The following is a 72,089-nucleotide window of genomic DNA, read 5'->3' as shown; positions in this document are numbered from 1 at the left end:
AAATCGCGGATTAGTCATCTAGCATTGCTGTTTGGGGGAGTTCGGAGCCTCCTAAGTGCTGGGTTCGGATCCTACGAACCCAGGTTTGGATGGTCCGAACTTGGTCATTGAGTTCGGATGGTCCGAACTCATTTCGGTGCCTCCGAACTGTCCGAGACCCCCGGGACCTTCTCCTACCATTTTCAGACATTCCGAAGCTGATTTTCCACTTATTTTTACCAAATAAGTACTCCTTAATCATGTTTTGCCACTTTTAAAATTATATGACATATCATAGCACGAAAAGTGGAACTTGGCTACTACCTTTATATATAGCGATCCATCTGGTAATTTTGAAGTCTGATTAAGCCCTGGAATTGGTTAATTACCAACCCTTAATCATGTTTAACATATCATTATCTTAAAATGGAATCTGGGTTACTACAGATACAACCAAAGTATGATGATTCATTACAACTGAAATACTGTTTACAACTACAACGATAAAGTATTTAAATCATCGTACTAGTCTTCGTTTCTTGAGCATGTAGCTTATAATCGACACACGCATCGATACAAGCATACTCCCGACCAAGTCTCTCTACATGTCCTCCTACGAAGAACTCCGGAGAAATGGCACATGATAGCTAACCAGCTATGCTCTGCGTCAGTGCATGTCAGTCGACCCCTTCTGTTCACGATCTACCGTCAGCTTTCTTCTTGTAACCAAATCATGCTTCTGAAGTTTCCCGTGTGCCTACCGAACGCATCAGTACAAGCATACCGGCAAAACTATGTTCTGCATGAGTTTAATAACAATCTCTCCAACTACTAGTGAAGAATCTTCAGAGTAGTGTCATCATGGTAATGACTGTACAGATGCAAGCATCAAGTAAGTCCCCACAAATCCTCTGCCACTGCCTCTGGCATCCGGTACTCGATCCAAAACTAGGATCCACCTGAGTAAAAATCTTGAAAACTCAGACACGATCCATCACTCCTGTCCGCACTTGCTGGTATCCCATAAGCCAAATTTTCAGAAATCCTGCCGATGATGATAGTCTTCGGGCAACTTAATCGCCGCATCATCACCTTTTCCAAGGTCTCATCCATCCTATAAGGATAACCCAAATTCTCATTACTATATCCCAAGTCTCTTGCATGCATATGCTCTGATACCAATAAATGTAGCGACCTTACCCGGATCCGCTACCTAATCAGAGTTAAGAGCATAATTAAACATGCATTAAATAAATTGCTTCAGAAGACTTAAATAAAAACAGACCGGCAGAATACAACCGGTTAAACCAATTCGATTTATACAACCAAATCGAATAAATATCCTAAAGGCAAAACCTACAGCTAATCCTGCTGTCTTCACTGGTCACTGGCTACTCCAAGCTCCTGGTGCTCCACCCTGCACCTACACCTGCCCCGTCGAATGGGGTGTCCAGATACACAGAAAAGACTGGATGTGAACTCTAATCTCAATACGAAAGCACTGGGTAAAACATACAAATATGATGCATGCAAATGATAGGGTATCCATATCTGGGATAACTGTATATAACTTGTAAGGCCCGAGATTATTTAAGTTTAATCCGAGAATATTTAATTTGAGAATTTTTGGAGTTTAGATTTAAATTCTAATATTCTTAAATTATTTAGGATTGAAATTGAATTAAAAAGAAGTTTCAAGGGCCAATTTGCAAATAGTGAAGAAATGAAGGGCCAAAGTGCAATTATGGCTTTTTGAGTGGGACACTTGTCTACACATGCATAATCACGTGTAATGTGTATGAAATTCATCAGAATTTATCAACTCCTTCAGCCAAGAACCGAGAGCTCCCATTTTCTTCTTTGAAATTTCATCTTAAATCTTCAATATCTCAAGATCCGTTCGGCCGATTTCAATTCCGGGCATAGTTCTACGATCCTCTCGTCAAGAGCTATGAATTGATGTAAGTATTGATGAGATTCAGTATATTTCGAAATTGTGTGTGTGAAGAACTCAGAATTTGAGTATGGATATATGTTCTTGAGATTCTATGTGTTGTATTATCGCAATCGGGTCGAAGATTGGATGCCGTTTCTATTTTTTATGAATTTTTCAGCATATATTTCGAAATGGTAGCTGCTGATATGCTGGTATATTGATGTATTTTGGCTGGTATATCATGTATTGAAGTAGATATGAATGATAGATTGGTTGGATTTCAGTTTCGGTTACCGATTCCGTACCGTTACGCCGTCGGTTTGAAAAATGATCAAGTTTGAGTCTAGATTGTTTGAGCTGAGTATTATGTGAGTTCTTGCTGATGTTCTTAGACATGTTTGATGTATTTTCAGATTGAAAACAGGGGACTTCAAGTTAAGAATCACGACTTTGAAACCGATCGACGGAAGAACAAGGTTTGTGACTTATTAGCCTTGAAGATTGAGAAGAGTATGAGCAGATTTTGATTGTGTTCTTGTTGAGCAGCTATATCAGATTTGAAGAGCTTTGAAACCAAGTTTGAAAGGTATAAGACAACCTTTGAATAAGGGCTTGTACATTCAAGAGATTGTGCTTGAATGCCCTTTCAAAACCACATACTATGTACTTATATGTGTTGTATTTGCACATTTACTTGCTTGTTTGACTTAGCTTGTTATTAGTTGGCTTTTACTCTTATGCTTCTAGATTTTGATGCATTCATCTTGAGCCAACAACCCTTTGAGATTTGAAATGGCAGATTCGCCAAAAGAATACGTATGTTTGGATATATATAAAGGAACCTAGGAGATAGATCAACTCCTATGGTTAAAAACTTGATATAGTATGCCAAAGTCCAGGAAAAGAGCTCAACGCCACCCCGAAAGGGAGAGTAGGTGGGAGATTTGTTGTGTTCTTCTTCCCCGGGATCCCAAGAACCGATATAGAACTTGATAGCAGATTTTTCAGTCATGCATTGCTATAGATTGGTTTAATGCTTGTTGAGATGTTTATATGAGTATTTCCTTAAACTCTATGATATGCATGATATAGTTGTTTTATACTGGGATACGAGATCAAGAGTAGCATGTGGTGAACTCGGGTTTATTCAGTAGAGTCGATGTCAACCTTTGTATCTAGATCTTGTATATGTTTTGTTATAAACACTTACACATTAAGACTTGTATGTTTGGCAAGAATAAGAACAATGTAAGATCTTATGGGTTGTATATTAAGTTTCATGTTTAGTTGCTTGATTAGCTCATGGATTTGCATGTTTTCTTCTAGATTTTGATGTTGAATTCATGCTTCATAAGTTAGAGGATGTTTGAGATTCAAAATAGGGGCAAAACCTTCATTTTTCTGCTATTTGGAAGCCTAATCCGAGGGCCAGGTGCGCCCGCCCAGCCTAGAGGCGCGGCCGCGCCTAACCAAGGCACCTTGGGTGCCTTGGCTCGAGCCTTAGGCGCGCCCGCGCCACATGAGGCGCGCCCGCGTGTCAAGGTCTACTAAAAAAAAAAAAATTGTTGATCTTTTGCGATGTTTTTGCGTCGCCAAATGTATGGTTTTGTGTCGCCAAATGTCCTGTATTATTTATTTAATTTTTAAGCAGATTAATTTTTTGATTAAATATTTCTTGTTATTAATCGCCCTTTAAGATGAGATTAGCACCCGAGGTCCCCACAACAGGTGGTATCAGAGCGTAAGTTCTGGACTGATTAGAGAGAAGCGAGCGGGGTAGATCGAGTCCTCTTGATTGATTGATTTTGCTTGCATGATTTAATGTTTTAGATTAAATTGATCACATGATTATGTGTATTGATTTTATAAGCATGTGTTACTGCTTTATCAAGTATGTATTATTTGAGAATGAATTAGAACCGGTTTTGGATCAGAACTTGATCTCTAGAGAAGGCATGAAAATGCTAATCAGAGGGGGAATAAAACAGAATGGGTGAGTCTGATATATTGATACTTTTGTGTGCTAATCCTTTGAATATCAGATATGCCTCCTCGTCAAGCGCCGGTTACTAGACAGACATTGGTCGTTCCTCCGCCAGAACAGGCAGATGTACCATAGGCCGCAGAAGCTCCTAGACCAGAACAGGGTAGTACATCCAATGATCCAATGGATGTTACAGCAACACCTATGGAGACTTTACTGAAAAGGTTTCAATCCTTCAAGCCGCCTACTTTGAAAGGAACCGAGAACTCAGTTGAATGTAAAGGCTGGTTAGAGGATATGGAAATGTTGTTTGATTCCCTAGATTATGCAGATGACAGAAGAGTCAGACTGATTGGGCACCAACTACATGAGGTTGCCAAGAGTTGGTGGATAACAACCAAGAGAGCTCTTGAAAATCGAGGTACACCTATCACTTGGAAAGTATTTACAAAATAATTTTATCAACGTTTCTTTCCAGTGTCGTACAGAAAGGACAAGGGTGCAAAGTTTGCAAATCTGAAACAGGGGAATCTGAATATAGAAGAGTATGTTGCCAAGTTCTCCACATTGCTAAAGTTTGCTCCACACGTAGCTGGAAGTGAAGAGGCCAAAGCTGATTAGTTCATCAATGGACTGAATCCAGATGTCTTTACCCTTGTGAACTCTGGGAGGCCGAATAACTTTGCTGATGCACTTGATAGAGCAAAGGGAGCGGAGGCTGGTTTGATTAAACAGCGAGGAGCATCGTTTGTTGCACAGTCTCAACGACAATCACAACCCCAAGCTCAGTTTCAACAATCATTTCCTAGATTCGAGGGAGGTAGCAGCAGCGGTGGTAAGAAAGATTATCTGAAAGCAAAATAAAAGCAGTTTAAGAAGTCAGGCAGTGGTTCATCCATCTCTAGTGGGCCAAGACAGAGCAGTGCTGGACAGGGTTCAGGCTATACAGGAATGTATTGCAACAAATGTGGAGGAAGACATTCCAGTGATCAGTGCAGAGGTGTGTCTGGAAATTGTAACATATGCCATCAGCCAGGACATTTTGCCAAGGTGTGTCCACAGCGTGGTCTTGTGAGGTCTCAAGGTGCGGGGTCATCACGATCAGTGGCTCAGCCTGAAAGGCAAGCATCTACTGTACACTCCTTCCAGCCACAGCCTCAGCAACAGAATAGAGCAGGAGGTAGTCAAGCAACGAATCAACCTCCAAGACAACAAGCTCGAGTCTTTGCCTTGACTGAAGAGCAGGCTCAGGCAGTACCTGACGACGTTATAGCAGGTAACTGTACTCTCTGTGGTTATTCTGCTTATGTGCTCATAGATACAGGTGCATCCCATACGTTTATATCTGAACAATTTGCTATATTACATGCATTGCCTGTTGAGTCATTATCTGTTGTAGTATCTATATCTTCACCTTTGGGGAGCGGTATAGTATCAGTGAAATCTGTCAGAAATTGTATACTACAGTTTGAAGGTAATGTGATAGAAATAGATTGTATTGTGCTTGGGTTGTCAGACTTTGATTGCATTATCGGAATTGATATGTTAACCAAGTACAGGGCTACCGTAGACTGTTTTCAGAAAGTTGTGAGATTCAGACCAAAAATGGCAGGAGAATGGAAATTCTATGGTAAAGGTTCGAGATCTCGAATACCTTTGATATCAGTTCTATCTATGACTCATTTATTGCAGAAAGGGGCAGAGGGATTCCTTGTTTATGCAGTAGATGTATTGAAAACTAGCCCAGAATTGGCAGATCTGCCAGTGGTTAGTGAGTTTGCTGATGTCTTTCCAAAAAAAATTCCAGGATTACCTCCAGCTTGGGAGATAGATTTCAGTATTGAATTGATGCCAGGTACGTTACCGATTTCTAAAGCACCTTACAGAATGGAACCAATAGAGTTGAAAGAATTAAAAGAACAACTTGAAGATCTATTAGCAAAAGGGTACATTAGACCGAGTGTTTCACCCTGGGGCGCTCCGGTTCTATTTTTACGAAAGAAAGACGGTTCAATGAGACTTTGCATTGACTACCGGCAATTGAATAAGGCGACGGTAAAGAATAAATATCCATTGCCCAGAATAGATGATTTGTTTGACCAGTTGCAGGGTTCCTCAGTGTATTCCAAGATTGATTTAAGGTCCGGATATCATCAGTTGAGAGTTCGGGATGAAGATATATCGAAGACCGCATTCAGAACGAGGTATGGTCATTTTGAGTTCATTGTTATGCCGTTTGGTCTGATGAATGCTCCAGCGGTATTTATGGGTCTTATGAATAAAGTATTTCAAAAATATCTCGATGACTTTGTTATTATTTTTATTGACGATATTCTGATTTATTCTAAGAATCTGTGTGATCATGCTGAGCATCTCAGAATTATTTTAAAGACTTTGAGAACAGAAAAGTTGTATGCCAAACTGTCAAAGTGTGAATTCTGGTTGAAGAAATTGGTCTTCCTTGGGCATATTATATCCGGAGATGGGATTTTTGTTGATCCTAGCAAGGTTGAAGCTGTGATCAGTTGGCCTAGACCGACATCTGTACCAGAGATACGGAGTTTTATGAGCTTAGCAGGTTATTATCGCAGATTTATTAAATATTTCTCCAGTATTGCCAAGCCTATTACTCAGTTAACTCAGAAGAATGCACCGTATGTCTGGACCGAAGCATGTGAAGCCGGTTTCAGTGAGTTGAAGAAGAGATTGACAAGTGCACCAGTTTTGACTATTCCTTCAGGTACTGGTGATTTTACTGTATATTGTGATGCTTCTCACAGGGGATTAGGTTGTGTGCTTATGCAGCGAGGACATGTCATTGCTTATGCCTCGAGACAGCTGAAACCACACGAAACCAGATATCCTATCCATGACCTGGAACTTGCAGCCATCGTATTTGCATTGAAGATATGGCGACATTATCTATACGGTGAGAAATTTGAGATTTATTCTGACCATAAAAGTTTGAAATATCTATTTTCACAGTCTGAACTGAATATGAGGCAACGAAGATGGTTAGATTTACTGAAAGATTTTGACTGTGAGATTAAATATTATCCGGGAAAGTCCAATGCAGCTGCAGATGCCTTGAGTAGAAAGGTATGTGCCTTATCCTTATCTACGATAGGTATCACTAAATTGGTAGAAGATTTCTGTGTTTCTGGATTGATATTTGAAACAGATATGAAGTTTATCAGAATTTGTGCACTTCAAGCTGAGCCAGAATTGTTTTTAGAATTAAAGAAGCACAGAGAAATGATCAGAGTATTCAGAAGTCCGTTGACATGGTCAGATCAGGGCATCAGTCTGAATACAAGGTTAGTGTAGATGGTGTTTTATATGTGAATAACAGACTTGTTGTTCCAGATATTTCAGATTTGAAACATCAGATATTAAAAGAGGCTCATTGTAGCAGATACAATGTTTATCCTTGTGGCAGAAAAATGTACAATGATTTGAAAACTCAGTATTGGTGGAAACAGATGAAATCTGATGTTACAGAGTTTGTATCTCGTTGTCTGAATTGTCAGCAGGTAAAGGCCGAAAGAAAGAAACCGGGTGGTTTATTGCATAGCTTACCTATTCCAGAATGGAAGTAGGATCATATTTCTATGGATTTTGTTACGAAGCTACCACGTTCATCCAGAGGTTGTGATGCTGTTTGGATAGTTATCGACAGATTGACGAAATCAGCCTGTTTTATTCCGTACAGAATGACCTACAGACGCGACCAGATGACAGATATTTATGTCAGAGAAGTGGTAAGATTACATGGTGTGCCTAAATCTATCGTTTCAGATCGAGACCCTAGATTTACATCGCACTTTTGGCACAGCTTGCAACAAGCTATTGGTACTCGATTGCACTTGAGTACTGCGTATCATCCTCAGACTGACGGACAGTCAGAGCGGAGTATCCAGACACTCGAGGATATGCTTAGATCTGTAGTGCTAGATTTTGGCACTAGTTGGCAAGATTCACTACCACTTGTGGAATTCTCGTACAATAACAGCTACCAGACTAGTATCGAGATGGCTCCATTTGAAGCATTGTACGGAAAGAAGTGCAGATCTCCTCTTTATTGGGATGATATCTCAAAAACACCTGATATTGGGCCAGATATGATTCGAGAGATGACCGAGAAAATAAGACTAATTCAGAAAAGAATGAAGACAGCACAAGATAGACAAGCCAAGTATGCAAATGTTCGATGCAGGCCTTTGTGTTTTGAACAGGGGGACAGAGTATTCTTGAAGATTTCACCTTTCAGAGGCACTGTCAGATTCGGCAAGAGAGGGAAATTATCTCCACGATTTATCGGTCCTTACGAAATTCTCGAGAAGATAGGCAATCTTGCCTATAGACTTGCTCTTCCTCCAGCTCTTTCTGGAATACATGATGTATTTCATGTTTCTATGCTGCGGAAGTATCAGCCTGATATTTCTCATGTTCTCCAGCCAGATGAAGCAGAATTAGATGAGACTCTGAGTTACTTTGGGAAGCCGATACAGATACTTGATCAGAAAGATAAACAACTCAGAAACAAAACTATTCCTCTCGTGAAAGTTCAGTGGAGTAGACATGGAGTTGAAGAAGCAACTTGGGAAGTCGAAGCAGATATGAGACAATGCTTTCCAGAGCTATTTCACTGATGTGAGTTCTTATTCAGTATTTCTGTTATTTCCTTATCTTATATGAGTATAGACTGCATGCGATTTCGAGGACGAAATCATATCTTAGAGGAGGAGAATTGTAAGGCCCGAGATTATTTAATTTTAATCCGAGAATATTTAATTTGAGAATTTTTGGAGTTTAGATTTAAATTCTAATATTCTTAAATTATTTAGGATTGAAATTGAATTAAAAAAAAGTTTCAAGGGCCAATTTGCAAATAGTGAAAAAATGAAGGGCCAAAGTGCAATTATGGCTTTTTGAGTGGGACACTTGTCTACACATGCATAATCACGTGTAATGTGTATGAAATTCATCAGAATTTATCAACTCCTTCAGCCAAGAACCGAGAGCTCCCATTTTCTTCTTTGAGATTTCATCTTAAATCTTCAATATCTCAAGATCCGTTCGGCCGATTTCAATTCCGGGCATAGTTCTACGATCCTCTCGTCAAGAGCTATGAATTGATGTAAGTATTGATGAGATTCAGTATATTTAGAAATTGTGTGTGTGAAGAACTCAGAATTTGACTATGGATATATGTTCTTGAGATTCTATGTGTTGTATTATCGCAATTGGGTCGAAGATTGGATACCGTTTCTATTTTTTATGAATTTTTCAGCATATATTTCGAAATGGTAGCTGCCGATATGCTGGTATATTGATGTATTTTGGCTGGTATATCATGTATTGAAGTAGATATGAATGATAGATTGGTTGGATTTCAGTTTTGGTTACCGATTTCGTACCGTTACGCCGTCGGTTTGAAAAATGATCAAGTTTGAGTCTAGATTGTTTGAGCTGAGTATTATGTGAGTTCTTGCTGATGTTCTTAGACATGTTTGATGTATTTTCAGATTGAAAACAGGGGACTTCAAGTTAAGAATCACGACTTCGAAACCGATCGACGGAAGAACAAGGTTTGTGACTTGTTAGCCTTGAAGATTGAGAAGAGTATGAACAGATTTTGATTGTGTTCTTGTTGTGCAGCTATATCAGATTTGAAGAGCTTTGAAACCAAGTTTGAAATGTATAAGACAACCTTTGAATAAGAGCTTGTACATTCAAGAGATTTTGCTTGAATGCCATTTCAAAACCACATACTATGTGCTTATATGTGTTGTATTTGCACATTTACTTGCTTGTTTGACTTAGCTTGTTATTATTTGGCTTTTACTCTTATGCTTCTAGATTTTGATGCATTCATCTTGAGCCAACAACCCTTTGAGATTTGAAATGGCAGATTCGCCAAAAGAATACGGATGTTTGGATATATATAAAGGAACCTAGGAGATAGATCAACTCCTATGGTTAGAAACTTGATATAGTATGCCAAAGTCCAGGAAAAGAGCTCAACGCTACCCTGAAAGGGAGAGTAGGTGGGAGATTTGTTGTGTTCTTCTTCCCCGGGATCCCAAGAATCGATATAGAACTTGATAACAGATTTTTCAGTCATGCATTGCTACAGATTGGTTTAATGCTTGTTGAGATGTTTATATGAGTATTTCCTTAAACTCTATGATATGCATGATATAGTTGTTTTATACTGGGATTCAATTCTCACCGGAGATATCCGGCTATTTCTATGTTTGTATGTGTGCATGGGAATAGATGGGGCGAGCACACAAGACAAAGAAGGTTGTAAGAAGTACGAGATAAAGAGTAGCATGTGGTGAACTCGGGTTTATTCAGTAGAGTCGATGTCAACCTTTGTATCTAGATCTTGTATATGTTTTGTTATAAACACTTACACATTAAGACTTGTATGTTTGGCAAGAATAAGAACAATGTAAGATCTTATGGGTTGTATATTAAGTTCCATGTTTAGTTGCTTGATTAGCTCATGGATTTGCATGTTTTCTTCTAGATTTTGATGTTGAATTCATGCTTCATAAGTTAGAGGATGTTTGAGATTCAAAACAGGGGCAAAACCTTCATTTTTCTGCTATTTGGAAGCCTAATCCGAGGGCCAGGCGCGCCCGCCCAGCCCAGAGGCGCAGCCGCGCCTAACCAAGGCACCTTGGGTGCCTTGGCTCAAGCCTTAGGTGCGCCCGCGCGTCAAGGTCTACTAAAAAAAAATATATATTTGTTGATCTTTTGCGACGTGTTTTTGCGTCGCCAAATGTATGGTTTTGCGTCGCCAAATGTCCTGTATTATTTATTTGATTTTTAAGCAGATTAATTTTCTGATTGAATATTTCTTGTTATTAATCGTCCTTTAAGATGAGATTAGCACCCGAGGTTCCCACATAACTGCTCAGTAATGGCACCTAGGACATGAGTGGTACAACCCGGGGAGCAAACCCTGCCGACACTGCTCATTCCTATAGGACGTGGACTGTGTCCCCAGATGCTAATCACCCATGACCCGTCAGTCACTGGGCACTAGACATCACCCGTCCAAACAGGGCTGAGCAGCCCTACATGGCTCATCTCACAAGATGGACAGACACAATATGATATGCACATGATGCATAATAATATGACACACAAATTCAACATATAAGCATGCAAAACCCGCTGGCTATCTCAGTCTGTACTTACGTATCTTACTACAGGCAGTTCCTAGCAGTCCCACTCTAGGTTCCAAGCCTATATCAGCTCTACAATGCAAATACCCATGCATCAATAATTAAGCTCTAAAAGCCTTAATTAAGCTATTGCATACTCCTAAATATTTTAAGGAGACCATAGCTATACCTGCGTCCGTCGTCAGCCCGCTAATGACAATTGCCTCAAAACTTAGGCACATCTTCGCCTCGACGTCGGGATCACTATGCCACTTCCGAATTCCCAATAGGATGCCTAGAACTCCCTAAATCTGAGTTAGAAGGCCTAGGAATTGAGAGAGGAAAAGGAGAGGTGCGAGTTGAAAATGAAATTTCGGACCTCTATTTATAAGCGAAGTTCGGAGCCTCCGAACCCGGTTCGGAACGTTCGAACACGATCGGAACCTCCGATCCCACCTTCGGAGCATCCGATCGCCCAATATTACGTCAGCCATAACGTCACTTTGCTGACGTCAGCTATGACACGTGCCCTGGTTGTTAGAACATTTAAATTTAGGAAATGTCCATCACTATGTCATTTTAGGAAATCTTACTCCCTCTACTTTTAAATAAGAAGTCCCACTTCTTTATTCACTAAATTTAACTCTTTAAATTTAATTATCTCAACGGGGATTAAAAATCCATTACTTGTGTGACCCTAATGGTTCAGGGATACAGCTAGCCGTGGGCTCACAACTCCTTGTGACTCGGAACAACAATTTCCGACTTGCCCATCGAATCATGGTAAGAGCGCCTAGCAACATCGCCCCATGATTCCCTAGGTATCACTGATAGTGCCTGCAAGAACCAATAGATTTTGGTTAGCGTACAGTACGGTCCCTTCATCCAAATATCCCGATCGAATCAACAACCATTGGTAAATCGAGAGTCGTTCGAGATTCGATAACTATGCAATGCATCTTGAAGATCAAATAGTGACATCGCCTGTGCTACTAGGAAACCAAGTAACCTAAAACACATCATGTACTCTGGCCAGAGATTCGTCACACTAATATCTCCTCAGATTGCATAGGATATCCACACTTGCAAGTATGTGGTGAATCCTTGACAACAAAGCATCGACTCCTATATGTTTCGTAACTGTACCCAATCCCGACACCTGATGACCCCAATAGAGTCAGTAAATGAGTCAAAGTACAGTACTAGCATATAGAGTCTCAATGATGTTTCAAGTAGTAAGGACTAATGGTGTACAACCAAAATCGCGGACTTTATCCACTCGATAAGTGATAACCACTTGGAAAGTTCGGATAGGGTAGTTCGATCATTCATCATATGAATATCCATTTGCATGCTTTGAACATCTCTATGTTCCATACCAATGAAACGTGGTACTCGGCATCGCAAATGCTAGTCTCAATCTCGAGCGATCCTTATCCTTATTAACGGACGGCTTAATCGACTAGGAACTGTTTAGAATATACAGTGGCTATAAGATGTGTTTCATGATAGCCATCCCCATGTGCTACCATATCTTACATACACTATAGTATATTCAAGGTCTTCATCTAAACATCTTATACTATGTCACAACATAATAATATGATAAAAGATAAAGTAAATGCCATTATAAAAGTGTAAATTATATTAACCAAAAGATTGTTTATACATAGAGTCATAAAAGCCCTTAGCCATAAGTTGGCTCACCGGGCACCCACTCTTTCAATCTCCCACTTGCCCTAAAGCCAACTAGTCATACTACGTAGTCCCATTGCTTCGCGATGTTTGTCAAATAGTGGTCCTGGCAAGGGCTTAGTAAGTGGATCAGCGATATTGTCTACAGAGGCCACTCTCTCGACAGTGATTTCTCCTCTTTCCACGATCTCCCGGATGATGTGGTATTTTCTCAGTATGTGTTTGGATCTTTGATGAGACCTTGGTTTTTTTGCCTGAGCAATGGTATCCGTGTTGTCACAGTACACCGGGACTGGACCAATAGCTTCAGGAATAACGCCCAACTCTTGGACGAAATTCCTCATCCAAACGGCCTCTTTAGCAGCAGCTGATGCCGCAATGTATTCTGCCTCAGTGATGGAATCCGCTGTGGTGTCCTGCTTGAAACTCTTCCAAGAGACAGCACCGCCATTGAGCATGAACACAAATCCAGAGGTTGACTTCGAGTCATCCACGTCACTTTGGAAGCTAGAGTCGGTATAGCCTTCCAATTTCAGTTCTCTTCCTCCATAAACCATGAATACATTCTTAGTTCTTCTCAAATACTTAAGAATATCCTTCACGGCTTTCCAATGCATTTGACCGGGATTGGCTTGATATCTGCTCGTGACACTCAGAGCAAATGCCACATCCGGTCTGGTAGATATCATCCCATACATGATACTCCCTATGGCTGACGCATATGATATGTGTGTCATTTTCTCTATCTCTTCGTCAGTTTTGGGACACATAGACTTGGATAGAGAGACTCCATGACACATAGGTAGATGTCCTCTCTTGGACTCATCCATTGAAAACCTTTTCAATATAGTATTGATGTAGGTAGCTTGAGTAAGTCCTATCATTCTCTTAGATCTATCTCTATAGATCTGTATCCCTAGAATATAGGACGCCTCACCCAAATCCTTCATCGAGAATCTACCTGATAACCATATCTTTGTTGACTGCAACATCCCTACATCATTCCCAATGAGTAAGATGTCATCAACATAAAGTACTAAGAATGTCACAGCATCCTTAACTACTTTCTTGTACATGCACGGTTCCTCCGGGTTCTTGATGAAACCAAAATCCTTTATTGTTTCATCAAATTTCTGGTTCCAACTTCTTGATGCTTGTTTGAGACCATAGATCGATCTCTGAAGCTTGCATACCTTATGCTCGCTTCCCATGGATGTGAATCCCTCGGGCTGCATCATATAGATTTCTTCCTTAATGTTTCCATTAAGAAATGCAGTCTTTACATCCATTTGCCATATCTCATAGTCATACCATGCTGCTATGACAATAAGGATTCTTATGGACTTGAACATTGCGACTGGTGAAAAAGTTTCATCATAGTCAACTCCTTGTCTTTGAGTATAACCTTTTGCCACCAATCGTGCCTTGTAGGTCAGTACCTCCATCAGGCCCAAGTTTTCTCTTATAGATCCATTTACACCCTATTGGAACAATTCCATCGGGAGGATCTACTAAAGTCCAAACTTGGTTTGTATGCATCGAATCTATTTTCGACTGCATAGCTTCAAGCCATAAGTTCGAATCCGCATCAGAAATTGCTTCCTTGAAGTTTCTTGGATCACATCCAATGTCGGGTTCACTTTGATCCCCTTAAAGAATAAAACCATATCTAATAGGAGGCCTAGAAGTCCTCTCGGATCTTCTAGTAATAGGCGTGTCAATCAATGGTTCCTGAGGTGTAGGATCATTATTTTGTATCTCGGGTTCTTCTCGAATTTCTTCGAGTTCCATCATCTTGCCTTTCTTATCCAATAAGAACTCCTTCTCCAAGAAGGTGGCATTCCTTGAAACAAACACTTTTGTTTCAGTAGGATGATAGAAATAATATCCGATTGAATTCTTCGGATACCCTACAAAATAACATAAGGTGGATCGACTATTCAACTTATCTCCCACTGTCTGCTTCACGTAAGCAGGACATCCCCAAATCCTCAAGTACGAATACTTAGGAGCTTTGCCATTCCATAACTCGTATGGTGTTTTGTTTACTGCTTTAGTGTGGACGTTTTTCAACAACAATACCGCCGTTTCAAGAGCATAGCCCCAAAACGAAGGTGGGAGCTCAGTGAAGCTCATCATAGATCGAACCATGTCCAATAATGTTCGATTGCGACGCTCCGAAACTCCATTCAGCTGAGGTGTATAGGAGGAGTCCACTGAGAGAGAATTCCATTCTCTTTTAGATAGCTCAAAAACTTGGTACTCAAGTATTCTCCACCTCGATCCGATCGAAGTGCTTTAATACTCTTACCTAGTTTGTTTTCTATTTCAGCCTTGAATTCTTTGAACTTTTCAAATGATTCAGACTTATATTTCATCAAATATAAGTACCCATACCTAGAATAATCATCAGTAAAGGTAATGAAGTAGGCGTGACCAAATTTTGTACCAATACTAAATGGTCCGCAAACATCTGTATGGATCAAATCCAATAGATTTTGACTATGCTCAGGTTTTCCTTTGAAAGGAGATTTAGTCATTTTTCCTTTCAGGCAGGACTCACAAGTAGGTAGAGAGTTAATATCAGACATATCAAACATGCCCTCTCCCACTAGCTTGTTCATCCTCCTTGAGGAAATATGACCTAGCCTAGCATGCCAAAGGTTTGCCGGGTTTTGACTATCGATTTTTCTTTTGTTCGTTGTTACCGATTTATCAACATAATTTATTGGAACGCCTTTTAATTTTAAGTTATATAGATCGTTTTCAAGTTGTCCATTTCCAATCAAACATTCATTCTTGTAAATATTGCAAATCTCATTCACAAAATTGCAAGAAAAACCATCTCTATCAAGCATAGAAACAGAAATAATGTTTTTAATCAAGTCTGGAACAAATAAAACATCTCTCAAAAGTAACTTAAAATCGTTCTGCAAAATTAAATAAACGTCTCCCACAGCTTTGGCTTCAACTCTAGAACCATTTCTGAGCCTCAGCTGGGTCTCACCCATCCTAAGCTTGCGACTTCTTGTCATCACCTGCAAATCATTGCAAATGTGAGATCCACATCCGGTATCCAATACCCAAGAAGTAGTATTAAGTGAAACATTTATTTCAATATAAAACATACCCTTCGCAGTTCGCAACTGCTCAAGATATTCCTTGCAGTTACGTTTCCAATGACCGGGTTTCTTGCAGTGATGGCAAACATCCTTGGATTTTTCCATGTTTGAAGCCTTTGTCTTGTTCTTCTTCTCGGGTCTGGTTTTCTTGGATGGGGCAGAACATTTCTTACCCTTTGTACTTGGCCCCTTCTTAGCAGAAGAAGAGGAGCCCACCAAGAGAACCGGTTTATCCTTCTTTAAAGTGGCTTCATAAGTTACAAGCATATTGACCATCTCTTCAAGGGAGGCCTCTATCTTGTTCATATTGAAATTCACCACAAAACCGTCAAACGATGAAGGAAGAGAGAGAAGTAATAAGTCCACATTGAGTTCATGCTCCAATACCAATTCAAACGTTACCAACTTCTGAATGAGCCAAATCACGCGTACCCCATGATCACGGACCGAAGTCCCTTCACGCATGGGACACGTCATTAACTCTTTTACAGTAGCGAACCTCTCAGCTCTCGATTGAGCCCCAAAAAGTTCCTTGAGTTGTACGTGAATGTCAGCAGCATTCACGGTATCCTCAAATCGCCTCTGGAGTTCATCAGACATCGAAGCTTGCATATAGCATTTGGCCTTGATATCATGGTCCCACCATTTATCAAGTTTTGCCAACTCTTCCGGACTTATATCAGCTGGTGCTTCCTTCGGAGGAGATTTTTCTAACACGTAGAACATCTTCTCCGAGGTCAAGACAATCTTCAACTTACGGAACCATTCCGTATAGTTTGCGCCAGTCAGTTTGTTTTGTTCAAGAATAGAGAATAGTGGATTGCGCGAATTCATCTTAATGAAATACTGAAAAGAAACAGACAATAATCAGTGATTGTTTAATTAATTTACTAAGACATAAAATAAGGAGAAATTTATTTTATGAATCTCACTCCTACTATTTTAACGATTTCACTACCCTCTAGTGAAAACGAGAAACATTTTCTTTAGTAGGAACATGGAGTCCAATTGAAAAACTATAGTCCCGAATAATATCAGCCAACCATAATTTTCAAAAGATAGAGCCCAATTGCTTCCAAAGCAACCTCCATGTTTTTATCTCATGTCCAATAATGGCTCAATAATATGACGTCGTTTATTGTGACACGTCAAGATAACCCATCAATATTAAGTTATGATGGACGGTCGCCATGTGGATCCCCAATAATATGAGCCAATCCCATGGGAGTTTCATCCAACTTACAACATGTGTCGATCCAATGTACAGCTTTCCGATGAATGGGCCCCCCCAATAATATGAGCCGGACCGTATCCGCGGGTAGCATCTCATACATTGATCGTTGATGGAAGGTAGGAACATTTAAACAATATTTAAATTTCCTTTATTTATCTTGATATCAATTTTAAATCATATTTAAAATGAGAGGTTTTTAATTTTGAAAATTTGTCTCATCATTTAAAATTTGTATGCTTGCGGGATTCATACAATTTAGTCTAAACATGCATACAACGATAATATCATATATTATATTTTAGGATGATCGATTCCATTACTAATCGACCCGTGGTTGCCAATCACGAGTCTAAGTCCAATCCTAGGTGATATGCAAGTATGCAATGCAATCCTATTACATTGTGCTTCCAATTTACATTTCTTCAGTCTTTATCATTGCTTGCTGGTCCCACCTCCATCTTCAAAATCTCCCACTATTTCTAGTGAATTTACAATAAATTACTATGACAAATAAAGGGATACATTATAGGGGTGGAAATGGGCCATAAACCAGACCCACTTTTATTACAAATGATAAAATCAAATTTGGGCCATAAACCAGGCCCATTAATAAAACCCAACAATCAATAATAAAACCAAATGTAAACAACCTAACATACACTTATAATATTGGTCATGACAATCGATCATCCTTATCTAATAACATTTAATTCACAAATTAATTTATTGGATATCATGCAATGACAATAAAAATATATAGATAAAATCATATTTCATACATAAAATCTTATTTTATATATAAAATCATATTTTATCTAGTTTATCCATAAAATCATATTTTACATATAAAATCCAATTTTATACATAAAATCATATTTTATTATCAATTGTACCAAAATTAATAATTAAAGATTTAATTTATTGGATTAAATTTATAAATTTCCAAAATTCAAAATTTATCCAAAAATTAATTTTTCTTAAAAATTTTTGGGCTCAAACAATTTTGACCTATTGCCTCGTGGACCAACTGAAACAATTTTCAATCGGGCCAAAAACTGGGCTCGATAATAATTAACGGGCTGAAATTTAAAATTTCAAAAAATTAAAATTTTAATTTTTCTGGGCTGCCCGGGACGATCCCGGGCAGTCCCCGACAATCGGGCCGGGGGCCCAGCCCTGCTGCGCGTTGGGCTAGGGCAACGTTTGCCCTAGCCCAGCTGCGCGCAGACACTCTGCGCGCAGGGCAGCGGCCGCCCGCTGCCCTTTCGGGCAGCTGGCAGTCCCCCCGGAAAATTAAATTTTTTTTTTTTTCGTTTTATTTTTCTGAAAAATCGAGGCTTGTACAATTGAACAATATTTTAATCGTAAAATCCGTGAACAGCCTGTCTCTGATACCACTGTTAGGACACGGTCGTTCTCCGGATCAAAAAGAAAGTGATATCCGATGCAGCGGAAGTTTTAAAATTTTATATGGAATGATTCCATATGGATATCAAATTCCTACGATTAAAATTGATAATATAAAATTTAAACAATATAAATTTTACCTTAAAATCTCGAAGCGAGATTATGGACACCAACAGATTAAACTGCTCTTGTTGTATATCCCAAGAACTGATGAACGAACGATTCTTCAATCAGGTCCACGAACAGAAGTTTAATCCCTCTGATAGACTGCACTAGAAAGTCTATCAGAAGTTTCTACGAAGAGATAGAACAGATATGATCTGTTAAATCAGTCTGCAAATTCAAAAATTCACAGACTGAATTTTCGAACACAGTAGGGGAGGGGGGCGGCCGAATTCTCTAGAGAGAGAGCTCTAGGGTTTTAGAAAATTATGACCTTGTGTTGTCTAATTTCTGCACTGCAATAACTTATTTATAATGTGGGCTGCTAACAGCTTAGGGCCCATTAGTCATAAGTTCAAGTCTGACAAGCAAAGCCCGCATGTTTAGAAATTAATATAAAATTCATCGTGACTCAGATTGATAAACCAATTTCACCAATGTGCACAGAAACCATTTCTGCATCTTTTAAAGTCAAGATAAATTTTCTGAATCCGAATTCAGTGATTTCCAAAAATGTCCATCACTATGTCATTTTAGGAAATCTTACTCCCTCTACTTTTAAATAAGAAGTCCCGCTTCTTTATTCACTAAATTTAACTCTATTAAAAATCCATTACTTGTGTGACCCTCAATGGTTCAGGGATACAGCTAGCCGTGGGCTCACAAGTCCTTGTGACTCGGAACAACAATTTCCGACTTACCCATCGAATCATGGTAAGAGCGCCTAGCAACATCGCCCCATGATTTCCTAGGTATCACTGATAGTGCCTGCGAGAACCAATAGATTTTGGTTAGCGTACAGTACGGTCCCTTCATCCAAATATCCCGATCGAATCAACAACCATTGGTAAATCGAGAGTCGTTCGAGATTCGATAACTATGCAATGCATCTTGAAGATCAAATAGTGACATCGCATGTGCTACTAGGAAACCAAGTAACCTAAAACACATCATGTACTCTGGCCAGAGATTCGTCACACTAATATCTCCTCAGATTGCATAGGATATCCACACTTGCAAGTATGTGGTGAATCCTTGACAACAAAGCATCGACTCCTATATGTTTCGTAACTGTACCCAATCCCGACACCTGATGACCCCAATAGAGTCAGTAAATGAGTCAAAGTACAGTACTAGCATATAGAGTCTCAATGATGTTTCAAGTAGTAAGGACTAATGATGTACAACCAAAACCGCGAACTTTATCCACTCGATAAGTGATAACCACTTGGAAAGTCCGGATAGGGTAGTTCGATCATTCATCATATGAATATCCATTTGCATACTTTGAACATCTCTATGTTCCATACCAATGAAACGTGGTACTCGGCATCGCAAATGCTAGTCTCAATCTCGAGCGATCCTTATCCTTATTAACGGACGGCTTAATCGACTAGGAACTGTTTAGAATATACAGTGACTATAAGATGTGTTTCATGATAGCCATCCCCATGTGCTACCATATCTTACATACACTATAGTATATTCAAGGTCTTCATCTAAACATCTTATAGTATGTCACAAGATAATAATATGATAAAAGATAAAGTAAATGCCATTATAAAAGTGTAAATTATATTAATCAAAAGATTATTTATACATAGAGTCATAAAAGCCCTTAGCCACAAGTTGGCTCACCGGGCACCCACTCTTTCACTGGTCCCGATCGGAACGTCCGATCTCACCGACGGAGCTTTCGATCCACTTCGGAGCCTCCGATCCTGAGTTCGGATCCTCCGATCCAGTTCGAAGCCTCCTGACTTGGTTCGGAGCTTCCGAACCCTCCGGATCCTCGGGACCTTCCTGGCTATTTTCGAGTGTCTTGAATCCATTTCTAGACTCCGTTAACCCATTTGGAATTTTCTTAATCATGTTTTACTTAATCTAAACATGATTACATGATTAATATACTCATTAATTGCTAATTCTGGATGCGGGTCACTACACCTATTGACTTATAAATTCCACAAAACTCTTTAAAAGTCATGATTTCTCCCATATGAATACAACTCAGAAAAAATGACATGGCTCACATAGTATTTTCAACCTACCTTGCAACCCAATGATGGATTTATGAGTGAAGATTTATCAATATTTGTGAAGTCTACTAAAAAAATAGTAGATCTCACATGTATTGATAAATCACAATCCTTAAATCTGAATTGATCCAGTACCTATAAAGGTAAGATTCGTGTTCATGTGAGTGTGAACAAGGGTAGAGTTAAACGTGAACCTACAATGCTACGTGTGTATATGCAAATAATAATAATAGTTATACAAAGTTTTAAAATTATTTTAAAAAAATTATCATTTTTATACGATTTAGATTTTTTTATAATAATAGTATGTTATGATAGATGTTTTTTTTGTCGAATATTGAATATTAAATTAAACTAGTATCGAATTACATGCATTGCGTGCTTATGCAGTCTGCTTTTTCATACACGCATTGCATTTTTGTATGGTTCGTTTTTGTGTACATGCTTGCGTTTATTTACAGTTCGTTTTTTTTATTAAATAATTGTAAAAAACTAAAAAAATATATTAAATCATTATAAAAAATATTAAAACAAAATAGATGAAAGAGATAAAAGATAGATTTGGGATTGAATAAACAAAGAGACCATGGCCCAAAGTTTGTTAGTATATGGATCCTGCTATCAAACCATGCTGGAAAGGTACCTCTCTCAAAGGCCATCTAAAACAAGTTCAGCACTCAACTATCATTGAAGCATTTCTTTGGATGAAAATGAGATTATCTCGAAGGAAGTTGGAGAAATTTGTGATGTGCACTTGGGCTGTATGGAAAGAAAGAATGAGATTAATGCATTGTACTGACCGTAAACAGAAATTAATTGGTGCTGATTGATGTGATTCGTTTCTTTGGGATTATCAAGACGCTCAAAATGCGACTAAGATTGGAAATGATAGTAGACTCAGTAGTTCTTGATGGACTAAATCAGCAATAAATTGTTTAAGGTTGAAGGTAGATGTTACATATAATGAGAACTCAGAGAACTACTCGGTTGGGGGTGTGGTACGTGATCATGATGGAAATTTGATGAAATTACGGTTGATTTTTCTTATGGCGGTGCACCCAGTTACTTACCCAAAAGAGAATTTAAGTTACATAGGTACAATTGTTTCTGATGTTCGAAAGCTTCTTGATAGGTTTCATGGCTCTAAGATTTTCCATGTTAGAAAAAAGGCCAATGAAATTGCATATCGCTTGTTTTGCTACTTCCTCCCCTCTCAATTTGTTTGGGAAAATAGAGATTTTCCTTTTTGGTTGGTAAATCTTGTAATGATTGATTTATCTTTGTCTTAATAATATTACAAGCTTTTACCGTAAAACAAAAAACAATACATTATATATATAATAACAACAAATAAATCAATTTAAAGTGCGTTCTATGAAAATTTGTATTTTTAAAATTCAACGAAAAGTGCATAAATTTTATTCACGTAAAAAATTTAAAATTTTCACTTTTTTTAAAAATAAATATCTCCCTCAACCACTCCAACAAATTTTTAATGGATCTCATTGGCAATTTACTTATTTTTATTTATGTTTTTCACTTATATTTATTTATAATTTTGTTTACTATATATAATACTAATTAATAATTTAATTTAAACTTTAAAATTGTATCAGTATTTTAAATTTTATACATTTATTTACATAAAGATGATAATTCGATTTTTAAAAAAAGACTAAAAATGTTACTAAGGACATAATAAAAAGAAGATGCACAACACTAAAAGCTTCGATGAAAACATTACAAAGAATTTAATAAAATAAAACATCAAATAATTAAATGTTTCATAATTAATAAATTAATCTTTATTTATTGCAACCGCAAAGTGTCTATATGTGCTCAATTAAGTCGGCTTGAAGCTGATGATATACTTGATTATCATGCAACTCATAATTTCTACATGTGTGCTTTTAGAATTATTCTGTCGAGCTCTATTTTATATGCGAGGAAATAATTTTGAAATGTTCGTCTGACTAAGTACCCACTAGAGTTCTCTCTCATTCTCAATTGTACCAAAATCAATATGGTAAGACCTCTAAAAATATTGCTTAACGAGACTTGAGCGAAGGCCCACAAATACTTGCTTGACATCCTTTCTTATAGCCCGTGTCTTTCTTTAAACTCTTTTCTGTTCTCTTGGAACCCCAGGGGTACATAAAGCTCTTGATGCAAATAGACAATTGAGGGTGATCATGTCCGTTAGAAAGTACCACTTTGGATATTATATAATTAATCTCATATGTATTTTCTTGTAATATATATATTGTTCAATAAAAGTGATTAGTTAAACACATTGATAATAATGATGATCCCCCAAAAAACATGACATATCCATAACTTCGCATAAGCGAGTAAAGCGACTGCCTCAACATTTTCCTACAACTTCAGCTTTCTAAACCTACCAAATTTCTCTTAAATGTGTGAAATAAAATCTTCCAAAAGTCTCTATTTAGAGGCAAGTTGTCACCCCCTTTGATTTATTGTAAGATAGACACATTTTAAAATCCGATTGGATTTAAAAGAGGTGAAACAAAATATATTATATTATATTATATTACATTACATTATCTATACTTATTTATTAAGTAAGAAGGCCTCAGAGAAACTAATATGGTTTCTTGGTATGACACTTTAATTTTGAAATTTCAAATTATTTGAAAAAAAAGAGTGAGAAATAATTAATATAATCCATTATCTTTTAACTACTGTTTATGGTTAAAATTTTAACCCAAAAAACATTCATTTTTTGTTCCCATAAATTTATTCGATTTTTTTAAAATTAATTTTAATAAAAATAAAAATCAACTTTTTCGTCACACACAACGGGTGTGTGCAAATACGCTAGTATTATATAAGATTTAATAAAATAATACATATTATTTTTATATTGATTTCTTATTAAATTAGAACAAATTTTAAGTTTTAACTAGATCTCAAAAAAATTTGGGTGTTGCAATAAACCCATAAACCTCAACCATTACTAGGTGTGAAATTTAATGAGAGGGATCGATTATCTTTATATACTCTATAGCATAACGTTATGCTAGAAACTCCCAAATAATCCCTATCGTTGATGTATATAAAGCAAGTGCAGTAGTGCGCACTATGATGTGCCAAGCAATAGCATCAGCTCAGACATATTTTCATCCTCACTCTAGTATGTTTAGCCATGCTTCTATATCAGCTTATGATATCTCGTATGTGTTCTGAACTACATGGTCCCTCGGTTTAATTAAAACATTAATGTGTTGGACCGTTGGTAATTGTACAACTTAACAAATCATACACATGCTAACACAATCGTACATTGATACATATCAATCAAAATTCCATGGTATAACAATACATATATGCAAAATGTGACCTTTTTTATCGATTTTTTTTTCCTAATGAAATTCCCTAAGTGTGATGCTACACATTCTTTTTCGATGGCTAATTCCTAAGCGATAAGAAGCATCCTGGTGCGTGAGCCTGGTCTGGCATGGGGTCACACATAGTGGACCAATATTCAACTTCTTTGAAAAATGAAACTTTTCATATTTCAATATCTCTCAATTTAAATTTTGAATTTAAATTTGGTTGAGAGTGCTTAAAACAGGCTATAATTGACCACCTTTACACTTTTGGACAAAATGGATGGGGTACTCTCGAGCTTTTTGTGCATGTGATTTCTAGAGTATTTATTATTAATTTCAAATAATTAAGTTATTGAATATTGTGCGATGGGTTTCTATAATTTGGAAGAATTTAGCATCTATCGTATTTGTTAGAATAAAATCTCAAACTACAGAGAAAATGTTTTATGTCCACCAATGATATGACATTATTTTATTGGACCTACAATTTATCGCATCTTTATCACATCCAATAAAATAGTGTCACATCGTTTGTGAGCATGGTAGTGGACATGATAGGTGGGCAGCTAAAAAAACTCTATATATATATATATATGTATGTATATATATATAACCTTGTTTATCCGTACAATAGAAATTATTGTTTTTCTTTAATAGCTTTTTTTATTAAAAAAATAATCTATATTTTCTTTGCATTTCTCCCTTTACTTCATATGTTAAAAAAATAAATTAGCATATGTTTACAGTATAATTTGGTAATTGTATAAATCAAATTGTTTAAATGATCACTTGGTTTATTTGAAATTGGAATATAAAGTTTGGAGAAGAGATTTCTTGGAGAAATAATTCTTACCAACCCAAAAAGGTTGGAGGAATCGGCATTTTTATTGTACTTTGATTCGAATTTCCTTGTTCAACTTGCGACATCACATGTGAGGTATGTAGGTGTGATTAGGTGAACAAAATCCTGAACCACATGCTGTGGGTTACTTGTGATGGTGTCATTCGAGAATTTAAATAATTTTTTTTTAATTCTTGAGAATATTCGATTTTATTTCCTTCGTGTACACACACATATATATATATATATATATATATATATATATATAATTTTGCTATCCTGCCCATCCATCGTGCCCACATAATGTGCCCACCATGAGGTGACACTCAACTATTGGACGCACAATTCATCACATCCATTAGTTGAGTGTCACCTCATGGTGTGCACATTAGGTGGGCACGATGAGTGGGCAGGATAGCAAAATTGTATATATATATATACGTATATCATTTTTATGATTTTATCATGAATATTAGTAGTAATATAAATGGTAGATTCAATTATTTTTTAAATTTACGAAACGTTTTAGTTTTTATCACTTGTTGATACTTATTAGAAACATTTATCTTGGTTTTGATACGTCATATGTTACTTGTATGTAGGGGTGTACACGAGCCGAGCTACTCGTGAACAGCTCGTGAGTAGCTCGGTCAAAGCTCGACTCGAGCTCGATTGTATGTTCGAGCTACTCGAGCATCGAGCTCGAGTCGAGCTTTGAAACTATGTGATCGAGCTACTCGATAAGCCTCATATGAAAAAAAATATATATATAAATATAATATATATAATATAATATTTATTTATTTATAAATAATATTTATATATTTATAATATTTATATATTTTATATATTTATTATATTTATATATTTATTTATTTTATAATATATATAATATTATATTTATTTATTTATTCATATATTTTTAATTTATATATATATATGATTTTCAAGCTCGAGCGCGAGTACTCGAACTACAAACGAGCTTGAGCTCGAACACATATTTTACTACTCGATCGAGCTCGAGTAGTAAAATATGAGTCGAGCTCGAGCTCGAGTAGTATGGTTCGGCTCGATAACACCCCTACTTGTATACATAATATCTGAAAGTCGAAACTTTAGAAACAAAAAAATTTCATTTTTGGTGTGTTTTCAAGATTTAGGTACTACAAATTGATTACTAGTTCAAAGTTTTTAATACATTCCAATTCAAAAGCGTCAATCAAGTAATTACTAAGGTGTAAGGACTAACTTTTCTTTTAAAAGTTGATTTGATGTTAAAGTTAAGTAAACAAATTGTGAAAATAATATCCACAAAAATCTAAACACACACATATATATAAGGAGTCAAAATCCTAACATATTTTGGCGGGATAACTCGTTAAATAAGTCAAAGTAAGAAATAATAAGAATATGACAATAACATTATGCACACAGAAGTAAAATCTGTGTCCTCTGGTTAGGACTCAGAAGTAAGAAAATCTTGAATGATGGGAAAAAAAAAAAGGTCAGCCCTTCTCGGTAATCCTGACAGTTTCGTGTTATTACATCAGAATTTAAAATGTTTTCTTAAAAAAAAAAAAGAAAAGCCTAAGATCTCAAATTGAATGTGATGAATTGTGCATCTAGTAGTAGTTGAGTATTATCTAAATAGTGAGCACGAAAGTTAGCAAAATAAATGAACAACGTATTTTATATATATAAATATATATATATATATACTATTATATAAATTTGGGCACCCTTTAATAACTATTTTTGGTGTGTCAAGATGACACAATTTGGGCACCCTTTAATAACTACTTTTGGTGTGTCAAAATGACACCAATTTTCTTTTCCATTTTACCCCTATTCATTTAGAGTTCTCTACACAGCTTTCCTTTTTTTTTTAAGGCAAATGATAAAATAACATTTTGACAATTTCCATAATTTTAATTTCATCACACTTATCTCTCACATGTCTTTCAAAAAACGTTTTTTTTCTTCCAAATCAGAAATAAAAAATAAATTTTATTAAAAAAATATTGTAAAAGCACGCAACGCGTGCTTCGGATCATTAGTATATATAGGGATATCTTTTTTTTTTTGATGAAATATATAGAGATATCAAATATTAGAATATTCGATTGAATACCGTTTGGAAAAAGAAAATATAAAGCGGGACTCCAGATTTTCACAAAATATCAATTTACACAAAAACCCTTCCGCCAATGTTGAATTTCCGCGCCAACCATTTGTCGTGAAAATCACTCGTGTTGAATTCTGGTTGTTCATCTTCCATTTGACTTTGACCCTTCCTGTTTTAGTCAAACGTACAACGGGAAAAAGCTAAAGAGAGAGAAGGAGTTACCGTGGTCTCGACCACACAGGATAAATGCCCCCAACGCATATTCGTTTTGAATAGAAAAAAAACTAAACGGTAAATGCCATTTGTTGGGATCAGTATAAATTCTGGGAGCCATACATGCTGAGCGCAGCTTCACGATCAAACACTCCTGAGTTCCCGGTGGAGATTCTCCGGTGACAGAGAGAGACCACCGGATTCGTTTTCCGACGATCGATCCTTCACCACACGCGTACGTATATATATTATTTGGAGAAGATCAGATGAGGAGGAGAGGTTCGAAATGCGCCTCCGCGCTGCCGACGCCTCGTGAGGCGGCGGCGAACGGAGAGGATTTTCACGAGGAGAAGAAGCCGCGGAGGCTGGAGAAATTCGAGGCGTTGCCGGAGTATCTGAAGGACAATGAATTCATCAGAGATTATTACAGATGCGAATGGCCTCTGAAAGACGTCCTTCTCAGCGTTTTCTCGTTGCACAACGAAACTCTCAACATTTGGACGTAAGGCGGTTTTCGCTTGTGTTTTCCGTATTCTTTAATCATCTTCGATTCGATTATTGAAGTTGATGGATGCGTGCGATCGAATTTTAATTTCTTCCAGGCATTTGGTTGGATTTCTTATATTTGCTTGGTTAACGGTGGTGAGCTTGACGGAGGAGATGACCATGGAGAATTTCATGGGGAAATTATTTTGGTAAATTCTCTGAAATTTTCGAACATTTTCGTCATTTCGAGCTTCCTCAATTCAAATCATCCTCAATTTTTCCATATTTGTTGACTGAAAATTGGAATAACTAACAGGGAGGGAAATGATGGATGGTTGAAGACGACGGCGACGGCGAACCAATCCAGCAGCTCCGATTCTTTGTTTCCGGTTAGTGTTACTTTCAGTCCAATTCTTTCACACTTTTAGGAATTTGGAACTTTTTTTTCTGAAATCATGCACGATTAATTAATCTCCTCTCCTCTGTTATTGAAAAGCCTAATTGCAAGTTATTATCATATTGTTACCCCTTAATTAATCATGTGTTAGGATTAAAGGGCTTAATTAATATTGGAAAATGATACAAATACACATTGATTTACACATTGGGTTACATACTACACATTAAATTACAAAATTATTCCTCCACTTGATTTGAAAAAAATCTTTCTAAAATACATTAAAGATATTTATGTAATTTTAAGTGCAATATGTAATTCAACATGTAACACTCCGTGTACACGTAGCATCAACGATTAATATTTTAATCTGGCACATGAACTTCGAGTATCGCGCAAATTAATTAGGTGCTTCTTACCCGTGCACGTAGCTCAGCTGTCTTCCCACGAAGATTTTGCTGTCAACAGAGATAGCTACGCTAGTGGCTTTAAATTATTTCGTTTCATTTTCCACTCGCTTTATATATCACAAATTTTGCTGCTCGTGACATTTTTTTTTTAATTTTTTTATCACTCATAATATATTGTATTGTATTTAAAATATTAATTCATCATAGCTCCAAACTAATATAAATTAAATAACCCGATATATTTTAACTAGCTATTTGATTTTAGTAAAACGGAATATGTTACGTAAGGAACATATATATATAAATTCTTTTAATAAAGTATAGATATTTATTGAATGTAAGGCCGAAGTACAGCAGTACGCCAGTACCATTATTGCAATGTGTTTTCAATTGAAAAATGAAAGTCGGCTTTCTTTAATGTTCTCTCTTCTATTCAGTAAAGAAAATGTATGTACGTGTGAACGAATCAACGAAAGATAAGAAATCTTATCTCGGTGAGTGAGTCATTCATGATCTATCTATATATAAAGCACAAAAACTTGCGTAATACAATTTTCAACTTCTGAGAGATCAGTATGATATTGTTGACACATATATATAGAATTATACACACACACACACATTCGATGATTCGAGAGATGAAGTTTGAGGACATCTTTTTGGAAAAAAAGTTGCTCAAAACTATATTATTATTATTATTTTTATTATTTTTATTTGCGAAAACAATGAATCCCCGTGTGTGTGTGTGTATAATTATTGCGATGTCCTCGAACATCATCTTAATTAGATTTTAACTTGATTTTTTTTCAACTAAGAATTTGATGCATAATAAAACTTTATCATTTTTAAAAGTTAACAAAATAAATAAATAAACGTACTCTTATATATACATGTCTAGTGAATTCATGACCTTTAGTGTGGGCTTAGTTATTAGTTATTATTATGTGGTTTGTCACGTGGATTGATAATCTGGAATCCGAACCTTTTGACAACACTTCAAAACCTTTTTCAAAGTTTCGACCACTAGCTAGCTAGCTAGGCATGCAGCCCAACCTATGTCATGATATTTACAATGTGAACAAACTTCAAGATTTTTAAAGGTGATCACCCGGGTGAATTCAGGATCTTGACTTCATATCAGGGGAATGAAATTTTTTATCGATATTTTAATTTCTAGCACAACATGCATGCAAGTCGTGTGTTCTTTTTATACTTGTTTTTGTTTTTGCCCATACAATTAGGTAGATGGTTTTTTTTTTATCAAGGGGTCTCCAACTCAAACCTCGTCGACAGTTGGGAGTTTGGTGTTATCGGGGTAGCATGTGTTCTGATACGCATTAATTACTAAATGCTTATTTGAAATTTACTTCCATATTATATTCTCTTTGCACTTATAGTTGGACTTCTTCCATGCGGAAATTAATGAGTTAAATGCTTTTAAGAACTCTGCCCCCTAATCTAGTATTGGGCTTCTTTCTAAACGACAGGATTCTTACGCAAGACAATTTTCAAAATCACCACTCTTGGGAGCAATTAAAGATTCAAGCTCCATTCCCTTATGGCCGTGGTTTGTTTTCTTGGGTGGAGCAATGGTCTGTTTAATCTTTAGCAGCACTTCCCACCTCTTCTCCTGCCATTCCCGACGTTTCTACTACTTCTTCTGGCGCCTAGACTACGCCGGAATCTCCCTCATGATAGTGGGCTCATTCTTCGCCCCCTTATACTACACCTTCTTAGACCACCCCTACTGGCGCTTATTATACCTTTCCTCCATCGCATTGGTCGGTATTCTAGTAGTCACAACGCTTCTCGCCCCGTCTCTGTCAAGTGGTGAATATCGGGGTTTTCGGGCGGCTCTGTTCTTGTGCATGGGGTTCTCAGGGGTGATTCCAGCCGCACACGGACTGGTGCTGTACTGGGACCATCCGCAGATAATCGCGTCGCTTGGATATGAGATAGCTATGGGGATATTGTATGGTTTGGGGGCTGTATTTTATGTTACTAGGATACCAGAAAGATGGATGCCTGGTGCATTTGATATAGTAGGTCACAGCCATCAGATTTTCCATGTTTTCGTGGTCGCGGCGGCGCTTGTCCACTGTGCCGCCACACTCATTATCATGGATTGGAGACAGGGTTTACATGTCTAGGACTTCTCCGAGGAATTTTATAGAGTATGCTCTGATTTAGGATTGATTGCTTGTGGTTCAGGATTTTATGTATTCTTTGGAGAGTAAACGCATTCATCCATTATGTTAAAAGAGTGGTTGTAGAAATACCATTATATTATTCGTTCCATCTATCGAAAGTATATCTCCCGCACAAACGCATGGATTGTTCTAATAAAAAAGGTTGATCCCGAAGGTGACTCCATCCCACATGAGTCAAAGGTTCATTGGCTCATGCGAGGATTAAATCGAGAGATATGCACGAGCCACATGACTTGTTATTTACAAAATCACCACATTTATAGGCAATGTCTACAATAGTTGAAACCATGTACATCGATATATTTAATTTGGGGATTTTTATCTACATTTATTTATTTATTTTTGTTAAATACACATGCATTTTCAGTCAAATTTATATTATTTAAAATTTTTGATGCCCCTAAAAAATATACGGGTCTAATCTGATCCGAACCCAATAATCCATATTTTTGGAAGTATATAGTGAGGCACATCTAGTCTTATTTTATGAAAAGCCCAGTCTGAAATGGGTCTGTTAGGGAATGGGCTCGTGATCATAAATTCATGGGCTTGAACCCTAACCGGTACGGGTGGAGCCCGACCCGGGCCCAAGACGGGCTCGGTATCTGGAACCTTCTAGTCTTCTCGGATACATGAAGATCTGCAACAGATAAAGACAAATATCTTATGAATCCAAGATTTGATATGATTTCAGACTCATCAATTAGAGTCCTACTTTAACACATATTCTAACTTGACAAGGTAACCTACCCCTCCAAGCCCCTATAAATACAGGTATTTCTTATGGCTTTATGGATTCATCTTTTCTATTCACTTCTTGTTCACACACTCACGCACGCATATTCTCTTGTTCTTACTTTTTGTCAAGCTTTTTCACTTTCGAGCACTGACTTGGGCATCGAAGGGGTCACGTCGAAACACCTTCGGCGCTCCCTAATTTTAGCTTCTGTCTGTGCAGAGCTCTGTCGTGCCCAACCCGACCCGTTTTGTGGAGGAGTTGGAGATTCACTCTACCAGACCGAACCCGAAGGAAAATTTCGACATCATCAATTGGCACCGTCTGTGAGAATTTGAAGAAACAGAGTTAAGATGGTTGGCACGAATGGAGTAGATACACAGATGGAGCAACTGGTTGCAGCCGCTGTTGAAAAGGCTATGGCTGCAAGGGCGGCCAATCTCCCTCCCCCACCACCAGATCAGAATGCGCAATTAGAGGAGATCAAGAAATTAAAAGAAGAGATGGAGCTTTTGAAGAAAAAACAATCCGGATATCTAGCCACGCCAGTCCGAAATATTCTATTCTCTGCCGAAATACTGGAGTCCGAACTCCCCAAAAATTTTAAGTTCCCACATGTGGGAGAATATGATGGAAAAGGAGACCCAGAAGAGCACTTGTCCCGTTTCGAGAATGCCGCACTGCTGCACAAATATTCTGACCCGATCAAGTGCTGAGTTTTCCTCAATACCCTGATTGGGCCAGCACAGCAATGGTTTAACCTACTACGATCGGGGGATATAAAGGAATTCAAAGATTTCAGCAAGGTCTTTCTACACCACTTTGCTAGTAGCAAAAAACACCCTACAACTACTCTTAGTCTTTTTGCTATCAAACAGCAAGGCCAAGAAGATTTGCGCACATATATTCGACGGTTCAACGCTTTGGCCCTAGAAGTGCCTACTGCTACTACTAATCTGCTCATCAGCGCTTTCACCCAAGGACTTGCTACGGGGGATTTTCTTAAATCTTTGATAAAAAAAAATCACCATCTACTTACGACGAGCTGCTTGCTCGGGCGGAAAAATATGTGAATTTAGAAGAGATACAAGTTTCCCGGTCGAATGGGTGGACGGACAAGCCCTTGAGTCCAAAGAATGTTAGAACTCCTAACACGCCTCGGAGAGCGGGACCAGTTCCTCGACCCGAGCTGCTTGGACAATTCACCTTTTTAACCCCCCCCCCCCCCCTAAGGATGAGCAAGACTTGAGCCCTCCAGATATGCGAAGAAAAACAACTTTTACAAAGGCCCCCATGGACCGAGCAGGGGCCTCGCAGGCCAAAGTCAGACAAGTACTGTGACTTTCATAATGAGTACGGGCATAACACCAATGACTGTCGACAATTGGAACAAGAAATTGAGAGAATAATTCAACAAAATCCGAGGATAGAAGACATCATAGGAAAGCAGAACAGAGGATATCAATCGAATAAGAGGGGTCGGGATGGTTCCGAACACCTAGGACCCAGACAAAGACCCGAGCCACCAAGGGGCAACTTTCAGCGCCCGAATCCAAATCAACCGGGTAACAATCAGGGGCCGCCCCCACCTGCGAGAGGAGTCATTAACATGATCTCCGGAGGACCAAAAGATGGAGATTCCAATAGAGCAAGGAAAACGAGCAGTAGGAAATTGAGCAACATGGAGATAGTCGACCATATGGTTAGAACAGGCCCGACCCTTTCTTTTGGTCCGGATGATCTTAAGGGCTTGTCAGATACTACTCATAATGACGCACTGGTTATTCGAGCTCTGGTCGCTAATTACGATGTGGCCCGGATTTTTGTGGATTCCGGAAGCTCGATCAATGTACTATTTCAAGAGACCATAAATCAGATGGATTTAGGAGAGTATAAGGTAGAACCAGTGGTGATGTCGTTGTTCGGGTTTACAGGTCATGCCATCCGACCTACTGGACTGATCAATTTACCGCTCACTTTGGGAAAGGACCGTACAAGCAAAACACGGATTGTCAGCTTTATTATCGTGGATGCACCCTCTGCGTACAATGCTATCTTGGGAAGACCGGCCATGACTATCTTCATGGCCGTAGCATCAGCATTATATCAAAAGCTCAAATTTCCTGTGGGTAACGAAATTGGCGAGGTTCAGGGAGATCAGAAGATTTCTCGCAAGTGCTATGTAGAAGAAGTACGGATAGAACAAAAAGCAGTCAAGGTTGGCCATGATGACCGACCCGGGCCTAGAGGCCGGGAACAAGTAAACTTGTTAGAAGAAAATACCCCTATGACTGCAGAAGAAGAATGCGAAGAAGTTTTGATTTGCCCTCCGACTGGGTCAGTCAGGGTGGCAAGGACGATAGAAGCCTCCCTCAAAGAAAAACTGATAAATTTCTTGAACGAGAACAAAGATGTCTTTGCATGGACGGTATCCAATCTCTTAGGGGTGCGAAGAGAGGTAATGGAGCATAAATTGAACGTTATCTAGGAATATCGTCCAATTATTCAGAAAAAACGACACTTTGGGCCCGAAAAATACGCTGTGATTCAAGGACAAGTCGAGGAGCTCTTGAAAGCCGGACACATTCAAGAGGTATACTTCCCGACCTGGTTATCAAATGTAGTACTGGTACCCAAGTCTTCGGGCAAGTGGAGCATGTGCGTGGACTTTCGTGATCTGAACAAAGCATGTCCAAAGGATTGCTACCCCTTGCCTCGAATAGATCAGCTGGTGGATTCTACATCGGGGAATGAGTTGTTATGCTTCCTGGACGCCTATTAGGGATATCATCAAATTCCCTTAGCCAAGAAAGATTAGAATAAAGTGAGTTTTGTCACCTCCACAGGAACTTATTGCTATGTGGTTATGCCCTTCGGACTCAAAAATGCTGAGGCCACTTATCAAAGATTAATGGACAAGGTGTTCAAACAACAGATAGGCAAGAATATTGAGGTGTACGTGGATGATATCCTGGTCAAGACCCGAACAGCCGCGCAATTCATTGCCGACCTGACCCAGACATTCCAGACACTTCGCGATTATCGACTAATGTTAAACCCGAGCAAATGTACATTCGGGGTTCAGACCGGGAAATTCCTTGGCTACATGGTCACAAGGAGAGGAATTGAAGATAATCCGGAGAAAGTCCAGACCATTATCTCTATGACATCGCCTAAAAATATTCACGAAGTGCAAAGGCTGTCAGGAAGGATTGCTACACTGGCTCGGTTCATCTCGAGATCGGCGGACAAAAGTTTTCTTTTCTTCAAAGCACTCAGAAAAACCAAAAACTTTGAATGGGATGAACAGAGCGAAATTTTTTTTCAGGAATTGAAATCATATTTAAGAGAACTACCGGTATTGAATAAACCAGTTCAGGGCAAAGGGCTCTTTGTATACCTAGCTGTCACGCCCCGGGCTGCCAGCTCAGTCTTAGTAAGGAAAGAGGGAATGAATCATTTACCCGTCTACTTTGTCAGCCATGCCTTAAAGGGAGCAGAGCTTAATTACATGACACAGGAAAAGTTAGCTTTGGCCCTAGTCATTACAGCCTGAAAACTAAGGCCCTACTTCCTATCTCATCCGATCACTGTTCTTACCAACAGCGCCTTGGGAAAAATTGCAGCCAACCCAGATGCATTGGGAAGATTGATCAAGTGGATTACAGAGTTAAGTGAGTATGACATAAAATTTGAACCCCGAACTGCTATCAAAGCTCAAGCCTTAGCCGATTTCTTAGCAGAGACTGTTCAGTTAGAACAAGAAGACCATTGGAAGATATTTGTAGATGGATTATCTTGTCAAACAGGAAGTGGGGTTGGGATTGTGATAGTATCACCCTGGGGCGAGGAAACCAACATCTCAATAAGGTTAGATTTCCGAGCATCTAATAATGAAGCAGAATATGAAGCACTCTTGCTCGGGCTAAAGGCTGCTCGAAATCTTTGTATATCCCGAGCTACCCTTTATTCCGATTCGCAACTGGCCATACAACAGAGTAAAGGGAAGTTTGAAACTAAGAATGAAAAAATGATAAAATATGCTCAAGCATTAGACAAAGCCAAAGAAGATTTTACTGAACTTATTATGGAGTTGATCCCGAGGACTGAAAATACAAAGGCTGACCACTTGGCCCGTCTTGCAAGTTCCGTGGGAGAACCATCTGAGCCCGGACTGAAGGGTAAAGAGATATCCCAACTTGAAAGTCTAGATGACATAATAGCGGACGTACTGGAAGGAGATTGGAGGTATGACATACACAAATACCTAACCAAGAACGAGCTCCCGAGTGACAATAAGAAGGCTCGGGAAATTAAAAGAAGAGCCTTACGTTTTGCGATGGTTGACAAGATACTCTTCAAAAGGTCATTCTCCCAACCTCTTCTCAAGTGTCTTGGCCCGGACGAGGTTAATTATGTCCTACGAGAGATACATGAAGGGTGTTGTGGAAATCACCTGGGTAGTATAGCCTTGGCTCGAAAAGCCCTCCTGGCCGGATTTTTCTGGCCCACAATGAAGAAGGATGCATCTGCCCTGGTCAACTCATGCTATAATTTTCAAAGGCATGCTAATTTACAGTGGAGGGGATGGATATTGTTGGGCCATTCCCAATGAGTACGGGTCAAAGGAAATTTTTGTTGGTGGCAGTTGATTATTTTTCAAAATGGGTCGAGGCCGAGCCCCTGGCCAAAATCACAGAAAAAGAAGTCTTGAATTTTTTATAGAAAAATATTGTTTGCCGGTTCGGGATATCGCGCAGGCTCATATCGGACAATGGAAGGCAGTTTTGCAGCTCTAAGGTCCAAGCTTGGTGTAAACAGATGAAAATTGAACAAATTTTTACATCTGTTGCCTACCCCCAAGGGAATGGACAAGTGGAGGTTACTAACAGAACTATCGTTCAAACACTCAAGACCCGGTTAGATTCAGTTAAGGGAAAATGGGTGGATGAACTTCCATCTGTATTATGGTCTTACCGAACTACAACAAGGTCCGGGACGGATAAGACACCGTACAATATGGTGTACGGGACTGAGGCAGTCCTTCCTGCCGAGATTGGACAGGAAAGTGCTCGAATAATAGCCTACGGTCCTGACAACAATAAATTAAGGGCCATGGATTTGGACCTGGTTGAAGAAAATCGAGCTAGAGCGACAGTTCGGTTAGCAGCCTATCGCAAGAGAATGACCTGAGCCTATAATAAAAAGGTTTACCCCCGAGCCTTTCAAGTGGGAGACCTGGTTATGAGGAAAATCCAACACCATGGAGAGAGAGGAAAACTGGACGCAAAATATGAAGGAACTTTCAAGGTGGTGGGGAAGGCAGGAGTAGCTGCCTACTATCTGGAAGATGCACAAGGAAAACAAGGAAAACGGCCATGGAACGCTCAACACTTGAAGAAATATTACTATTAGAGGCCCGGTCCGACCTGCTGCCTCACCCGACCCCATGGGAGTAAAGGGTTGTGAGTTATTTCATTATTTTTGAGTTTTTTGTTAATATTAGTAGTTCATTTCCTTTGTTATTTTTTTTACATGTTTTTTGAGATTATTAATGAAAAAATGACATTTTTGTCAAACATCACGCCATACGTGATCAAAAACAAAGCCCGACCAGTTCGGCACACATCACGCCATACGTGATCAAAAGCAAAGCCCGAACAGTTCGGCACACATCACGCGATACGTGATCAAAAGCAAAGCCCGACCAGTTTGGCACACATCACGCCATACGTGATCAAAAACAAAGCCCGACCAGTTCGGCACACATCACGCCATATGTGATCAAAAGCAAAGCCCGATCCGTTCGACAAACATCACGCCATACGTGATCAAAAAGCAAAGCCCGATCCATTCGGCAAACATCACGCCATACGTGATCAAAAAAAAAAAAAAACAAAGCCCGACCAGTTCGGCACACATCACGCCATACGTGATAAAAAAACAAAGCCCGACCAGTTCGGCACACATCACGCCATACGTGGTCAAAAACAAAGCCCGACCAGTTCGGCACACATCACGCCATACGTGATCAAAAGCAAAGCCCGACCAGTTCGGCACACATCACGCCATACGTGATCAAAAGCAAAGCCCGATCCGTTCGGCAAACATCACGCCGTACGTGATCAAAAAGCAAAGCCCAATCCGTTCGGCAAACATCACGCCATACGTGATCAAAAAAAAAAAAAAACAAAGCCCGATCCGTTCGGCACACATCACGCCATACATGATCAAAAAACAAAACCCGACCAATTCGACACACATCACGCCATACGTGATAAAAAAACAAAGCCCTACCAGTTCGGCACTTACCATGCCACTCGTGGTTATCTCAAAATCTCGACCAAGATCGACACCTACCATGCACTTCGTGGTCAAATTCAAAACCCAACCAGCTCGGCACCTACCACGCCACTCGTGTCCTCCATCAAAAGCCTATTTGGTTGGGAAATGTTACTTGTACTTGGTTAATACAAGAGTTCTTACATGGGCTTGGAATCCGACCAGACCACATGGTCTAAACTTCATACTTCTTTTAGACCAGTAGGGGGAGGTACTATTGATGCCCCTAAAAAATATACGGGTCTAATCTGACCCAAACAGCTCGGCACTTACCACGCCATTCGTGGTCAAAATCAAAATTATAGCCCGATTAGTTTGGCGCTCACCACTTATTTTGTGATCAGATTAAAACTCACATTAATTGGGTAAGTATCATAAAAGTTCCAGCTCGGACATCATTCTTTTACTTAGCAAAATTTTGTTAAGATTCCAGCTCGGGAATCAATTTTACTTAGCAACATTTTGTTAAGATTCAAGCTCGGGAATCAATCTTGTACTTGTCAAAATTTTGTTAAGAATCCAGCTCGGGAATCAATCTTATTTAGCAAAATTTTGTTAAGATTCCAACTCGGACATTATTCTTTTACTTAGCAAATTTTGTTAAGATTCCAGCTCGGGAATCAATCTTATACTTGTTAAAATTTTGTTAAGATTCCAGTTCGGGAATCAATCCAGTACTTGACAAAAAATTTTTAAACTCAGAAATCAATCTTTGCCAAAATATTAACACAAGTCATATACGGGACATCCATTCATAATACGGAACAAGGTAAAAACCAAAAGGAAGACCACGCAGGGTCCGAATAAAAGCTTGGATGCATTGTTCTTCAAATATGGAAAATAAAAAACACTAAGGGGCGGCATCTTCTTTTTTCTCAGGCTCTTTCTCCTCCTGCTCAGCTTCCTCCCACTCAGATTTCTCCTCCTCGTCAGGCAAATCATCCAAGGCCTTGGCAGAGTCAAGGGAGGAGAAAGGATGTTCAGCCTCAGAATATCTCTCAGCTCTGACCTGAGCTAGACACCCCTTAAAGCCGTCCTCGAAGAAAGCCACATTCTTCTCAGCACATAGGTCGGCAAACTCAGAGGAGTTGATAAAATCCTTTTTCTTTTCAGACCATCCGATCTCAAACTCTTGATCTTTGGCAGCCAGAACATCCTCGAGCTCGGTGATACGCTTCTTAGCCTCATCCCACCCGTCCTGAGCAGTCTCGATGTCCGACCTCATGTCATGTATTTCCTGACCATGAGCGTCTTTAAGGTCACAGATCTGCTTGGTCAGTACGGTTATCCGATTTACTAGAGCATCTTGGTTCAGAGAGTGGTAAGATCGGGCCTTGTAAGATCGAGCAGTGACCTCTCCCGCCCAGACCATGGTCTACAAATGAAAATTCAAAGTATTATTCAAGGGTAGGAGAATAAGAAAAAAAAATGCTAAATGAAAATTACAAGTAATTACTTGCATGAAAGACAAGGCCAAGGATTCCTCAGCCTCCTTGTCTTGGACCGCCTGGACTATATCTAGGTCTTCAGTAGAGACCATATGTTGAAGAATATTAAAACTCCCGATCTGGTCTAGACGGGCAAAGAAAGAAACTCCTGGGCTGTACGGATGATCAGGATCACCCCGCTCCATATGCTCGGGAAGGGACCCGAGATCGATGAAAACTTTCTCCTTCCCCTTTCCATGAACGACGGTGTTGGTTTGGAGAGTGGGCTCTTGCTTGCTTGGGGCTTCATCTCCCTGAACTTTCTTGGCAGACTTCTTGGATTGCTGCTCGGAAATATGCGGTTCGGATTCAGTGGCGGATTCCGCAGACGCCTCGGGCTTCTTCCGTTTCAATCTCTTGGCTGCAGCTCGGAAGTCAGCCATCATCTCAGCTTCGATTATTCTTTCGTCCGTAGAAAAAAAAAGGTTAACACGAGTGCACGGGAGAATAGAGAAGAAAATGATTGAAAAGGTTAAGTACCCCTACCTAAATCACCCTGAACCTCTATCCCTTTCCTACAAAATTCATATTTGCAAAGCATGTCTTCCTTGATTAGGCTCTCGATATTGAAGGTTTTTTCAGAGAGGGTAGCAAGAAAATGGCTGGGTGGAATAGGAAAGTCAGGGGAAGTAAAATTCATTGCCCAGTTAGATCGACACTTCCAAGACTGCTTGGGCTCAGGACGAACAAAGAAAAATCTATTGTTCCAACCTTTATGAGAGCTTGGTTTTCCCTTAAAAAATTTGTACTCGGGCCGGATAGAAATATAAAATCGACCCGGGGCTGTTTTCTTGATCTGAAGGAATTTGGTAAAATTCCCCACATCTAAGGGAACCCGGAAAAAACAAAACAAGACTCCTAAGGATAAAATAGAGCTAATAGAGTTAGGGGTCAACTGGCTCGAACATATACAAAAAAATTGGCACAGGGCCAAAATGATGTGCGGGATTGGAAATCTAAGATCCATCTTCACTTGGTCTAGGATAAAACTTAGGAAACCCTTGGGGGGTTTATGAGCCCGGTCATGGCGTCCCGGGATTATCAATGTGTAGGCTTCGGGCATGCCCGACCTATCTCTAATTGTTGGACCCATGTCCGGACTAAGATGGGAAGTAAGTACTTCGAACCAATGCTTCCCATCTTCTCTTAATTGGGCTTCATCATTCCTAAGCCGATGAAGTCTCCTCATCTTAGCCTCCCGAGTCTCAGAAGGGCTCGGGTCGGCATCCGATTCTGCCTGATCAGAGGGTTCAGGGGATTCGGGATGAGGAGAGGAAGGAACATCTATAAAGAGGGCTAATTCCCTAACATTGGAGTCATCAGGGGAGGACATCTTAACTTAATATTTAATAGAAAAACTTACGAAAAAAGATGGTTGGTCGGGAATTATAAACGAGAAGCTTGATAACTGACCGATCGGAAAAGACACGGGAATATCAGCTCGGGTCGGGAGAGCTCTCGAAATTTTGACAGAGTAACGCCCAGGCTGTAAAAATAAAAAATGAAGTTTTTTACCGTCCTATTTATAGGAGGATTGAATGGACCTGAACCGACCGATGATAGCTTGGATCAGCGTTTTAGGGCGGGCCACATCACTCAGGGAATCTCTCGGGAATCGTACAGTCACAAGATCCTCACCGTTCAGAGAAAGCACATGACGAGGATCGAGATCCGGACCGTTCAGAGAAAACACATGACAAGGATCGAGATCCGGACTGCTCACAGAAAACACTTTGTGGTATATTACATTACAAGCATAATATATGGGGCTCGGGGTCCGGTCAGAGGACTATGTGGTCTAAAATTCATACTTCTTTAGACCAGTAGGGGGAGGTACTATTGATGCCTCTAAAAAATATACGCGTCTAACCCGACCCGAGCCCAATAATCCATATTTTTGGAAGTATATAGTGAGGCCCATCTATTCTTATTTTATGAAAAGCCCAGTCTGAGATGGCTCTGTTAGGGAATGGGCTCGTGATCATAAATTCATGGGCTTGAGCCCTAACCGGTATGGGCGGAGCCCGACCCGGGCCCAAGACGGGCTCGGTATCTGGAACCTTCTAGTCTTCTCGGATACATGAAGATCTGCAACAGATAAAGACAAATATCTTATGAATCCAAGATTTGATATGATTTCAGACTCATCTATTAGAGTCCTACTTTAACACATATTCTACCTTGACAAGGTAACCTACCCCTCTAAGTCCCTTATAAATACAGGTATTTCTTATGGCTTTTACGGATTCATCTTTTCTATTCACTTCTTGTTCACACACTCACGCACGCATATTCTCTTGTTCTTACTTTTTGTCAAGCTCTTTCACTTTCGAGCACTGACTTAGGCATCGGAGGGGTCACGCCGAAACACCTTCGGCGCCCCCTAATTTTAGCTTCTATCTGTGCAGAGCTCTGTCGTGCCCGACCCAACCCGTTTTGTGGAGGAGTTGGAGATTCGCTCTACCAGACCGATCCCGAAGAAAAATTTCGACATCATCAATTTTTAAACCAAAAGACTAGCATTTGAAAGATTAAATTATACTAGAGGCAATACACATATGTTGCGTGTCTGACATAATATATAAATATTATGCGTGATAAATATAGACATATATGCATTTGCAAATAAATTTCAAACCACAATGGGCACATATATTTTAGCAAGAATAGTAATAGAATTCCTACAATTAATTAATCAATGATATTCCAAATTTCAACACACGATTTTCTTTTTTAACAAAAACTTCTGTCACACGATCTCACGAATTAATTTCGTAAGATGAATCTCTTAATTTGATCACTCAATAAAAAATATTATTTTTTATGTTAAAAGTATTATTTTTATTGTTAATATAAATTGACTCATCTCACAAGTGACCTATTATTTTTTTTAAGGAAAAAAAAAAACACACCAGCTTTCTTATTCGTGGTTCTAACGTACCAAAGCATGAGATCACAAACTATCGAAACTCAAAACAACAAAACAATGATGAAACATATCATTTAATTATATTAATTCAGAATGATCAAGCTAAAATATGATTTCCCCGACTGAGATTAATATTTTTTACTTGGATAGTTGGATAGACTCCAGTAGTAGTTATTATTATTATTATTATTATTATTATTATTATTATTATTATTATTATAACAGACTGTATAAAATCAATTTAATTCATTAATTAACTTTTTTCTAATATAAAAAATAGCCGAGTTGTCAAAATAAATTTTAAAAATAGAATTTAATTTTACAAATATGATATAAAAATGAATTTAATTAAAAATTAAAATTTATTAATATAATATAATTATATATTACATATATATACATTTTGAACTTTTTGGATATTTCGGGCTTCCTTGCATCCTTAACGTTCAGGTTCGGATAGCTCGTGCATAAGGTCGAAGCCGAACTCGAGCAAATAAATTTAAAATTTTAGATTTAGTTTGTTTGCACCTAGAGCTATCAAATGGGTCAACCCATGGCGGGACGGGCCGGTCCACCAAAAATCCAACTCTTGGCGGGTCGATGGCGGGCCGACCCACCATCCTGGCGGGCTGGAAATCCTCAATCCAACCCAACCCAAGGTGGGTTGCGGGTTAGGCGGACCGGCCCGTGGGTTGGATCATGACAAATAAAAATAAATAAAATATATTATAATTAATTATAAATATCATTTCATAAATAAATATTAATAGAAACATATTAATAAAAATTTTAATTATTGATTTCATGTGTGTAAATTTTATATAATGTAATTAATACAAAAAAAATCACAACTTTTATTGAAAAATATATATATAACAATAAAAATAAAAATAAATTATTAATTTTCTAGGCACGCGGGCCAATCCGTGCGGGTCGCGGGCCTAAACGGATTGACCCATCTAGACCTACCTTTTGTTGGGTTGGCGGGCCGGGCCAACCGGACGGACTTAACCCAAATTACGGCTCTATTTGCACCCTTGTGGGTTACTCGCAGGCTATGTATATCAGTCCAAATTTCACGTTGATTACTTAATTTTAGAAACCTCACTCCATTTTTTTTTCCCAAAAAAAATTTGACAAGAGATTTATTATAATTGGATATTAGCTCCAATCCCTCTTCTATAGGTTCAAATTTGGTGGTTTATTGTTTCAAAAAAAAAAATTGGTGGTTTATGGAAAGCGGCGATGATTGGTTGGCCGCAGACAAATTATACCACGTCCTTTTCTGCTTCTTCATCTCCATTACTTCCGCCCTTCTCGCCGCCCGAACCCGCTATCCCTTCCTCCGCCGCCGCAGCATTTGGGTCGGATGCGTGGTCTCTTCTGTCGCCGGCGCCGCCAAGGAGTTCGCCGACGAACTGGGCTTCTTCCAGTCTTCCGGCGCGTCGGCTAAGGATGCCGTCGCCGATTTTCTTGGAGTTCTGCTTGCAGCCTTGGTTCTTTATGTATCCAAGCACAAGCCATCCTCCGCTGGAATCAGGCCAGGCTCGCTCCCTCAATCCCAGGTGCTCGAAATGGTTTGATAGGTTGAATATGGGGGATTAGTGATTGAGCAGTGGAATGTGCTCTTGTTTCAGCATTGAAGGGATTTGTCAGGAAATTAGGCAACTTTTTTTTTTCCCTTCTCAAACACATTTTATTTGTAATGTAGTTTGTATAACAACATTTGAGTTCAATATGCACACAAAAAGAAAATCTACTTTCAGCTTGGAACAAAGCAAATTGGTGATATTGCAGTTTACTTTATTAAACACGTTTCTACAAACAAATTCTTAGCTAAAACATGAAAGCCTAATTATTACATGATTCTGAGTCAACACTTCAAAACTTGATTGCATTAAGTTCGAAAAACAGAAGGTAATTATTTATGTCCAGGCATACTCTTCTTGCAACTCGTTCACATGATCATACCTGAAGGAAACTGTTTGATGAACCGAGACTCCGTCAATTTTCGCTGAACTAAAAAAATTGCAGGGCAAAAGTATTGAAATCATCGAACAAAATATCCAGACACCTGAACCTTCAAGATTTAAAAATCTTAGTTGATTTGTGTGTCTTCGATGATCTTCAACAGACGAGATAGAACAAAATCCAACTATAGCCGCAGCTTGGCGTCCCTTCAGGTTTACTGTAATCTGTGGATTTTTCACAGAAGAAACTTTCAAGGTTTTTTCTGGTCCATTTCACTTTCTAACATGTAAAGATGCCATTTCTAATAGAGTATTCTTTCCTGCCAAAATATCTTAGCCATTCAATTAGCCACCTCGATAACATCATCTTCACCATCACAGTAATCTCCCCAACGCTTGGTTGTCTTTTCTTCAACTGTGAGCTTATCGCCGTTATCTTTTGCAGAAGTGATATCAAAATTGGCATGTTTTTCTCCATCTTCACAATCTAATTTCTCAATGTTTTCTGACTTGGCTTCTTCATCTACTCCATCATGTTCCTGCACAATTTCTGAGATTTGTGAGGCGATGATTGTTGAGTTGCTAGATGATCCCTCTACCCCACCATCTTCTGCCAGTTTATTTATGTCGTTATCTATATCTTCAACATTTACACTCGAGGGAGACTCCACAGAACCCACAGAAGATGCTGACAATCCATTTGGCGTTTCTGGCACACCAGTGAACAGCGTTGGGAAACCATTTGGTGATAAGGGATAACCATTTGCTGAGAAAGGAATACCATTTTGTGGAGCCATATAACCATTTGGAGCAACAGCATAGCCATTGTGAACCCATGGTTGTCCAGGAACAAACTCAACTGCTTGCGGGTTCATTATTCCTGGAGGGCTGAATTGAGTTTGATCCCCATTATGTTCACCATTTTGGAAAGAGGGCTTGTTACGGTGAAGACGATTTCCAGATCGATTATACCCACCTGAGAGCCGTGGACCATATGGAACTCTAGCAGTAGCAGACAAATGTGGTGATCTACGAACCGAATTAGCACCTAGAATTGGTGCAATATTCGCTGGTGATGGTAATAGTCCTCCATGTTCAGTATATACGTGAAGGGGAATAGAACCAAAAACTGGAATGGTGGACGGATTAAATGGAGGTGCAGCAGCAGATAATTTCCTGGTTGGCTCCTTCCCTATCTCTGAATCACCTAGCTTTTCTGCCTGAGTAGGAGAAAGGGTGGAACTTTCCATGACTAGATTCTCCTCTGCATTTGGCGGTGAACCAACATTTTCACTTCCATCAGGTAAATGAATATTATCCTCTTCCTGTATTGTGTTTTCATTTAAATCAGAGGAAACTTTCTCTTGCAACTGACCAGTATTTTCGGCAGAATCAATGGAAGGGGCAATTTTAGTCAAAGGAACTGTGTGTTGCATGTCAGATGACCCACTTTCGATCAGTGTGCGATTGGAGCTCTCAGATGAAACCGAATTTTCAATTTCTGAGATGGATTCAGGTCCATTTTGACCTTCTACACTTTCAACTGTAGTTTCAGCTGTCTTAATTTCTGGTGATTTTTTGTCAGAACCTCCACTTGAAGGCTCTTGATTTTCCTCAGCAGTTTGGTTGATTTCCTTATCACAATCCTCCCCTGGTTTTGTTTCTTCTACATGTATCTGAGTTTGATCTACCTCAGCATTTTTCAATATGGTTACTGGGTTTCCGTCTATGGCACTTGCCTCACTATCGACTTGAACACTTTCTTCTTCAGAACTCTCCTTAGGCAGATGCTCTACAACAGCCTTAACAATTGTACCTGGTGGAGCTAAAGCAACCTCTTTGTATGAAAAATGTTTTCTGGCTGCTTGAACTGAATTAACAATGGAAGGTGTCAGGACTACATTAGAAGCTGGGCTTGCTGGCGCTGATTTTGGATTTCCGGAGTTCTCTATCCCATGAGATACCCCAGATTGAATTGCCAGTTTTGGGCTAAAGCTAGCGCTCTTTGCAAATTTTTTTTGAGCTTGAGGAACTGTTCCATGGGTAGCAACATTCTCATTTGAAGCTGTTCTAGGAGAGGTAAAATTACTTGGTTTACCTCGAATTTTGGATGTCTGAGATGTATTGATAAAGTTGGTGTTCAATTTCGCAAGAGTTGGCCTCCTAGAAGCAGGGGCCTTGCGGATCATGGGCGAGCGCCCTTTTGGAAAAGCTTCTTGCCATCCTTCATCAGAGAGATCATCCTTTCCGAGGTCCTCATTTTGATCCAACAAAGTTTCATCTACTGATCTGAATTCTGAATCCTTGGTGGAATCCACAAAGTGAGACTCGGATTTATTCTCTATCTCTGATCTATTTTCTTTATCGCTCAAGTTCTCTGCAATAGGTTCAGTGGTAAATGGGAATTCATCCTTTTGATATTCATCAGTCCCTGTTTCCCAATTTGGGCCTACTTTTCCCTTGAGCTGTACAAGAAAAGACTGTTTATCAGAAAAATTGTCTGCATAAGAAATAAATATCAGATCTGTGCATGAGAAATACAAAATATTTCAACCTTGGCACGAGCTTGTTTCTTTTGGGCATCTCGTGCTTTCATTTCTGCATCCGGAGTTATATAGTCTAATAGGTCTGACACGCTGATTCCACATAACAGAAAAAGAATGGCAGTTTAGTGAAATCCATCAAAAGTGACAAGCTTCTCTGTAATGGTAGTATAAATAGTTTCATTGCCTTGCTGTATTAGAATGTCATCGTTGACCATTCAAATTCTCTTTATTCAGCATTTGCAAGATTTCAAAACTTTACCACATATGATTCAAAATAGGTTGAGTCCAAAGCTTGGAAGATTTAGCCAATGGAAAATGACAAAATGGTAGCCAATCATGCTATCCAGATAACTGATCAAGGAGATACGACTTTATTCCATCCAAATATGAAGTGATTAAATATGAACTAATTCTGAAACCAGGCCAGATGCCAACGCCTAATTTACTCTCAAACAATCCAGAAAAACAGGATAATACGTACCTTAAATGACCTTTGCTAGAAATGGAAGCATCTGGTTTTGGGGTGCCATTTCGTGCAGCTTCTTGCTGTTCCAGAGCCTTGGACTCGAAATATTCAAGCCATGCAGCAGCATCCTAAAATTTTCAGGCAAAGATTTAGAAGATCATTCTTAAAACATTAGTTCCAGCATCAGATATATAATCATGCATTGCCTGTGTACGGAGATCATCTGGTCCAAGCTTAGTTTGCAGAATCTGAAGTGTGGTTTGTTCGTGCTGAACACTCAAGGAATATGCTTCCATCAATGAGAGAGCAATTGCAATAGCATGATAGCTAGCTGCGGTCTGAAAATGCAAAAGAAGAAAGGCCAGATATTCAGCTCATCAATTTTGGTCAATAAGAATTATGAGATTCCATACTGGGTTTAATGGAATAGCATTCCAATGGCACTCTTAACATCAATACGAAAAAAGAAATCATACCTACTACCTGTGCAATACTCACATTTTCATTTAGGACTTTTAAGTTTTAACTCTTTCAACTGCACATCTACTTCAATTTTTGAAGTGCCTCAAAATCAACTTTGTCTAAATTCAAAATTTCATCTGTATCTAATACAAGAATGGTAACTGAAATACACTTTTGTTATGCAGTTAATAATTAAGTAAGAAATTGCATAATCAACTACTAAAATGGATGAAGATGCTTTGATTACTCCAACTTGTTGATAAATGGTAAAAAAACGACATATGAATATGTGAAGTGTGTTGGGTTGCTTCGAGGATGAGGGACTTATATGTTACTGATCTTGGTTGAGACCTTGGTAGGAGGAGGAGAATTTTCTGGACAGTGGTGGTGCACTGTATTTATTGGACGGTTTGGTTGGAGATAAATAAAAGGATCTTTGATGATCTAGTGGAGACGGGGGAGGAGTGTTGGGAAAAGATTAAGATTCAGACATTCCCATCGATAAGGAAGCAAAAGCAGTACTACATTCTCGGTTTCAGATTTAGCTAGGGATTGGACCATTATTTATTGTCACTATGAGCTGAGCCGTAGGGGCTATGTGTGCGGATTTCTTATCCGCTTTCATAATTATTAGTTGATTCTTATATATAATATAACAAGGAAAATGCACATGCGTAGCAAGTGGGTAATTAACTATTGAAAACATGATCAATAAATTTAGATAATATATTTAAATTAATGATGTATTAACAATGAGGTTTCATTAACACATAATATGAAGAAAATGAAGGTACAAGAGGAAATTTACAATTGAAAGTGATATATTTATATGTTAGATAGAAAAGATAGATTAGATATTGTTAGATTTCGTTTCCTATCCAAAAAAATAGAAAGAATATGTGAAGTGTGAACCTTCTCTTCTTTGTTCACATGATTTAAGTACAAACTTTGTCCACTTCTGCCATTGGAATTTAAAGATGATCATCGGAATGTGATTGTTCACACAATAGGTTATCGAGGTTGAAATGTTAGACTCAGAGTTTAGGGTTAAAAAGATACAAGAGTTTAAGCGCTAAAAAAATAAGTTCAGCATAAGCATTTTCATCATTGGTGTCTGGGTGCATTTGCGGAGAGAGATTGACAGACATAGATACATTAATACACAAAAGCATGCGCGCGCGCGCACAGGAGAGAGAGAGAGAGAGAGAGAGAGAGAATACTTGTATATGATCTGCTCCTAGCAGTCTTTGGTTGCACTTGAGAGCCTCGTGAAGATATCTAAGAGCAATATGGACGTTTCCCAGACCTTCTTCCATCATAGCCACATTAATATAGGTGGCAGCGGTATTTGGATGAGAAGGTCCACAAGTTAGATGCAAGAGATACAGTGCACGATTGACATACCTAAACAGCCAAGATACAAGCCACTCAGCTCAGTCAGAACTATTGAGGAAATTTAGGTACAGAATTTCCCAATTGACAGCAGTATTACATATGCATATTCCGAGTCCAAAGCTAATTGATGTATGTGTCTGATGGGGTCATATAACAAAATTCACAGAATTGGTTACTAAGATGCTAACTTTTATGAAGCTCCGCGTCTTGAAAAACAAAAATGTCGATGGAAATATTCAGCTATTTAGCATATCAGTTGTTAAAATCAAATAAACTTTGCAGATTGAAATGAATTACAGGATAGTGCTGCAACATCGAACAGATGCAGTTTCTAGTGTACCACACTTACGAATCATGGGACAAGTAATTCGTTGCCAACCAAAGAGCCAAAACAAACAATCCATGATATGATCGTGACACTTGAGCTCATAAAATGGCAACTGGACAAAAGCTCAGCCTTTTGGGTAAAATAATCACCATAAACATACATTTTTCCTATGATGATTTATTAAATGAACTAATAGATGAAAACACGTCAGCTTTTAGACAAAGGAAACTTCCACATCAAGGGACGTAGCCAAGGTGTAACTAGAAAAAGATCTAGGGATTGCATTAACATACTTCAAAGCCAGCTCTGTATGTTGGAGCCGATAGTAGAAGACAGCTAAATCTCCATAGCTTTTCATTGTATCCGGATGATCGAGTCCAAGCTCTCTCTCATTGATATCTAAAGCTTTTTGCTGGTAGATTGTAGCCTGCTCACATAGAATATAAAAACATAGAATGGTATTGGGGCTGAGTCATGAGGCCTATAAAAGTAGTCAGACATATCTACATGTTTAATCCATTTTGAAAACGAATAATACAAGTTTACGACATTGGGAGTGAATCATGAGGCCTAATGAACAAGGCTATGACTGTCTATTGATCCAACATTTTGAGTACATAACCCTTGAAAATTTGTCAGGCCAATAATACTCAAGGCATGAATAAAATTCACTCCTTGTATCTTAAATGCACATCAAATGGATTGTCAACGTGCAAATATTGTATCTCACTTTTAGATGCATGGTACAATCAAACCTACAGGCTACAGGCTTCAGGCTTCATTCAAGGTCAAAGTTCAACAGCATGGATGGTGGTTTTTCCCTGGGAGTGCCCAAAGTATTTACTGGATTTTGTCCATGGGATGGGCTTAAAAGTATTGGGCCTAGAAGTTTAGCACTCTTAGCCCAATTATCAAGACTAGACTAGAAACAATGACTCGAGTGAAGGGAAACGTTTAAAGAAAAAGTACATAAGGAGAGAGTCAGTCAGGGAGGAGTTATTCACGTTTATTTTTCAGTTTTTCACTAGTACTTGCTAGGGCAGGGAGAGGGGCAGTGCCTTTCTTCTTATGAAAGTATTTAATCCTTGGCTGGGAGTTTCACTCAGATTATTGTAATTCTTCTTGTTTTCATGTTTTGAATAGACTAAAGATTTAGTTTGCAACAGTCCACCTAGCAACTGAAAAGATTGCTTAAACCTTCATTTTAAGCATAAGTTAATTAACATCAGTCATCTTCACTAGCCATTCTCACCTGTTGGGGTTTATATTTGTGACAAGGTGACTAATTCCTGATATCAATCAAAGTCATTTACAGGAGGCCCGTGGTTTGTTGAACAAAGTAGGCCAAATGATTAAGACAGTCATCGGACATCGGAGCATATATTTAAATTTTTTGAAGATTTGATTCCCAGTACCTGATTAAAATCCCCAGTGTGGTAGAGCACAACAGCCAACAAACTATAAGCGCCAGCTGTCATTCGATGATAAGGACCACAAACTGACACCAGTTTTGAGAGTGCCTTCAAACATTAAAATGAACCGGTGATCACACTTTTGAGCTGATGTATAATCCTCATTTAAATGCCACAGTGAGAACTACTCAAGGAGGAACTGACTAGGATAATGATTGTTACCTTAGTTCCGTAATTAACAGCATCCTCCAATTTGCCCTTATCCAAGGATGTCTTAGATGACTCCAAAAGTGTACGACCATCTGCAGATGAGCAAGCAACGTGCTATATGGAAGATAAAATGCTGTCAGAAGTCAGGAACTACCTGATAATACCTAGAAATCTCATTCACCACACAGAAATGAATCAACAGTAGCATACCTTATAAACAGGAATCATGCTGATTATATCTGATTTTCTGAAAGGGGAGGGAGAGTCCATATCATAGTCCCGGGGAACAAGTTCAAGGCCAACCTGAAAAATAGTACATACATATCAGGTAAATTGAGTCCTCTTAGTCAAGTCACTTGGTTACTCAGGGGGCATTAGCCTACCTTGTGGCAAAGCCCCCGAAGAAGTGCAAACTTTCTCAGCTCACTTCCTGTTTCATCATTCCATTGCCACCCAAACCTCTTCTGAAGGAATTTCTCAACCCACTTCCATTTTAGTTCATCGTCAACACTTACATTCACATCAACATTTTCTGTAGTTGGTGACCCTAACAACATGTTCAAACATGAAGCCACTGATGAAGCCATATTAGTTACATCATCCACTGCTGCAACAACAGCTTGCAGAATGTGCTTGTAAGCTCGAACAACCATCTCATGAATACAGAGGGACTGGACATGAGGGAGCTTATCCGCAAGTTCGACCTGAGGAGGATGGCACATAAACCAAAAGGTATGTAAGGTTTGAAACGTTTTTGCCTAAGGAAGAGCTTTCACGCGAATGTTCCCAGAGTATAAAGCATGGAGGGAGGGGATGGGGGTTATAAACATATCAATTCATATGTTACTAAAACTTTCGAATATCAATATTTCTAGCCTTGGGAGCCATTAACTCCCACAATGCCACTTATTGAGATTTCCTCTCTCCTCACTTTTCATGAACTTTCGCCTACCTTAAACATGCATAATTTACACGTGTCATTCCGTTGATAGTGCATGCTATAGCATCCTGAAATATTAACTCAAAGCACGCACTGCTTTGTAGAACTTCTATAAGTATTTTTACTCAAGCCATTTAAAGAAGGTATTCTACTCTGCCCGTAAATTTATGAATAGAAACATGATTTTTTTTTTCAAAATACGGATATGAAACTTTGTGACTTTAATCTTTTTTCTTTTCTTTTTCTCAATTGACCTCATATTTAATCTGAAGAAAACCTGAGCAATGCACTTAGTGAATCAGCTGAAGCTGAAGGGAATATAAAAGAAATCAAAGATTAGAAGACAAAATATATCACAGATGAAGAATTACCACACGACCCAAAGAACACATTTGCAAACCCCTGGTATGCATGAAATCTGTCAGAGTCCGTCCGTCAACTGGAGAAAGTTCCAATGAGCCAAAATCAGCAACCTGTCAAAAGATTAAAGAACCAGCTATGAGGCACATTTCTGCATGGCTAATATTAGTGAATAAGAGACTAACCAGTTTAGGGAGGGCAGTATCAGAATAGTATTTATGTGCCATCTCTATCAACTCATCAGGTGACTGTCAAGATGAACGGAAATCAGAGCAGTCTATCAAAGATGTGTTATAAGACACAATCAAATGAACTTTTTACACATTCGCATGGACAAGATCCATTAATTTTGAGAATATATATTATCCTCTGAATCTAATTTCACATATCTAGTCGAGAAGATAAATGGCAGGAATTACAGGATAGTTGGAGGATACACATAAAAATACCGACAACCACCTTAAGATGAAGACCAGTTTCCGATTCCTTGAGGCGCAAATATGATGCTTCAGGAATCAACCTTTTCCACATTAGTTCCTTCTCCTCATCTTGGTTCTCGAGTTCCTTTTTGTTTTCATCAAAATTGTCATTAGCAGTCATCTCCTTATTCAGATCAGTTTTGTTGCTCCGACCATCTGCTTTCTTTTTAAAATCCTTCAGGAGCCCATGCTTCCCGAGACCTTTTACAGCTGGCTCTACTTTAGTTTCTTCATTCTTTTTTGACTCATTTTTTCCAGAAGCCTGATTTTGCAGGTGTTGCACCCAACAGGCACCAAGCTCCCATCTAATGGACTTTCTCAGTTTAAATTCTTCTCCTAGCAGTTTGTCCAAACTTTCACTTAAAACCTTCCTCACCAAAGGCCTACTGGACAATGATTCTTCGACATCCGCATTCTGGATTCTTGGAACTGGGCCAGATGATTGGGGTGTGCTAGACTTGTGCAACAGCATTCTCAAGCTGCAAACTCAGACTAAAGCACCATGATCAATTGCCCAAGATAGAGTAGTTACACAATGAAATCAATTCTCATTATCCTTGTATGGATTACATGATTTCATTTTCCAGAGTAGATAAATTTGGTAAGTTAAATGTTGAAAGTGGAGCATGTTTCACTGACCTATTAACATTTAACGCATTTGCTCCTCCCTCTGGGTGATCCTCAATGTCAATATCTTGAGGAATGGGACTACCCTCCCAATTCACCTCTGTTGAAACTTTCACAATAGCTGTATAGCCACAGTGCCTAACAACGACGACTCCCAAAGTAGAAGTATCCTGAAATAAAAATGATTTCATAATGCAAAATTTATTGTTTCAAATATTAATACAACTTGCTGAGACATCTAGAAAGAGAATTGGAAAATTGTAGACAGACATGAACAGTTGCACTCTCATCTGCAGTGATTCCTTTAATCAAGTTTCTCTTAGTCAGCTCTTCATCTGATAGTCCAAGAACCTGGCTTCCGTCATTTTTGCCATCCAACTTTGTGCTTGCATCTGGAATATCTTTTGACACGCTTATAAGTAGATCTCCAATTCTTTCCTCATTTAAAACTGATGAACCAGAACAATCAGTAGACTGTAAACTGTTGTTCATGAGCCGTTCGATCACAGAAACTGCTTTACAGACAGAAACATCAACAAATAGACTGTGGAGGAGAAATGCTTTTCTATCTCGTATTTGCCTCTCTTCTGCAGTCTTACAAGGCATTTTTGCCAAAATAAGGAATTCTTTTGCCCACGGTCTGCAGTCATATTTTCCAACTCTTCCTTGTCCACCTCCATTCCCTCCCCAATTTTCATCTTCCATGGGAAGTGGAGTGAAGATTGATGAGTTCTCGGCAACAACAGGGGGGACCAGCCAAGTGTTTGCACGGAAACCATATGGAAGATTTCCAAACTGAAATAACAGCATATAATCATTTAATCTCTTCCAAAAATGTTACAGGTTTAAGCACAAAGTCACTCACTTTATTGTGCTCTGTGAAAGCTTTCATGAGAGCCTTGTATGCCTGAGAATACAAATAGCACCACTCAATTCTGAAAGATTTTAGTTGAATGCAGTAAGAAAATAATACAATTATTCGTCAAAGTATGTTCACTCATTCTAACGAAAATAAAAACTCACTAGAGCTGGCATGCTCAAAACAGAGAAAAGGTTGGGGAGCGGGAGCTTTTACCATATACTAGCTGCCTCAGGATAACTAAACTCTCAACAAAATACCAATGGCTAACCTCAATACCGATGAAGCACCAGAGCTCAAACAGCCTCATCAGTGTGACAGTGTAGAACCATGGGCCTTTCAGTGTCAAGTTCGTTAAATTATTGTAGAGTAGCTTTTGACTTACACAAATAGATAAAGCTAAAAGTTTACATCAAGAAGAGAAGCGGGAAATAATATCTCTTCTATCTATTCTTATTTTTCACCCAGAAAGTAACCCCTAACCTTAACCTTATTTGCTTGAAGCTATATCTTTTCCGTTATACCATGCTGAAATTGGACGCTTCTATATTCTACTACAGAAAAGATTAGGAAGATATAATAATATCTGAAGAAAAAATAACTTACAGAATCAAAAATTCTGCTTATCTGCTGCAAGAGGCATATCAACGAGTGGCTCAAAAGATTGCGCTTTCCAGAAGGATAAAAACCTTTATGAGAAGCAACAATTGTTGTTGGCTTCCCACTGCAAATCCGTACCTAAATACAAGTTGTTCAACTTCAGCCATCACCATGTCAACTCTCATGATGAACATATCGTGAGATGAAAGAGAACAATAGAACTGCCACTTAAGAGTTTGAGATGCTAACATCAATTTGAAAGAAATCTTCATCTGTTTTATCTTCAAGGTATGGCCGAGTAGTAGATCTCCGAATGTCTGCAAATTTTACAGACTTACTATTAGCCAACAAAGTACACATCTCTGAGTAGACAGAAGATTGCCGAGCAGCCACAATATCCAATGTACAAATGATTGGAAAAACCAGCACATTACATCTGTATCCACTTATAAAAGGACTAAACTCCCAAATACTAGACAAATCAATAGAAATACAAAAGACTATCCTTCTTGGTGGGAGAACTCCTTCAGCTTATTATTAGCCTATCATAATTGCTTGTGGAGCTGATATGAGGTTGCCACAGGCCCACAATATCCACTCCCTGAGAAGTTGAAGCCAATGGCAAGCCACTTTGAACCGCACTGACTTATTTATCAGTATTCAGGTGCATACATAATCAATGTATAACGTGAACATAGATGGCATTATCGACACTGACCCTATGGGAGACATTTTTCAAGTCATCCCTTCCATTCGTCCACTTCTCAGGGGAGTGACAATATTAAACTATAAAGCCAAGAAAAGAGCCCAAACCCAAAAAATCCTTGTTTAATTTGGAGACTCCTTCGAGTTATTGGTCACCCCATGTTGCTCAGAATTCAAATTTGTTGCAATAAAATGAGAAGCTCGATGTATACTTCTCTCTTGGCCTACATGCCCGCCACTATCATTTCTCAAAAATAACGCCAACTGTTCATAATGCACATAATCAATCACAAACGTATTTCGTAGTGCATTATACCAATTACCAACACTCACATTGAATCGGCGGAGTGAGGTGAGAGAATGAGAAGAAGTCGTAGAACTGCCCAAGCCTCGGCGGCGGGTACATTAGCCCCGGAGCGGTGTCGCCTTTCTCCACGGTATCCGCTCCGACGGAAGCGTCGGTTGCGTGAACGTCCGGCTTCGAAGGCTTGACCTTCGGAGAGACGACGGTGGAACCGCCGGACTTTTTGTCGGTGGCTTTAGACTTGGGAGGATCCGTCGCCGCATTCTCCGAACCCGGTTCCGAGCCGATCGAACCGTTTTCTTTTGGACCGGATTCCTTGATCACGGTCCGTGGAACCGGTTTGGGGGACGAAGATGAACCGAATGAAGTTGTGCAGGCGATGATGTCTAACAGCCGTCGGATGTGATCCACCGCTTGATCTTCTGTGTAATTCTCTGCGCCAATTTAATTTAATTTAAAATTTAAAAAATAATAATAATTAATTTTTTTCATTTAGGCCCCTTTATTTTCATTTATGTCTTTTATGCCCCTTAATTTGTACTCTCGAATCTCGACCTCTTGACGAAGATGAAAAGATATAAATTGATTACATTACTTTGTTTAATTTAACTTTTAACTTAAGTTTTACGAATGGTTAAAATTATAAAACATTATGCTATTCATATATTTCAGCAGTAAAAATTTATATTTTATTAAGTTATTTTGAAAATATATTTTTTTGGAGATAATGTGAGTCTTGATTATAATTTTTGGAAGGAGTTATTTCGATTATACATGTCCTTAAAATAATTTTTTTAAAAACGAGTACGGTTTCTTTTTAATATTTTATAATTATTTTAAAGTAAAAAATATAATATATTCAAATAAGTATGATATAATAATGGAATTATCTTGGGAGAAATGAAAATTTGAACGGAAAAATGTGAAAATGAGTGAAAAATGTATTTTTCGGAAAGAAATGGTAAATATTTATGGCATACCTTGAACAATTGTGAGGTGATAGGGTTTGAGAGACGAGATTTCCACTGTGTCTTTCAATTTTGGCCCTCGAATCTACAAAAATAAATCATGTAAAATTCACGAAAAATTATAAAAAAATAATAATAATCCAATAATTTAAATTTAATTAAAAAGTGCGGATTTCAGCATAAATATCTATAATGTTTACCTCATGAGAAAAAGAATAGTTGGTCAAGTGACAAGTCTCCACGTGTACGGCTAAAAGCTTTTTCACGTCTAAAATCTTGTCCGTCGATATTCCCTATAATAATAATAATAATAATAATAATAATAAAAATAATAATGCTACAAATCGAGCTTCACAATTGTATATTATTGTGGCTTAAAAAAAATTGTATATTATTTGTAAATAAGTGGTTCATCATTAATCTCTCTTCATTTTTTATTTTTTCAATATATTTTTGGGGGAAAACATATTTAAATCTTATTATTATACGCTAGAGAAAAAAGGATTATGTTGCCACTAAAAAAATAAAATTTATGTTGCCACTATTTTTTTTTTCGAATTTTAATTTCTTCATTTCCCTTAGTTTAGTAAATTATTTACCATGTTTTGGATATAAAAACCATATTATCAAGGAAATTTCAAAAAATTGAAAGTTATTAATTCAATATAACTTGTGTTTAAATAAAATTCCCTGCCAATTGTTGTTTTCTTTGAAAAATATACATTAGACTGTACTTTTTCATTTGCAAAAAATCCAGAATGTCAAATTTAAATAAATTTTCTCTCAAATTATTCTCTACTAATTTAAATAATACAAATAAATTATACTAATTACTAAAGTAAAGATAGCTTCTTTATGTTTAAATTATACTATATATTGACCTCAATGTAATAAAAATACTACTAATTAGATGCTAGGTGTTCGATGTTGTTAACTCATCTTGACATATATAAGATATCAGGTTTGAGAAAAAGTCTCGATTTTGATGATAACAAACTTTTCCGGGACCTAAAAAAAAAACAAGAAATAAACAAATAAAACAAAACAACACAACTACTCAAGTTCGGAAAAGGTCGTTTGCATACCTTAAGTGTCACTTGTAAGTCTTCGGGTGTTTCTACCGTTATCTCTATTACAGTTGGTAACACTGTAAAATGTGAAACAAAGGTAGAACAAAATTAATGGTTTAATAATAATAATAATAATAATAATAATAATAATAATAATAATAATAATAATAATAATAATAATAATAATAATATAATTTGCATTTTCTAAATAAAAAGGCATGAATATCATATCATCATAATTTTTTGTAAATTATAAAATGAATTCATCGTTGTAATTATCTTGCTGTCTGAACCAAATTATCATATTTATGAACATACCGTGTTCTATAAGAATTGATTCGGGATAATGTAAATGACTAATTTTACAAAATTAAGTAAACAAAGAAAATAATTGTATGCTAATTGAACCTAGTAATGGATAAAATTTCGATAAAATAATTGATTTATATACCTTGGAAATATTCAAAATATTGTAAAAGAATAAAAATTCAAAAACCTTATTTTGAATAGAGTACTAATCCTCTCTTGCCACACATTTTATTATTGATGATATAAGATAAGACTGGCCCATTAATTGGTGAACACTAATTTCATTTTGCAGCCGATTAATGACAAATGAATCATAGATTTCTGAAGATACTTAGATTCAATCTTCTATATATAATACATCTAAAATTAAATTAAAATTTTCAAAATACATGCATTTATGTATGTATATACACAGAAAGAAATTAAAGATATCAAACCTTTCTCTTCCTTCTTCTTCTTCTCCCCTTTGGCCTTGTGGGGTTTAGCCTTGCCAGCTTTATAAGGAGCCATTGGAATTCAAATGAGTCGTCACAAATTTTATATGGCAATGTCACAAATACACAAATTTACTCCATATGAAGTTGCATTACTAAATATATATCCCTTGTTCCCGAATCCGAAAACCCGAAAAATATTCAAGAATTTGGCATGTTGGTGGAGTTGATACACATGAAATGTGACACTTGAATGTGGAAGTTTTTATTTGAAGAAGGGAAGGGAAGTGAATAGAAAGTTGGTGCAGAAAGGTTTGGGGGCAAAGAGAGGGGGCAACTTATTAGAAATTAAATATAAAAAAAGAGAAGAGAGATGGGATAGGAATAGGATAAGGTAACACACAACCCACAAGCGATTTGCTTGCTTCTGTTAAGTTTTGTACTTTCTCAAGAAGAATGTAAGGCTAACAATTTGAGACATCTCGCGCGTCCCAGCTTAGCTTCTTCTTTGGATTATTTATATGTCTCGCAATCACAATCACCACTTATTCTCTCCCTCCACAAACAAATTTTCATTAATACTAGTATTCCGCGGCTGTCTTGTACTCGTACAGTGTCTTTTTTTGTGTGAAAACCAAAATAAATTGTAAATTTTAAAAAATACTGAAAAATTATACGATTTTTCTAAACAAATATTAACAAAAGCACGATAGAAGAAAAATTACAGGAACTCTTGTCATTATGGTCGCGCTAAACCAACATTTCACTTTTCATAATGTTGATCCTATTCGAGATCCTGGAATCTTGTATCTGGAATTTAAAATAAATAGAAGAAAAATAGAGGTTAATTCTTTAAGGACATAGTGATGGAATAAACTAGCTTTATACATTTATAACAAGACAAACAATATCAATGCAGTATTTCAATATGAGATGTCAGGTATCAGTAATAACGTATCAGTATGAAGTATTCCGTCATGTGAAATGCAGTGACCATTTAGGATTATAAAGTGAATATCGTAGGCTAAAGAGGTGACTCCCACCAACATTCGACATAGCACTCTTCCCCACGTACTCGAGTAGGATCCGTACAATCAATTATTTACGAGTCAAAGGGAACTCACATTCCTGGACCGAAATCACGTTGTTCAGTGGACTAACAATCCCTTACATAGATCGTTGTCTAGGCTCAAGTCATTCATTATTGCATTCATTCAATCATTCAGTCAATAGCTGATCGATAACCTATCAGGAACCAATAACATACTTGAAATCAAATATGCAGTGAAATATGATCAATAAAACGAGAAATGTCTTAGATGATGCAATATATGAATAAATCATAGTTTATAGAATTTTACCGTAAATACCAAGTCAAATGCAAAATAATGATATTGAAAAAACAGTAATAAACTTCATCTAAAAAACTTACTATTCTGAACCAGTTGATAAGTCAAAGCTAATATAATTTTCTATAAACATAATTCAAGTGATTTTACATCGGTTAGGAACTTAGGACCGGTAGTGATTGTTGGAATCTTTTAAAACTCACTTTTGAACAAAATTTGTACCGAAAAGTTTCGATTAAAACTTTACAAATTAATAACAATTAAAATGCAATTCCAGCTCTCCAACTTATGAGCTCTAAACCCACAAAAATTCCTCTTAAATGTGTGAAATAAACACTTTCAAATGTTTCTATTATAGGCAAATTGACACCCCTTTGATCTATTGTCAGATAAACACATTTTGAAAACCGATTTGATCCATTGATTCATTAAATATAGGTAAAATAAAAAATTATTTTCTAAAATTTACATTCTCGAACACTACTTTCTTACTTACCTATATCAATTAGACGGAAATACTACTGGTTAAGAGCTCGGTGAATTTGAGTTACTCCTAATTAGTCCGGTAGACTAGTTGATTTACGATTGGCTTACATATAACAAATAGTCAAATACTCATATCTAAGCATATCGTGATTAAGTGATTCAAACATTTTTGCTTAGCTGATTAAGGAGAAAATATGATTTTTCTCAATCAAAATGTCCGTTTTTTGTTTGTCATGATGTTGACCGATTTACGGTTTTTAGTCCACGAATTTGAATCGTTTTCCAATTTTAATAATTTTTATCAGAATATTGATACGACTTTAAAAAATGATAACGTGATTCGAGAAAATTGCGAAGAGGAAAGGAGCGCGTGCTTTGGTTTTCAAGATAAGATTTTGGTTAATTGGATAAAATGATAGATTTTGCAAGCTTAAGTTTATGCCACGTCTGTCCTTATTTCGCTATGGAGATAGAAGATGGTACGCTTATATATTCTATGCAAGTACTGCAGAATTTCTGGGTTTTTTTTCCCCCACTCGTGGAGTAAAATAAATCGATTTTAAATTTTTTTTGGCAAACTACACTTTACCTTTGTATAAAATCTAAAATAGCACTACCTAACTGAAGACCTGTTTCTGCCTATGAAATTAGCATATTTAGAAATACTTGTTATTATAGAAAGTGAATTTAAATAATTGGTAATATAATTAATATGAAATAAATGCATAAGAAGAGTGGTGACTGGTGAGCTTAGATTTAGTGATTCATTAAAATCATTTAATTTTACAAAATTTACTAGATAAATAAATACAAAGGGGAATCATATATATATATATACATATATATATATATATACATATATATATATATATATAATCATCAGTTTTGTTATGCTGCCCATTTTCCGTGTCCACCACCATGCCCACCTATGAGGTGTCACTCATCCATTGGATGAACCATTTGTATATGATTCATCTCATCCATTGGATGATTGCCACCTCATAGGTGGGCATGGAAGTGGGCACGAGAGGTGGGCAGCATAACATAACTCTATATATCATATAACTTTTCATATTTAGTGTTGCAATATGATGTAATTTCGATATTCGATGCAATTTGTACTAAAAAAAAAGTCTTGCACTATTCAAATTTAATATTTTTGTAACATAAATGTGAGCATTTTTTAATGTAGCATAATGGCTCCATGGGAGAACATCAGTTAGGGGTGCCAATTCGGGTGTATTCGGGTTGGGTTGAGGAAAATATTTTTTAAAAATTTCTCAACCTGAACCCGACCGAACTCGAAAATGATCAACCCGAACTCGGCTAATGCGATTAACGCGATCAACCCGAACCAATCCGATTTTTTTATATAAATTTTTTCAAAAAATTTTATTAAATTAAAATTCAAAAAACACAATAATAATAATTTTTAATTAAACACATAATAACAAAATCTAAGCTTATAATAATTTAAATTTGAAATTCTAGTTGTAAAAAATTTAAATTATACTTACTACAAAACATAAAATAAAAATTATTTTAAAACATCAAAATTGTATAAAATAAACATTAAATGATAAAAATCTATTATATCAATATACAATATTTTTTTTCAAACATACAACACATACAAATGTAGCAAATTTTTCTTAATGTAATATAAAAATAATAATTAAAAAAATTCAGGTCAACCCGAGTTGACTTGAACCCAACCCAAACATGATTAATTTTTTCGGATTAGCTTTCGGTCAACCCAAACCAAAAAATCCACAATTCTAATCCGATATATTTTGGATCGACTCATGTCGGGTTGGCGGATTGATTTTAATTTTGACACCCCTAATCTTATCTAGGTGGCTTCTCTTGGCGGGACTCAATTTTTTCAAGATCTTTTATTATTATTATTATTATTGAATTTTTGGTTTTTCTATTAAAACCTTGGAGAGTGTATTAATTATTTTGTTTAAAATTTGATAGGATGATCAAATTTTTTTTGATATTTTTTTCTTAAAAACCTCTTGTATTGTTACAAAAATCTATTTTCTCGTTAAATTGTTCTACTTATGTGAGTTAGGTTGTTCAAATTGAGTCAATCATCTGTCTTTTTTTTGTATGGAATACGATCTTTTTATCTAGTTGTATATTGTAGTTGGTTTTTTTTTTAAATATTTGTTACAAAAATAAATTTTTTATGCTTCTTTAGTTTGATTTTTTTTATTTATTTGTATTATGCGTTGATTTATCTATGAGAAAATTCGATGCAGGCCTTGATTGACCCAAATGATGTAGGTCCCACATGATTTGTGTCGGGCCCACATGCCTTGGGCCAATCAAGGCCTGACAGCTACCCATGGGATAGTGCCCCATGGATATCATCCACTTATCCCTATGACTCATGATATTAAGAAGTTCATAGAGTTTTTTTATAGATTTAATTTTTTTATTCTTTCTAAGCAATTTTTTATGTAATTCTTTCTAGATTTTTTCAATATTTTGGAAACAGCTCCGTAATGTGAAGTAATTATTTTGGTGTCACATCAATATTTTAGTAATAAATAAGCAAAATTAAAAGTCAATATTAGTGAACTAACTCTGTGAATTGATCATTAGCATAACCAAAAAATATTATTTTCCCACAAATAAATTTACGATAATATATTTTAATATTAATTTTCTCTATTAAAGATGGGATAATTATTTTAAAATCCCTAAACCTAAACATAAATTTCTCCTAACTCCCTACATTCAAATTTTTTAGTTTGCACTCCCTAGTGATCCCCAATTTTGATTAAACAAGTATTTAACTAATCTTTTGTACTTTGGCATTGTTTTACCTATTGAACCAGTTCATGTCGTGAAGAACTATTGGTTGCGCAAGGTTTCCAGCCTATATACTTTAGATTAGGGTCCAACATGCTTCCGTAAAGTGAATCAAATTTAAATACCTCTTTGACCATAATGTCGTCGGGTCATACCTGCCGAGTTTTACGAAGTGCTCCTCACACTCCAACCACGCAGTCGCAACAGATGGTTTCTGCACAAGCTCCTTCAACGACACCCAGCACAGCCTTAATTCGTTTTCTACCTTAAGGCGTATGGTATATAAATTTAATTATAAAACATGAACATGAAAGAACAAGAGACTTTAGAAAATTTATTCAGACATAATATTATTACATAAATCAACTCCTTTGAAGAGGAGAAGACAACTTGTTTAGCTACTCATAGTAGCCTCGTTCTTGAAATATATAAACGCAAACTTATTACAATAGAAAGAAAAATATTACAACAATTTTATTCGTAAGAAAACTGAAGGAAATGATCGATGTCTTCAGCTTCCTCAAATGCCTGTATTTATAGCTGTAGTTCCACTCGTTTCATCGAGAAACTTCAGGGAATCTTACAGTTGTCTTGTATTTCTTTATGTCATTATTGATGGCATCTTTTACTAGTGAAGGAGGCAGCTGTCTTGAATTTTTTATGCCATTATTGATGGCATCTTTTACTAGTGGAGGAATCACATGTCTGCCACTTTCTTTTGTCTTTATTCTCCTCACATGCCTGCTTTATTGTTGTCGGGGCATCTTTTGCTTTTGAAGTAGACCCCTGTGAAAACGCATCTTTGGTGGTCCTTGTCCACCTTTGCTTGTCTCGGAAAAATCCTTTCGATCCGTTCGGGGTCTAAAGGTTTTTCCAAATTCTGGCTCCTTCTGATTTGGGCATTCTGGGCAGATATTCTCTGACCATCGTCCAATATAAGTCATGTTACAAAATTTTCGGCGAGTTTCTTTACTCCCCGGCAGCTTGTTGTTCCACAAAAGATTTCTCTTCTTTTCGAAGAGTTCTTCCGCAAATGCTGTAGTTTTTCCTGTCATTGTGTTCAACAGGAACGATCCGTTCACAGAATTCTGATAAAATTTGAATGGAAACTTGACTTTGTCCATCTCAGTAAGACAGACCCAAATACCCCATGCCCTTCTGGTTGAGATCTCATTTTTCCCGAAAGTGGACACCAAGGGTATTTTTTCAGTTTTAGGATCCTTGATAAATTTATGACTGTTTATATCAGGTCTCCTCAGCTTGATAAAATGAAAGGGTTCGTGTGATCCTTTCACTGTTGGTTCTGGAGCTGTACTGAAAAAATATAACTCAAGCACATCTCCTCTGGACAAATGATCATTATTTGCCCATGTTTCTTGGACTGCTTCCTGAATCCATTTTGGTAGCTGTGATATCTCCAGAAAGCTTGGTGACGTTGTATAAACTGAGGCCAAAGCCCCAAATTCATACCAGAATTTTACATCTTTAGGATTGACATTGTTTTTTAGCCAAACCCTTGGATATATTCCTGCAACATCAACCCTGCAAGTGTTCGGGTTGATTTCATTCCTTGTATTCAATTTCTCCCACTTCTGTTGATAAACCTGGAATGGAGAAATAATAGATGGATTAGTATCAATCTTAGATTTGCCCTTGTCAGTGTTGGGCCTAAGATTGATCTCTTCCTCTTTTACCCCAGAGGCGGAGGGTAGACTTGATGAGTTATCCTCATCAATTGTTACTTCATCCAGATCATCAAAGGCTGATGATAGATTAGCTCTTGTTTTTTGAGTTTTAGATTCCTCAACATCTTGTTTCACAACCGGTGGTTGTATTTCTTGTTCTTGTAAAACCAATGGTTTTAGTATATCTTGTTTATGAGAAACCAATGGTTTCTCTATAGCCTTCACAATTGGCCCTTGAATAGCAGCCCATAGTTGTGTTTGAGCTTGCATACATCCTGTAATTCGATTAGATACTTTGATCCGATCAGCTTGTTGTAACCTGCCGGCCATTTCAACATTAATGGCTAACTGGTTGAACTCGTTTTGAAGCAACCCAAGGTGTTCCCTGAGATGCCTCTGCATTTTCAGGATGGAATCCACGTCACTGCCTTCCATCTCTTGTTAAAAAATCTGCAAGAATATTTTCATGAGATTTAATAATAACAATATCAAAAATATAATTTTGACATAATGCTTGCCATCTTAATAACCTAGATTTCTCAGGTTTAGATTCAATCTTATTTTTTAGAAAAGCTTTTACCTGGGTGTTATCAACCTTCAGAGTGAATTTTTTAGCAAGTAAAAATAATGGCCATTTTTCAAAAGCCCTTTTAACCGCATAAAATTCCTTCTCGTTGATATGTCATCTAATGGCCTCAGATTCTGAAAAAAGACCGCTACAGTATCTGCATGATATTTCCCCATCTGGAGTGATTTTGGTAAGGACTGCCGCCCACCAATCGTCGCTGGCATCCGTAAATAATACCAGATCATCTTCATCTACGGGTATAGCCATTTTTGGGAGATTCTTACATATCTCTTTTAATTGGTTTACCCTTTTAGTATGGTCATCGGTCCATATAAACCTAGCATCTTTTTTTAACAAAGGACTGAACACCTTTTTGTACATTGCTAGATTGTTAATGAACATCCCTGCAAAATTAACTACTCCAAGAAAACTCTGGAGTTGTTTTACATCTTTGAGTTTATCTGGAAAATTCTTTACCTTTTCCACAATATGGGGTTGTAGAATTATTCCAGTTTCATCAATCTCAATACCGAGAAATTCAATTTTCCTTGTTGCTATGACTGCTTTCTTTTCAGATAACACCAGTCCTTCTTGTTTACAAATTTTAGAGAAAATCTCTAAGTGTTTAACGTGTTCGTCTATATTTTTTGATGCTATAAGAATATCATCAATATAAACAAACATAAAGTTGAAATAATCTTTAAAAAGGTTATCCATCTTTCTTTGAAATATCTGGGGTGCATTAGCCAATCCCATAGGCATAACTTCCCAAATATAGTGTCCTTGTGGAGTAGAGAAGGCTGTGAATTTCTTACTGCCTTCTTCCATTCTTATCTGGTAGAATCCAGACTTACAATCAAATTTTGAGAACACTCTAGCATTTCGTACACAGCTAATTAGATGTTCTCTACTAGGTATGAAGTACCCGTCAAACTCCAGGATTTTATTAATACCTTGGTAGTTAATAACTAACCTGGGTTTCTCTCTTTTTATTTTACCATGATTTCTGACCAGAAAACCTGGGCTACTATATGGTGAAACTCCTTCTTTGATTAGACCAAGGTCCAAATGTTCCTTGATAATCATTCTCATATCCTTTTGATCTGTTATGTTCATCGGGATAGGCTTATATCTGACGAATTCATACTCTTTGCCTTCCTTTAGAGTAAAACTGGCTTTGAGTTGATTTCTATCCCACCATGCCAAAGGATGCTCATTATAACTTTCTTTGAGCCTCTTTTTGACATCTTCAAGGGATATCTTATTTTCTAATTCTATATCTCTATGATTTAGAGTTACCTTAAGAAGCTCCATATCCTCTGTTTGGAGTTCTTGTTCTATTGTTATTTTCAACATGGTTTCTCCAAACCTTCTTGGATCTTTCATTTTTGGGTGAAAAAGTTGTCCCTTATCACCACGCTGGCTGCGAAATATTATCGGCAATTGTCGATAAAAAGCAACTTTGAGTCTTTGAACGATAATTTTATGATCACAAATTGTAGTGAACATAAGTCTTCTTGACTCATTGTCTTGTGTGTACTTCTTAAACATTTGTAAGAAGTTATTTCCTAACAGGATATCAGCTCCTGTATCATGGAAATAGATTGGTGGTGTCTTTACCTTGTACCAAGGTGTCTGACCTGCTCCTCCTATAAGGATCTCTGCTTGTTTTATTCCTTTGCAAAGAATTAAAATTCTTCGAGAGAAATCTCGTCCAGCAATTTTTGGCAAATCTTCTTCACATTTTTCAGGGAAGACTCTTCTTTTTGCTGTACAAATTCCTGCTCCCGAATCAATATAAGCTGTAAAGTATTCAGCCTTATATTGTTCATACAACATCCCTATCGGAATGTATATGGAGAAAGGACTTGTTGTCATTTTTTAAAGGGATTACTAAATGGCCCTGCCATTTTTAAAAGACTGTGTTGTAACTCAGTAATCCGATTAAGACTATTCACCTTTAGTCTTCCTAAGGCTTCAGAAGGTAGAGTATGGTTACTCCTTTCTACCTCTTCAATGCGATCTAGTAAATCATGTTCATGACTTACTAATTTCAACAGCTGCTTCTTCCTCTATTTGTAAACAGAGTTCTCTAATCTGATTAAGGGATTGTCCCTTATCCAATTCTCTTGATTTTCCATCTCGTAGAATTCTTATTGAATCCTCCAAGTCTTTTCTTCTTCCATGAACTCTATTCCTTTTTCAAGGCGTTTCCATGGTTTATGGTCTTCCAGAAACTCTAGGCCAAGAATGAGCTGATCCACTTCTTTTCCTGAAATTCCACATATTTGAACTTCCAATTCTCCAATATTTATCAATCCTTGGTAAGTTCCTTTTTCATGTTGTTCCAAATAGTAAATCGAGTTACAAGGGAACTGGTTCCGATGACTTGTAATATCGAATACTATTTTCACTTCTTTCCATCCTTCTGGAGATCTAAGTTTTCCTATTATAGAAAAATCTTTTTCTTCTGGTGGAATTTCTTGAATAGGAGATTTGTCCCATCTCCTACTTGTAATTCGATTTCCTTGAAAAGATAACCTTCGAGGTTCTATTTTAAGGTCTCTGTATAGAACCGGTCTGTCTTGAATTTGAATGTCTGTTTCCTGAATTAAAGGAAACTCGATTCTTTCTGGGTATATTGCATGAGCAACTTTCCCAAAGATCTCTGGAATTTCAATGAACTCATTTCTAATAAATAATTCAGAATGATGAGTATTAGAAAGAGCATATGAAATTTGATATGTAATAGAATATGGTCTATTACCTTCCTTCATTAGTCTCTTTTCCTTGAAGTTTTGATGCAACGTCAAGGCTCGACTAAAGTCCCTGTCAGCTAAATTGTAGGCTATTCTTGGATAGATAACTCCTACAATTTTTCCTGCACAAAGATTTCCTGAGATAGTACCCAGGACCGCATCTTGAATATTCCCCATTCTTTTATCGCATACTACGATATCTATGGGTGAATATATTCCTTCTTTAAAAGTTGCCTTGATCATTATTTGGATTGCTCCAATATGAATCCAAGACATCGTCCTTGCTACCTCACCTTTCAACTTTTGCAATTCCTCTCTTATTTCTTCAAAAGAAATTAACTGCATCTCTATTTGATTACTTGTTAACTCCATGGGGATTGCCATTTCCCTTCTGGATACTTTGTAAATCAAATTATGTCTTCTTTGTCTAAGCCCTAGGTTGCCTAAGACTCTTTCTACTTGTCCTGCCGAAAATCCCTGGTAATTTTGTAACGTTGGATTTTCTCTCATAATCCTTTGGACCATATTATGAGATATCGTGGTTTGGCTAAAGAATCCAGCCAAACTTTCATGTGTTTCATGCCGAAACACTTCTTCTTTATTCTGATTCTGATTCTGATCCATCCTCAGAATCTTCTTGACTAAACAATATCTCTTCTTTGTATATGCTTTCATCTGAGGGGATATCCTCAAATTGATATACTTGGACTAGATCTTGAAAGAAGACCGCATCATCCATATCTGGTGTTGCTTCAAAGAGTTTAACTCCTTTTTTCTCGTTTTCTGGACAATTTGTAGATATATGTCCTCTTGCTCCACATGTCCAGCAGTTGCAATCCTTGAAACTTTCACTTGCTCTTGTATGAGTTCTTCTGAAAGTTCTTCTTGATGGTGTTCTTCCCCTGCTTTGTGATGAGCTTGTTACTGGGGATGTTCTTGTGGGTCCACTTCTTCTTCCTGACCTATAAGATTTGGCCTTTTATTTGGACCAAAATATTCTTGGTTTCCAAGAACTTCTCATTCTTTTATTGTAGGGATTACTTCTGAATTTCTTTCTTTTAAATCCCTGTGATCTGTTTCCAATGATCGTTGGAAGATCATTATCTTTACAACATAAAGGTGTACGTTTATTTATACCCCTTATTTTCTTGTAGTTCTTCTGTAATGCTGCCATATGGCACCATTCTGCCAATTTTCCTTTCAAAAAGGACGCGCGTCTTGCCAAAGTGTCAAGATGACCTGGAACGTATTCTTTAATCAGCATTTCTCTCCAGGGACTTGGCATTTTTGCGAAAAATAGCTGAATAGCTACATTTTCCTCGACTCCTGAATTCCATATGTATTTAGTGAATAACATAATGTATTCATCAACTAAACAGATATCATGTAACTCGAGGCTATACAGAGCTTGAGTATATCTTCTCTTTTTCTCTGTATCTTGATTGTTGAAATAGTCTACCCCTATAAATTGTGCTTTAAATAGGGTGGCCATTTTTTCTCCAATTTCGCTGAGGGATTCTCCTGCTAAGATTGATTCCTTCGTATCTGGCATAGTCATCTCCCAAGCAATCTTGACAGATCCCATTAGACTCATTTCTAGAAGTTTAATAAATCCTTCTTTATTGAGATCTAATGTCCCGGCTGCAATTCTCATAGCTGACGTCCAATCATCTATAAGATCTTCTCTGTTTTTGAAGTCCAAAACATCAAGGTTTAACATAACCCCATAAGGATGTATTGGATCTAAAACAGTTTTTCCGTAAGGAGTTTGATGGAGTGGGATTTTACTTCTTCTTGATCTGGTTCCTGCTGGATGTGAATTTTCTCCAACCTGAAACTCACTATGTGGTTCTTCTGTTTTAACCGCATATCTTGGGGGATTCCCTATGGGTTGTTCACCCTCAGGGGAGTTCATTTTTAGATCTACTACTTTGAGATTCGCAAAAGAATCCGCGAGATCTTGTAGATCCTCGAGATTTAATCTCTCTAAAGTAGTCATCAGATAGTGTTTTTCTCTGATACTGATTTTATAAGATTAATCATCCTTTCATCATCAGTTAAAGGTTTTTGAACCATTTTGGTTTTACCTTTCTGATGTAACAACGGTTCGGTACCAAACGAGAGTGGTAACCTTCCCCCTGTATTTCCTTTTCTAGAACCTGAAGTTTGTTCTAGATTTGTGATTTTAGTTTGAAGATCCTTTAGGGTTACAAGAATTTCTTCTTGTTTCTTAAGGATTCCTTCAATCTGCCGAGGTATTTCATACAGCTGATTGTTGTAATATTGTACCGTCTTTTGAATTTCTCTAAGATCTCCGGAGAGTTTAGAGGAATCTGGGGTAATTTCTAAAAATTGAGAGTTAGAAATCATCTTTTTGTCGTAAGTAATCTATTGCGAACAGATTAACTTGTTTATAGGATTTCATATAAATAAAATCCTCTTGATTCAAACCTTCGTTTGAAGTCATCTTTTGTAAAAAATCTTCTCCTCAACAAAGAAAAGTATGAGTTAACGAATAATATTAAGTCTGACTATTTAACCTAAAGCTCTGATACCATTTTTTGCACATAATTCTTTGTACCAAAATAAGCATTAAAATATGAGATATAAGCACATAGATCTTTAGATATAAGTATAAAACTTTCAGATCTAAGTACAAAACAACACATATTGAGTACAAAAATTAAATATTAAAATAATCAAGTTTTGTGGTTCTTAGGGAGTGCAAAGAAAGAATCTTTAAGGGAGAGAGTTGGAAGAAAGAAAAGTTTGGGTTTGGTAATTTATTTATAATTGACTCATTAAAGATTAGAGATATTTTTGTCTATCAATAATATTTATTTTATGCATATAAGTGATTGTTGCACTAAAATAGGAAAGAAACTTCTTGATTGAAAAGTGCAGGATTCTTTTATGGACACGGGGAATAAAAGCCTACAAAATTATTTTATATAATATATGGCCATCGTTCATTCAAGCAGGTGAGGCGAACGACTTTCCACAACCTTGATTGCGAAAAATTGGTTTTCTTATACATGCAAAATAATTTTTTTTCCTTAAGAAAAATATAAATAATATAAATAGCAATATATTTTTATATAAAAAAATTTTTGAATGAAAGAAGTCAAGAACTTATACGAACAATGCTGAGTAAGAATTTAAATAATTTATACCTTCTATAAAAGTGTGAACCAATGTTTTTACCTTGTGCAATGTCAACATTATCCTTTATTTATTCATATATTCAATATTTGGTGAGTATGTTTTTTATAAAATTACTTATTATGACGATGTTAAAATTATTAAACTAGGTACATACTAGATAAAAATCCAGTTTTCAAGAAGATTGAAATTCCAAAATGTCAAATTGTCAAACTAGGTGCATACTAGATATCTATACCTTTTATAAAAATGTGAACAAAAGTTAAAGTTTAACCTTGTGTAATGTCAATATTATCCTTTATTTATACATATTTGAGATATTTGGTGAGAATGTTTTTGTAAAATTATTTATAGATAAGAATTTAATTTTCAAGAAGATTGAAATTCCAAAATGTCAAACCACATATCCAGTTTGAAAGAATATTTAAATTCCAAAATTCTTTGATTCTTATGTGTTTATAGATGAATTGAACATATTTTTTCCACGATTCGAACGTACAAATTCAAGAAAGAAGAACAATTTGGAAGTTGCATCTTCTGCA

At 37.3% G+C, this 72,089-nt stretch overlaps 5 protein-coding genes across 5 annotated transcripts; 4 read left to right on the top strand and 1 right to left on the bottom strand.

Moving 5' to 3' along the window:
- The first annotated feature begins 27,335 nt into the window (after window positions 1-27,335).
- LOC140891823 (heptahelical transmembrane protein 3-like) lies at window positions 27,336-30,865 on the top strand. Its single transcript, XM_073300483.1, has 4 exons — window positions 27,336-27,776; window positions 27,877-27,969; window positions 28,077-28,149; window positions 30,055-30,865. Exons 1-4 carry the CDS (start codon window positions 27,541-27,543, stop codon window positions 30,715-30,717), a joined length of 1,065 nt encoding a protein of 354 aa, XP_073156584.1. The 5' UTR covers window positions 27,336-27,540; the 3' UTR covers window positions 30,718-30,865.
- A 2,257-nt stretch (window positions 30,866-33,122) lies between these two features.
- On the top strand, window positions 33,123-34,295 carry LOC140888455 (uncharacterized). Its single transcript, XM_073296140.1, has 2 exons — window positions 33,123-33,941; window positions 34,023-34,295. Exons 1-2 carry the CDS (start codon window positions 33,123-33,125, stop codon window positions 34,293-34,295), a joined length of 1,092 nt encoding a protein of 363 aa, XP_073152241.1.
- Window positions 34,296-34,424: 129 nt separating this feature from the next.
- LOC140888454 (uncharacterized) lies at window positions 34,425-36,706 on the top strand. The gene is made up of 3 exons (XM_073296139.1): window positions 34,425-35,038; window positions 35,120-36,076; window positions 36,274-36,706. The coding sequence occupies exons 1-3, from the start codon at window positions 34,425-34,427 to the stop codon at window positions 36,704-36,706; spliced, it is 2,004 nt and encodes a 667-aa protein (XP_073152240.1).
- A 5,995-nt stretch (window positions 36,707-42,701) lies between these two features.
- On the top strand, window positions 42,702-43,858 carry LOC140887923 (uncharacterized). Its single transcript, XM_073295525.1, has one exon. It carries the CDS (start codon window positions 43,504-43,506, stop codon window positions 43,852-43,854), a length of 351 nt encoding a protein of 116 aa, XP_073151626.1. The 5' UTR covers window positions 42,702-43,503; the 3' UTR covers window positions 43,855-43,858.
- Window positions 43,859-44,058: 200 nt separating this feature from the next.
- Window positions 44,059-59,137, bottom strand: LOC140887922 (protein REDUCED CHLOROPLAST COVERAGE 2). Its single transcript, XM_073295524.1, has 23 exons — window positions 58,719-59,137; window positions 57,988-58,049; window positions 57,103-57,195; window positions 56,915-56,987; window positions 55,964-56,368; window positions 55,175-55,242; window positions 54,932-55,063; window positions 54,332-54,373; window positions 53,737-54,261; window positions 53,479-53,636; window positions 52,820-53,318; window positions 52,546-52,608; window positions 52,372-52,473; window positions 51,444-51,764; window positions 51,271-51,363; window positions 51,073-51,174; window positions 50,854-50,958; window positions 49,732-49,865; window positions 48,936-49,119; window positions 47,460-47,591; window positions 47,269-47,381; window positions 46,796-46,877; window positions 44,059-46,706 (listed from the first exon to the last, which is right to left on the bottom strand). The coding sequence occupies exons 1-23, from the start codon at window positions 58,789-58,791 to the stop codon at window positions 44,583-44,585; spliced, it is 5,685 nt and encodes a 1,894-aa protein (XP_073151625.1). The 5' UTR covers window positions 58,792-59,137; the 3' UTR covers window positions 44,059-44,582.
- Between the last annotated feature and the right edge of the window lie 12,952 nt (window positions 59,138-72,089).

Source organism: Henckelia pumila, chromosome 3 (genome assembly GCF_033568475.1).
Source record: "Henckelia pumila isolate YLH828 chromosome 3, ASM3356847v2, whole genome shotgun sequence".
NCBI lineage: Eukaryota > Viridiplantae > Streptophyta > Magnoliopsida > Lamiales > Gesneriaceae > Henckelia > Henckelia pumila.
This window is presented reverse-complemented; position numbering and strand designations above follow the sequence as displayed.

Coding starts and splice junctions, on each gene's coding strand:
- LOC140891823 (XM_073300483.1), top strand. CDS start 27,541: ATGAGGAGGAGAGGTTCGAAATGCGCCTCCGCGCTGCCGACGCCTCGT. Junction 27,970..28,076: donor TTCATGGGGAAATTATTTTG/GTAAATTCTCTG, acceptor AATAACTAACAG/GGAGGGAAATGATGGATGGT. Junction 28,150..30,054: donor GCTCCGATTCTTTGTTTCCG/GTTAGTGTTACT, acceptor TCTAAACGACAG/GATTCTTACGCAAGACAATT.
- LOC140888455 (XM_073296140.1), top strand. CDS start 33,123: ATGATCTCCGGAGGACCAAAAGATGGAGATTCCAATAGAGCAAGGAAA. Junction 33,942..34,022: donor AAGATGTCTTTGCATGGACG/GTATCCAATCTC, acceptor CCAATTATTCAG/AAAAAACGACACTTTGGGCC.
- LOC140887922 (XM_073295524.1), bottom strand. CDS start 58,791: ATGGCTCCTTATAAAGCTGGCAAGGCTAAACCCCACAAGGCCAAAGGG. Junction 56,988..57,102: donor ACTATTCTTTTTCTCATGAG/GTAAACATTATA, acceptor TTATTTTTGTAG/ATTCGAGGGCCAAAATTGAA. Junction 47,592..48,935: donor TAGGAGCAGATCATATACAA/GTATTCTCTCTC, acceptor TTGCATTTTCAG/ACCGCAGCTAGCTATCATGC.
- LOC140888454 (XM_073296139.1), top strand. CDS start 34,425: ATGGACAAGGTGTTCAAACAACAGATAGGCAAGAATATTGAGGTGTAC. Junction 35,039..35,119: donor AATTACATGACACAGGAAAA/GTTAGCTTTGGC, acceptor TCTTACCAACAG/CGCCTTGGGAAAAATTGCAG. Junction 36,077..36,273: donor TCATGCTATAATTTTCAAAG/GCATGCTAATTT, acceptor GATATCGCGCAG/GCTCATATCGGACAATGGAA.
- LOC140887923 (XM_073295525.1), top strand. CDS start 43,504: ATGGAAAGCGGCGATGATTGGTTGGCCGCAGACAAATTATACCACGTC.